The sequence below is a fragment of the Pseudomyrmex gracilis genome, unplaced genomic scaffold (genome assembly GCF_002006095.1).
Source record: "Pseudomyrmex gracilis isolate BER0280 unplaced genomic scaffold, ASM200609v1 scaffold_69, whole genome shotgun sequence".
Taxonomy (NCBI): Eukaryota; Metazoa; Arthropoda; class Insecta; order Hymenoptera; family Formicidae; genus Pseudomyrmex; species Pseudomyrmex gracilis.
Window position 1 is genome coordinate 653,454 of NW_018020653.1, and position 66,246 is coordinate 719,699.

General features: G+C 36.7%; 7 protein-coding genes across 19 annotated transcripts in view; 2 read left to right on the forward strand and 5 right to left on the reverse strand.

Annotated features, from left to right (window-relative positions):
• The window catches only part of LOC109854525 (homeobox protein Nkx-6.1-like), a 30,184-nt gene extending 24,723 nt beyond the window's left edge, over nt 1-5,461 (reverse strand). Inside the window, exon 1 of the mRNA XM_020427698.1 lies at nt 4,687-5,461. Within this exon, the coding sequence (XP_020283287.1) occupies nt 4,687-5,461 (775 nt within the window). The remainder of the gene's footprint in view (nt 1-4,686) is intronic.
• A 19,906-nt stretch (nt 5,462-25,367) lies between these two features.
• On the reverse strand, nt 25,368-31,506 carry LOC109854546 (tyrosine-protein kinase JAK2). 3 transcript variants are annotated; one of them, XR_002250224.1, is made up of 14 exons: nt 31,187-31,506; nt 30,552-30,850; nt 30,069-30,434; nt 29,765-29,980; nt 29,402-29,670; nt 29,004-29,328; nt 28,767-28,923; nt 28,544-28,665; nt 28,310-28,463; nt 27,881-28,199; nt 27,357-27,772; nt 26,940-27,268; nt 26,323-26,726; nt 25,368-25,914 (listed from the first exon to the last, which is right to left on the reverse strand). XR_002250224.1 is itself a non-coding variant. In XM_020427734.1 (13 exons), the coding sequence occupies exons 1-13, from the start codon at nt 31,295-31,297 to the stop codon at nt 26,396-26,398; spliced, it is 3,414 nt and encodes a 1,137-aa protein (XP_020283323.1). In that variant the 5' UTR covers nt 31,298-31,506; the 3' UTR covers nt 25,368-26,395. The 3 variants fall into 3 exon arrangements, 1 of the variants encoding a protein (XP_020283323.1); XR_002250225.1 differs by having other exon boundaries at nt 25,368-26,000; XM_020427734.1 differs by having other exon boundaries at nt 25,368-26,726.
• Nucleotides 31,507-32,785: 1,279 nt separating this feature from the next.
• On the forward strand, nt 32,786-36,144 carry LOC109854527 (F-box-like/WD repeat-containing protein TBL1XR1). The gene is made up of 6 exons (XM_020427701.1): nt 32,786-33,029; nt 33,334-33,621; nt 34,097-34,446; nt 34,534-34,878; nt 34,969-35,337; nt 35,416-36,144. Exons 1-6 carry the CDS (start codon nt 32,960-32,962, stop codon nt 35,545-35,547), a joined length of 1,554 nt encoding a protein of 517 aa, XP_020283290.1. The 5' UTR covers nt 32,786-32,959; the 3' UTR covers nt 35,548-36,144.
• A 1,342-nt stretch (nt 36,145-37,486) lies between these two features.
• On the reverse strand, nt 37,487-44,327 carry LOC109854543 (diuretic hormone 44). 4 transcript variants are annotated; one of them, XM_020427728.1, is made up of 6 exons: nt 44,210-44,327; nt 43,837-44,057; nt 41,726-42,005; nt 39,981-40,158; nt 38,718-39,059; nt 37,487-38,503 (listed from the first exon to the last, which is right to left on the reverse strand). In XM_020427728.1, exons 4-6 carry the CDS (start codon nt 40,146-40,148, stop codon nt 38,474-38,476), a joined length of 540 nt encoding a protein of 179 aa, XP_020283317.1. In that variant the 5' UTR covers nt 40,149-40,158; nt 41,726-42,005; nt 43,837-44,057; nt 44,210-44,327; the 3' UTR covers nt 37,487-38,473. The 4 variants fall into 4 exon arrangements, with proteins under 4 accessions (XP_020283317.1, XP_020283320.1, XP_020283318.1 ...); XM_020427731.1 differs by lacking the exon at nt 43,837-44,057; XM_020427729.1 differs by lacking the exon at nt 41,726-42,005.
• A 2,808-nt stretch (nt 44,328-47,135) lies between these two features.
• On the reverse strand, nt 47,136-58,729 carry LOC109854515 (collagen alpha-2(IV) chain-like). Of its 6 annotated transcripts, XM_020427681.1 has the most exons (10): nt 57,441-57,527; nt 57,041-57,192; nt 55,951-56,117; nt 55,701-55,850; nt 52,298-52,421; nt 51,823-52,155; nt 51,615-51,683; nt 49,647-51,539; nt 48,747-49,567; nt 47,136-48,316 (listed from the first exon to the last, which is right to left on the reverse strand). In XM_020427681.1, exons 3-10 carry the CDS (start codon nt 55,951-55,953, stop codon nt 48,269-48,271), a joined length of 3,441 nt encoding a protein of 1,146 aa, XP_020283270.1. In that variant the 5' UTR covers nt 55,954-56,117; nt 57,041-57,192; nt 57,441-57,527; the 3' UTR covers nt 47,136-48,268. The 6 variants fall into 6 exon arrangements, with proteins under 6 accessions (XP_020283270.1, XP_020283265.1, XP_020283268.1 ...); XM_020427676.1 differs by lacking the exon at nt 57,441-57,527 and adding an exon at nt 58,649-58,729 and having other exon boundaries at nt 47,136-49,567; XM_020427679.1 differs by having other exon boundaries at nt 47,136-49,567; nt 49,647-51,527.
• Nucleotides 57,872-62,011, forward strand: LOC109854516 (solute carrier family 26 member 6). 2 transcript variants are annotated; one of them, XM_020427682.1, is made up of 11 exons: nt 57,872-58,236; nt 58,360-58,594; nt 58,661-58,933; nt 59,173-59,354; nt 59,437-59,601; nt 59,698-59,802; nt 59,900-60,033; nt 60,102-60,264; nt 60,342-60,542; nt 60,647-60,895; nt 60,991-62,011. In XM_020427682.1, the coding sequence occupies exons 2-11, from the start codon at nt 58,492-58,494 to the stop codon at nt 61,426-61,428; spliced, it is 2,013 nt and encodes a 670-aa protein (XP_020283271.1). In that variant the 5' UTR covers nt 57,872-58,236; nt 58,360-58,491; the 3' UTR covers nt 61,429-62,011. The 2 variants fall into 2 exon arrangements, with proteins under 2 accessions (XP_020283271.1, XP_020283272.1); XM_020427683.1 differs by lacking the exons at nt 57,872-58,236; nt 58,360-58,594 and having other exon boundaries at nt 58,845-58,933; nt 59,059-59,354.
• Nucleotides 61,722-64,794, reverse strand: LOC109854517 (phosphate carrier protein, mitochondrial). 2 transcript variants are annotated; one of them, XM_020427684.1, is made up of 6 exons: nt 64,698-64,794; nt 64,442-64,597; nt 63,140-63,300; nt 62,789-63,025; nt 62,380-62,676; nt 61,722-62,306 (listed from the first exon to the last, which is right to left on the reverse strand). In XM_020427684.1, the coding sequence occupies exons 1-6, from the start codon at nt 64,777-64,779 to the stop codon at nt 62,079-62,081; spliced, it is 1,161 nt and encodes a 386-aa protein (XP_020283273.1). In that variant the 5' UTR covers nt 64,780-64,794; the 3' UTR covers nt 61,722-62,078. The 2 variants fall into 2 exon arrangements, with proteins under 2 accessions (XP_020283273.1, XP_020283274.1); XM_020427685.1 differs by having other exon boundaries at nt 64,703-64,785.
• Nucleotides 64,795-66,246: the final 1,452 nt, after the last annotated feature.

Below are 66,246 nucleotides of genomic sequence, written 5' to 3' on the forward strand. Positions count from 1 at the left end.
TATAGGATGCTATACTTGCATCTCGTATATGAGAGATCCCAAATACCCCCCTAATTGAAATTAAATTTATATTGCGAAAAAAAACTCCTCGGCCAGGAGTCGAACCTGGAATCTCCGGCTTTCCGTGCCGTCGCCTTTCCTATTTAATTGTTTAAATCACGCTGGAGGAAGATGGCGTTGTTCGAATATATATGTATGAATATTGCGAGAAAAACTCCAAGTGCCTCGGTTGCCGAATATAGGAAAGGCGACGGCACGGAAAGCCGGAGATTCCAGGTTCGACTCCTGGCCGAGGAGTTTTTTTCGCAATATAAATTTAATTTCAATTAGGGGTGTATTTGGGATCTCTCATATACGAGATGCAAGTATAGCATCCTATATGCATTTTAGAATTGTTATTACAATTCGAATTTCACGTGTAAAAATTTACACGTGAACACGTATATATGTATATATTGTAAGATCTTTCAAAAAGATAGACCAATTTGTGATGGATATTCTGCAGGATATATAAATGAACAGAAACTGTAAGATCTCAATTTGTAAATTTCACTTTTAATTATCAAGAATACAGGTAACGATCTAGCACAGCTGTATGGTTTCGGTACTGCCGCGGACAAGTGCGGCCCGTCTCGCAATCGAGGCTAACAGGTAACCTTGGTATCATCCAAGGCTAAGGCTGATACCACGCTTGAATATTCGGTAGACACGTGAACATTAACTGTTCACCATCTCGAGTGATCGTGATCCTGTTATCGCCGCATGTCTTAACCTTTCTATAAATTTACTTGCGTGATTATCTTAATATTCTTACAATATATACACGTATAATTTCCGCACAACACCTAGCGAACGGCTCTCATGACCGAATATATATATTTATTAGTATGTAAAGTGTAATTTCAAAAAGTATATACACGTTCGTGTTTAACTAATGAAGATCTAGCTCAAATATGTATTGTACTTTCTTATAATAATTCGGTAGATTTGTAATAGAAACTTCTTAAAGAAAATACAAATCACATGTCGACATTCAGAAATTAATTATAATCACGATTGAAAACGCTGACTCTCACGAGTGTTTAATTCATTTCGGGTGCGCGCGCGGTTTCCGTTGCCTACCTACACTTGTCCATTCGGACAATAAAGTATCATTTCCATTTTACTACAGAAACGAGAATGGAAGAATACGTGCGATACGACCAGTCCGATAGCTGCTCCTTTTGTCCGTTACGCCGAAATAAGACGGAATTTATGGGATCATAAACGGCTAAACCCGCGCACACTCATCAACCAAAATATCCCCTCAATCATGTTGTTTGTGTCCCACGTGATGGGGCCTGACGAAACACAGTACATAGAGGAAAGGTGCGAGAGTTCTTTTCGATTTTTAAATAGACCTCCGCAGCACATGCTTTTACGACATATCGTTCGTGAATGTCATAAAGTGGCCAATTAAAAGAGAGCGTTTACGAAACATAATATTACATACATACATCATATCTCGTAAACTCTCGTACTTTTAATCTTAATTACAGTTGTTTCAACTCGACGTAATTAATCTTTGTGTGTTCGGAGGAAACTTTTCAAATGGATTAGTGTCCCTTGTTTAATTTAATTACTCATTGTCAAACATATACCAACAAGACTCTATTGACATCAAGAAACTTAAAGAAAGAAAGTTATTTCTCTATCTTTTTATTTCTATTTAAATATATTGTGCATCAACATTGTTTAATCCAATCAAAATATTTGCAAGATACGCATCTCAAAATAATCGTATGTGTAATTAAGACAACAATAAAGAAAACAAAACAAGCGATAAATTGCGGAGAATTATAAGATATATATGACGTCATAAGAGTACGAGATGCGGGAATATTTAACGCACATTTTGATAGGCTTTTTGTCACTTATACAGCGGTATTCTCAGCGTCTGGCGAGAATTTAATTAATGACCATCGGTGTAAAGAGTGCACACGCGAGAGATCGATCGATATCAGATGTCAATTAGCGGTGCGCGTAACAAATTGCATAATCGCGCTACGATGACAACAGAGTATGTGGCGGCACAATGTAAAAAAGAAGAATATTGTATCAAGAGGTTATAGCGTTCAGCATGATGCAAAGTCTATGCGCAACAATATAAATTATATTTTGTTTACACACATATTAAACGGTACGATAATTGTTTCACTACAAAAAAAAAAAAAAGATAATTAATGGATGCTTTTTGTCACACAGTCACCATATTTATAATCACAAACTAATTTATTTCCTAAAGAAGTTTATTTCACGTAATTAAAAAGAACGAATAAAAAAAAGCAGATGAAGAATCATTCAAAATCGGCTGCGTTTTATTGATGTATGAATAAAATGCCAACGATGTGTTTTGACGAATGTGCAAATGTACTTGTAGCTGTGGAATAATAATACCTATATATGTGTATAATATACACACGTACATTCAATAACGATTTAACTGACTTCATTGTCGTATTAGTCAGATTACATCGATTATACGTATATATTCATATATGTATGTACGCACTCACGCATGCATCACAAATATGATAGTAGCATAGCGCGTATTTACGATGCATCGCGATGGTGGCGCGCAAATTCTATTGTTTAGTTAGAATTATAGATGGCCACCGAATATATATATGTATATATATATGTGTGTGTGTGTGCATATAGACGCACTATTTCCTTACAATCGATTGCGTAAACAACACAATTTCACGATAACTTAAAAACACGAACACTCTTTTGACATATATATCTGAAGACGAATTAAAAAGTGAATCAAGAAAATTCCGAAACGTTGCAAAGCGTTCATCTACACGTTTTAAGAGAATACGAAAGAAGATTTAAAAAAAAAAAAGATTTAAAATTTTGCTAGACATGTCTACAGAAAAGTCGTAAGGATCGTAATTTATAATACGAACACCAGAGCAGATGTCACACAATATTTCTGAGGTTTCTATTACAGGCAATAAAAATGAAAAAGATACACGTGAGGAGACACATGGTGTTAGGGAGTTTTCCTTTTTTTCTGAAATGATGTGAATATCTGCTTTCACAGGATAAATATACCGCCCCGCGATATTCGATTCCAACAAACATTGCTCTATTTCGGATAAAACAGACAGTAATATAGTCATCTGATCTCCATAAATACTTGTATTTGTAAATATATTTAGTATAAATTGTGTAACGTGATTCTGAGAAGTCTATGAAAAATCTATACGCCTCAAAAGGTACATATATCTTGTTTTTTTTTTCAATAATTTAGTTTTGGTGTAACTTTGCGTCTTGGTTTTTCTTAATCATAAAAAAGTGCAAAAGTAATTGCGAGAGAGAGAGAGAGAGAGAGAGAGTGTGAATAAATAAATTAAATTTTTACAGTTATAAAATTTCAGAAAATTTATAACGTTATCTCTAGTCAGTATATCATGTATGTAGATACCATATTATCGCATGATAACATCGAACACTCACTATGATTTGATTATCACATTTCATATGCGAAACATATTAAATCGCGAATATATTAGCGCACCTTGCTTAGCGATTCGTTATTACGCATAATCGCGTTCTGTCGGGAGCGAATCATTTAGAAATTTAATGTCATGAATGTTAAGCAACGCCTCTCGTTTACGTTGGTCGTTAATGTACCCGAGAATACAGGTAATTCGGTAAGCATAAATTTTGAAGCCGCTTTGTTTTGCTTCTATGACGCTTCCAGTCAATTATACTTCAATCAGAATTAAATCGCGTTTTTTTTTTGTTTCACTTTCGATTTCTCGAGAATTCAACTGTTTGTAATTTATTTTATTTTTCAATATCAATTTTTTTCTTCAAAAACTAAGCCTCTTACACGACAATTTTATTCCACACTTTCAATTCATTTTTGCACAAAAGAATCACCTCTTTTTCTGTTATATCACTGCGTTGTCTTGCCACACTCTCTGTATATATGCGTGTGTAGTTATACATTTTTCCGAGTTTCTATACACATTTGTTTCTATGCAAATTTTGTTCTCGTCAAAATAAACCAAATAGATGGGATACGTATCTTTGTTGAACCAGAATAGATTAAAACCGCGGCGCGCGTTACAGTGATTCGCGCGAATCAAAGTGGAAAATCAGACTGCGACTATGTAAATCCGTGAATTATACGCCGACCGATCGTATCGAATACACAGATAGTTTCGTAATAGATTCGTAACTCCTAGTCGCGCTTTCGTCTGGCTCGCGGTTGTTCGATCGACCACCCTTGGTAATTCTACGATTAATGCGTTTAATCTGCCTCGCATTACACGCACGCAGCTATCGCAGCACGCGACGATTTGCGTACGGAGAACCAGTAATTTCTAACGATTTTCTATTGCACAAACAAGCGAATACGAAAAGCTATATTATCGTTTCCCTCACAAATATTATATTACATAACATCGAAAAATATGAATAAATTTTTAAAGAAACATTAATCTCGCGATGAGATACATATTTATTTCTAATTTACTTTTGGTGAATGAATGAAACTTTGGTCTCTTCTCGTTGAACTTTAATGTTTACGTGAATGCTGAACTAAACTTGATGTTCGCGATTCATAAATTTGTGAGTTATTAATTTAAAAAAAGGAATTAATTTAAAAAGAGACATGATACAAGTACGCACCCGAGGACGTCGTGAAGCCGGCGTGCATAGCATACCGCGGCGCGGCCATGTGTTGAGGATGTGAGGTTGCTGGCAGAGCCGCGTGCGACGGTGGGATCGTCGCTTGAGGATGGACCGTTGCCGTCGGTCTCGAGAGTATTGTGTCGATGCCGTGGGGATTGCTGCCGACGGAAGTAATAGAGGTTGCCGGACTGTGTTTGCCACTGCCGGTAGGAGACGATTGACCTTGCGTTATAGTTGAAAGCGATGGTACGGTAATGCGGGACAATTGAATGCCACCCTGTTGCTGCTGAAGCGACGGATGCTGTTGCTGCTGCTGCTGCTGCTGTTGTTGTTGCTGCTGCTGCTGCTGTTGTTGTTGTTGTTGCTGTTGCTGCTGCTGCTGTTGTTGGTGACTCCTTTCCGCCATGGAGTGCAGTGCTGCCAGTGGTTGGCTACCGAGCATGCCACCACCGGCAGCGCTCAGATTAAGAAATTGCAGAACGTGGGGCGCGGCTGCTGCGTGAAAATCATGCAGCCAAGGTGGCCGCGGGGGCGGTGGCGAGTGGCTCGAGGCGGGTGGCGGTGAACATGAACCCAGCGAGGATCCCGCGGATGAACTGCGATCACCCTGATCCAGATGATTGTTGTTACGTCGATGCGCGTCACTAAGCGACGACGACATATTCTCGGCGATTTCGAGTCCGCCACTCTCCGGCGTGGATCGCGATGGCGGATCCGGACACGGGTCTCCGCTGTCGGCGCAGGGCTTGCCGCTGGTCAGAGAACACACCATTTCGCACCACGCATAGTTCGGTAGGGAACGAAAAATCTTAGCCGGTGCTTAACTGGTCCTGGATGCGGCTTGGAGCCGCGAGTCTCCTGACGCGTGTATTTCCGGCAAAAGGAGCCGGTCTCACAACGATGATGTGTCACGAGGATATACAGATAGGTTTGCACTGTGAGTTTTTGCTCAAACAATGATGTTCAACTAACGAACGACACAAGACTCGTCTGACACTCACCTGACACAAACGCGCACTCTTCAAGTTCTCTCGTTTGGGTTGGTCAATATCACTTTTCGATTTCTACGATTCCCAGTGAACGCACCGTATGACAAGTGACACTCGTTCGATGATTAGAAAAATAGTCACCGCACACCGTAGGCAATCATCGATATTCTGCGCAATGACATGAGGTATGATGTGCGTCGCGATCTGTTTCAAGCAAAGCGCATTCAGACGATATCAGAACGCGCACAACTAGAAAGTTGTCCGCCGAGTGACTAGCCGTGTCGCCAAGTGGTGTGCAACCAGGGTGCATCGGGACGCGCGCTACTCTCCGCCGGGAGATCGAGTCTCTCCCGTGCTTTCGCGTCCTTGCCCTCGCGCGTTCCGGAACCCGCGCATCAGAGGGAGAGGCAGCTCGACCCTCGACGCAAGTGGATTGGCGTACCGTTCGTAGGTTGGCTAAGTACTCGGGGGCGGTACCACAACCGGATTGGTCCAACTGGTGGCGTTCCACCGGAAGGAGAAGTGTTCCGGGCGGGGCCTCTCAATCTCGCGTTAGCTTCTTGTTAAGCGTCTTTCATTGTGTGTTTAAATTCGTAATTTATGATCCCGACTGAATAAAACAAGAACTTGCTAGTTCGCTCGCCCGCTTGCTCGTACATACGTTCGTCGGTACGAACTGGCTGGCTGGCTGGCTGGCTGGCTGGCTGGCTGGCTGGTCAGATGGCTCGTTTGGCTGACTGAGTCTCTTGGATCTCAGACTGGTTTTCTAGTGTGCTCGGGCATCTCTGCACAACTACAGTGGCACTCTACTGTCTCGATAACACGCTTCCTTCCTTTCGCCGCGTTCCTTCCTCTCTACTTACCCATCTTTTACTGTTTCTGTCTCATCGCCCTATCCTTCCTGTCCCGCGCAACTCCTATCCACCGTCAATGCTACTGCTACTACTACTACTGCTACCACCACTACCACCACTACTACCACCACCACCACTAGCACCACCACCACCACCACCACCACTACCACCAACACTACCACAGCTATCACCACTCTTTAGTCTTTCAGTCAAGTAGACAGAGCAAATCGAGTTATTTGCTGCCAATGGTCCATTTGGCCTGTTCCGCTATACGTATGCCGATGCACATGTCAACGAGACGTCGGTTACCTCATCCCGATGAACCATCGTCGCGTCGCCCCGTGCCGCGGAGCGCGGCTGACGTAACTAATGTCGGGATGAACTTGCCGGCTCTCTCCCGGCTCTCTGGCAACCGACCAATGTAATGTCGGCTGCGCTTCGTCGCTCACTCCCGCTCGTCTATTGGATCCGCGTTTTAGACTCGCCTTCGACCGAACGGATAATTTACGGCGGCCGACTGCACTTCACGCTCCGAGTCATTAAGCGCCGCGTAGGCGGGATGTACTCAACCCCCTTTTCCTTCCTTACCTTTCTTCTCCCGAGAAAGCGCGCAGAGCGCATATAATTTCTTTCTTCGACGTACCGATCGTTTAATCGTTAAACAAATCTCTCGCAAATTTCTCTCCGCTCGTGTGAATTAAACATTTTTAAACTTAAAGCAAATTTTTTGAGAGAGAGAGGGAGAGAAATTTCACTTTTTATTGCTTTTATTTTTGAAATGTATATTTTTTCTTGGTTTTATTACATTTAGAAGTTTTACAAATACAAGATATAACATATGTGTGCGTGTATGTACAGAGTGTCGTAAAATAATACATCGAAAGGATTTTCGATCAAACATAGAGGAAAGGGGAGAACATTTATTTAAAAAACATGCGAGAATTCTCTCGTATAGAGATGTAATATTTTGACTGGCATTGTACATGCAGGCACAATATCTGCATCATTAAACGCAACAAGATCGATCGTTAAGAGTAATTATGCTAATGCAGCTCGATTATAATGAAGGCCCGAAATAAGCTTACGGGATATCATCATTACCACGTTCAAATACGTGCGTATTATTAATAATGAAACAATAATGGATATTATTAAAACAGCATGATGCAATAATAGTCGGCAAAGCAGCGCAAAATTGCCAATATATTCTTTACTCTGTATTTTAATCACCCCAACCGCATTACCTCTCTAATATTATATACATCTCTCTCTCTCTCTCTCTCTCTCTCTTTCTCTCTCTCTCTTTCTCTTTCTTTCTCTCTCTTTCACTTTCTATCGCTATTTATTTCGAAAAGAAACGTTTTAAATACGTTTCATAAAAGCGTGACTGGCACAACATAAAATACGACTTAATTAACGACAATATATTTTTTTGTAAAAAAATTTTTACGTGTTATTTTATATTCAAAATATATATTTTCTACGAAGCTTCAATTTAATTATCGCGTCGTTTTTTATACTTGACAAAGGGCGAAAATATAAAATGGATAAAAAAGACCAGCGGAAAAGCGATCTAAGTATTCTCTAGATCTGAAGACCGAACGAGATTTAAATCTATTTTATTTGACCCCGAAGGGGATCAGTCTTTCATGGAGAAAAGCAATGTCGTGAAGGGACGGAAGAAGAATTCTTATCATCACGTTGCTTTTTCCGTCTCTTCAGAACATACTTTGAACATACTTCAAAACTTCTATAAAACACGAAAGAAATTCACTCTTTTAGCGCGACAAACATTTATCTTTACTTATAATCAGATGTTATTTTTTTCTAAATCTCTCTTTTTAAAATTGAAAAACAAATTTTATTAAGATATTGTTGCCTGGTACATCAGTAGTAAATATTTTTGACACTTCGTATAAAGAAATTCAAAACATGTTTAACGCGCGTAAATTTTGTCGTTTAAAACTACGCCTATTATTCAGTTTTCTCTCCCTTTAGGAAAAGTCATTATACAAATTCGGCTACTTGTATTCTTGTAGTCCCACCCCTTATTCCTCCCCATCAATGATTGCCTCTTCCCTAAATCCCCTTAGTAAACTTCTCTCTCTCTCTCTCTCTTTCTCTCTCTTTCTCTCTCTCTCTCTCTTTCTGTCTCTCTCTCTTCCTCTGTTTATCGGTTATCTCTTCGGTTTAGGGTGGAATTATTATACGGAGACTAAAGTGTCTCACATAAAGTCGCGCAAATTACATGCTTCGATACGTGTTAAGTTTTATCGTAGTGATTAACTGATACTAACAGTAAAAACCGTTAATCTTTCGTCCAGTAATCAGGTATTAACTAACACAGGGTCGCATCTGCAGAAGATTTTATGGCTAACATATAACAATGGATTAACCAACTATGTAGAAAAAAGTTCTTTTCTATCTATTGGAAAACCGTCTTTAAGTAGAGAGACCAAGTAACAGTCATTCTCGCAAAACATCAAAATAATCTAAGTACTAAAAATCTTGATCCATACGCCAAGAACTAACATACAGAACGCTTCTGTGTTCGTCGTCAATAGCTAATTCGTATTCGTGGCACGATCGCGCGTCGCATGATCACGCTGTATAGATTTAAATCCGTGACGCATCGAAAGTTGACAACGTCGTTTCGCTGTCGCGAAGGAAGAACTCACGAAGAGCACGAAAAACTTTCTACGGTGTCTCCCTCAATCTGATAATACATTTTCGTTGAACTTGAAAAAAACGAGTGTTTCAGAAAAAAGAGAGACGGCCGAAGAGACGTCGCCAAACGTGATTTTTTTTTTCGCGATCAATTTGCAATTTTTCTGTTTGAGAAATGTGTCATTTGATTTTTTTCACTTTATATTCTCACGTACACGTGAGAATTGGTGAGGAAAAATTTCATACGTTCTCTAGAGAAAACACAATTGAGGAATTAAAACGTTTTAAAGAGAGAAAGAAAAAGAGACGCGTAAAGCAATATTTATACGTATATCTATAATTTGAAAGGAGGCACTTCCTTCCATGAGTACAGGACAACAACGGTGGTAAATGGAGCGTCGAGGGAAGCGGTCTCTCACCCGATATCTCGAGGGGCGGTTTCGGTAGTGTGACCTAATTTTACGGAACATCGGTTCTTATTAATGACGCAACGAAGCGAAGAGCAGGTGAAGAGAGAGCTCACACATAAATGAGAGGTAACTGTGACAGTGAAGAAGTTATTTCGCGCGCGGACACCGGGCCCCGGAACACTATTGTGCGTTTGCGACTCGTCACACGCCGATGATTGCATTATATTAGGCGTACAGAGTCGATCGCTCGTCCGTGGATAATCCGTATCATGACAGTTATTCCCTTATTTCTTTCTATTGTAATAATACGAGCTTTTAGCACATCATTCTCGCGCAGCGCGAAAAATCGCCTTTGCAGTCGCGCGTCTACATATGGCCAATATATTGTTTTATTTTCATCCTGACGTTATATCAATCGTGTGTCGTGTATTATAATTTAACGTATCGTAAAACTCACTTCATCGAGTACGTTCTATTCATAATCAATTAAGACTTAAGGCTCGTTGAAATTGTCAACAAGAAATATATACGGCCATACGAGCCATTCGCAGGATGTTAGTGCGGAAACTGTGCGTGTACATATATATACATACATGTAACGAATTCTACTTGTAAATTTTTACAAGTGTTTTTTTTTTTTTTTTTTGAATTGAAATCTCAATTCTTAAATTCATACGGGATGCTNGATTTGCATCTCACATATGNAAAACCCCGGATACCCCCCTAACTAATTTTAAAATATTGCGAAAAAAACTCCTCGGCCAGGAGTCGAACCTGGAATCTCCGGCTTTCCGTGCCATCGTCTTCCCCGTTAGGCCATCGAGGCACTTATATTTAAAAAACGTTCTATTAATATTTAAAAAACCCGTTTGATTACATTTTATAACTTTCAAGCTGTCGTATATAATTTATTCTTGCGTAAACGGCACATAATAAGACAGCACTTAATAAATACATGTGGTACTAGAGAGCAAGAATAGATACATATTGTTGAACATGAGATGGTCGCGCTAATTGGAAAATGAAAAGACGGGTTCGCCTTCAGGAAATTCCATATTTGAGCCGGCTGGCACGAAATATGACGAATATAATTTGAACCGCAATGATCCACTCAAAGTGTATGCACTAGTTAGGAAATATATATATATATATATTAGGTCTACCGGAAAGTTCTGTCCGTTTTTGGAATAAAACAAAATACAAATTTTTCTTAATTTTTCAAAAATGGGATATACAAATTGCCTTTACGCTGGCAAGAAATCATTAATAATAATGGCAATTATATTATTTAATAAAGTTTATTGACGGTAAGAAAAATTTGTATTTTGTTTTATTCCAAAAACGGACAGAACTTTCCGGTAGACCTAATATATATATATATATATATATCAGTTTAAGATTTAAAAAATAAACTATATTTTGAGATGGAAGTGGAATAAAAAGCTCATATTTTATACGCGTACAAAGCACGTCCTAGCTAGAACAGTTACTGCATCTAACATAACGGCGTGACCAAGAAAGAAGCTATCCTCGACTTATAGTTTGGGTAGCGCTTTCAACTTGAAAGGATTAGGTGAAGGATACGATAGCTCGGGGAAGCCGAAATATTTCTTTCTCTCTTCTCTTTTCTTTTCTCTCTCTCTTTCTCTCTCTTGCGACAAGTAGTTTTATATTTCGTCATATTGTTGCGTCGACATTTATAAATGCTGGTCCAGCAGTGGCCGATTATGACGATTATGGTGACGAACAGAAAGCGCGAAGATAGAGAGGAAAAAGAAGGAGAACGGAGATGACGTTGGTGGACCTTAATGCGACGGGACGACTGTGTGAATCAGCGAAATCAATGTGTCTTCAGGAATACTAAAACATCTATTAGTGACGCTTCATCATTTTGCGATAATATTCGCGCCGAGGCTTATGCTGTGAATGCGGTATATATCCTTTGCAGAAATCTTTAACTACCGTACATCCTCCTCTTAAAAGTGTATTGTAGCGGGAGCGATTCACTCTGAATAATATTTCAATGAAATTTGAATTGAGACAGTTGGTATCGCGGTTTTGTTTCATCAAAGAACGAAGCGTCATCAACTGCAAAATTAATTTTCATCGATTATTTTACTTTGCATATTAACTGCAAAAACAATAACGTTATACGAGATAAGTTTATGATATGGGAATTGTTTACACAAACATAAAGCTCTAAAAAAAAATTACAATTTTCTTTGCGTAAATTTTACACACACATATCTTCCATATTCTCTTGCATAATCACGCATAATTAGTTTTACTCTGACAAAGTTAATGTAGTTACGATTTAAACTATTTACGTTTATATCAACTATTTGTATTTACTTCGACGGTTACAAACAACTAATGTACACAATTAACATATAAATTGTTACACAGCTAATTACTACTGAATTTTAAGTACAATGTGTGCCATTTGTTGATATTGATTTGTTCGTAGACGTGTACACAAACATAATATTATATGCGCGTGTGTATGTAAAATAGATTCTAGATAAATTAAAGTTTTTTTTAAAATAGTATTTATACACTTTTTTTTATCTAAACTTTGAGAATTATAAAATATCATAGATAATTTTATTATTCATTTAAAGAATAAAAGCAATTATTTGGTTTATTAACTTTTATCATATTTTAAGGGGAACAATACGGGGAAAAGATCAAATATACAAGATCGAGGGTACAAGCAAGCGAAAAGCGCGCGCCGGCCCTGAACGCCATATAGACAAGAGCGCTCATTCGTTAACTTTAACTTTTTCTCTTGCAAAGAGAACTTGTCGGACAAAATGTTGATAAGAGAAAAAGTTGTTTCTTTTATAGTATAAAAAATCACGCCTTGTATCCCGAATGCGAAAATTTTCATCGCGTTGTTCGGAAAGTTCTTAGCGTGGTTCAGCTTATTCTTTTAACTTTGATGCAAACCGTTTCCCGTATTCGCACCTCTAGCTCTAGGTTGACGCTGCGTCGATGTTAGATGTAAAAAGTGACATCCGCAGCAACGTGCGTGTCACCACCGGCCGGTCACAGATACCCCAGATCTATATAACGCGTTCGAACGTTTTCTCTGCGTGTACTCACGATGACTGATAGATCAGAAAAGGAAAGGACACTGACTTAAGCCTGTTTGTCGGCCCTTACCAACACTGGGAGCAGCAGCTGTATCCCCCCCTCGTTCGGGGGCACCGGATCCTTTCAGAGCCCCTCAACAAAAGCGGCTGTCGTATTTGGACAGTATTAGCGTTAAATTTGGTCAATGAAATGGTTTAACAGGACACTGCCGTGGAATATGGTATAGCGGGGAGAACCTACCTTTGATCCGAGAGAAATTCTTGTCACGAATACACTACTGGCATATGATTGGGATGTAGTAGTAGTTGAACGTCAAGCACAAATGGTTACTTCTTTATTTAAGATCCAAGAGATGTAAAACTAACATTATATTACAATTAATTATAACAAGTAACATATATGTCATTGAAAAATACATAGCGCAAATACGAAGTTAACGCGACTGCGCTGTAAAGATATTTGACTTGTTCTAAAAAATGTAGGTTCCGTTGTGACCAAAAATAAGCTTCGATACGTCGCTTCACAAGCACATATACATATTTATAAATCAGTTATTACTAGTAGTACAATTAGATAGATAAAGTAATTGTTGGCGGGGTTATCTGATAGAGATTTGACATATCATATCGCCATGTTTTACTGTTATTACCGAGCATTATCTACCGGCACCGGGGGGTAGAGAATAGGATGCGCCACTTAAAAACAAAATTCACGCCGTTAAATCGAGCTGTACGATCGCTATCTACCCACCCAGTAGCAAATCTCGCAGCCGCCGTAGAATCCCTTTCGACATGGCGGGGAGAACATGTGAATTTTCCTCCCTGATCTTCTCTCTCTCTCTCTCTCTCTCTCTCTCTCTCATGTTGCTGTATCTCGCGGAGTTCTTACAAAGATACCGCGGGACAGTCATTTCGACAGAATCATCCTCAATAAAATCGTTTTTTTTTTTTGCACAAATTTAATTCGTGTATGTTGCGTATATTATTATTAAGATAAATGAAAAAAAATGAAAATAATATAATTCTACACAATTAAAATTTTTATTTAATAAAACGTACGTGTGTATTGTACCATATGATATTCTCTTTTTACATTTTTTTTTATCGAGCCGGTGCGTATTTACATCTTGGGCCATTATGAGCAAACAATCGGTCATTGATAAGTCATTGACTAGCGTACCAAAACGTGGACTCATCGCGCGACGTTTATTATTTTATTTATCCGAGTTTATTAATTCCTTAATTCTTCAACGGGCATGCTCTCGACGGATGCAGCGACGAAGCGCGCTGCGCGGAATAGAGACAGGGCCCTAATGCATCAATGTCAACGCGAGCAACATTGTTCCCGGATGCAACGACTCGGGCGCCTAACGACGTATTTATGACGTCACGTTGCGGCTTAAATAATAACCAGTCGGTGATGGATGGCCGCGGTGCGATGCGGTGCGGTGGCCGCGTAGAAAACCGACATCATTATTCTGTATCGGGAGCCCCCGTCTATACGTAAAGATCTCGGATTCCTCCCGCGAGCGGGTGTCATTGCACGGCTAACAGATGCAACTAATCTCTCCGCATTAGCGGAAGCTCGATCATGTCGATTTCCCAGCCAGTCGCGCCGTCCTTCTCGTAGCCCACACCTCAGCTTGCACGATTTTATCCCGTACAAGATGTTCTAGATCCTCTTTCACATATATTAATTTCGTCAGTCGTAACGTTCTTTTTTCCTGACAAACAGCTGGATTGTTTTTTACATAAAATGTTTTTCAAATATTTTGAAAGTTGCAGTAAGAGATATTTTATTTTGTTATATATTTTTATACATAATTTTATTCTAATTTTTATTTTCTCTCTCTCTCTCTTCTCTTTTTACGGACATGCAGTCTGAAACAAAGTCGGCAGGTTCATCATGACAAATTTATGTTGGAAGATCAAGTCGAGTCTTACGACTGATTAAAAGAGAGCAAAGAGAACATTGCTTTACTAGCGAGAAGGAGCAAGAAAGGGGGAATCTCTACTACCTCGTTTCCTTTCTCCACTCCACATCCTGCCTTTCTTGAGACTCCGAACAAACGACTCCGGAACGCGCTTTTTCAGTCACGACACGCGGTATAGAAACGCATCTCAAGCCAACAGAATAGCCAAAAAGCATCAAATTAGGCGGCGGCGCAGGTCAACTGCATGGGCGTCTCAGTCCCTCTCGTAGGTTCGTGACTTTCGATCTGACTTTCGGCATCGCGCGGGGCCCAAAGCCGAGGGGTCCTACCTCCCTTCGGATATAGGGTTGCTCTCTATATAATGCTATAATACAAATAAGCAGTCAGTCAGTTTGAAGTCAGTCGCTGCTATGCGTTCTGGCCACGTATTGCCGCTTCGGTCTATTATAGTTCTTGATCTCCAGCCATTATGCGTCCTCTACCTTTCCTCCCTTCTCTCATCCCATTGCAAAGTCACTCGCTACGATGTACTGTGTAGCATAGTAGCACAGTCGTTCTTTTTGAATGCATTTAGAAAGTTCTATTAGCGTTTATCCTGACAATGTCGAGTCTAAAATTGTAAATAAAGTATAGTGAGAGATATTGTATATACATATGGTTACACAATCAAAAATAAAAATAAATATTGAAACCTAAAACATTTTTGCAAATTTATCTGCTTATTCTTCATTTTTTGTGTAAATTTTTGTTTTATTTTTATAAATTAAAATTCCGAGATAACGAGAGATAGAGAGAGGATTGAAACTTTTGCTACCATGTCTATAGAATGTCGTAGTGTGCAGTAATTATATATATGTATATATATATATATATACATATATATGTGTATATATATATATACACACACACACATATATATGTATGTATATATATATATATATGTATATATATAGCGTGTTGCAAAGTTTCAAATCGGAAATCGAAACTCGTAGCTCGCGCGACGAAATTAAATGAAAATTCATGCCTTAAAGTTTATAATGGAAGGCATCAATCGGCTTTTTTTTTTAGCAAGAAACTTTAGAACTGCGGCTGTTCAACACGGTAATGCTGGCTGAAACTTATTTAAAACTCTTCCTATTTCGATATATGCGCTATCGTAAAATACGCGCGCAACATGGCGTTAATGTAGATCTCGTTTTTTTTTTTTTTTTTTTTTTTTTCGTTTTAGCAGTCATAGCAATAGTAACTGGATAGTAAAAAATAGTAATTGGGTAGTATAGTGACGAGCAATGAATCGCGAAAAGATTGAGAGGAGCGCAAAAAAAGGAGAATGATCGTTCACAGGCTATATTCTTATCCTATTGAACAGTCATTTTCTTATCTCCGCATTCTCTCTAATCTTTCCGCGATTTATGCTCGTTAGTGTACATACATACAGCGTTTTAACTTCATCACAGAGAAACTTTTATCCAACGATCTTTTATTTACATATAATAAATCTATATGTATATCTACACCATATGGTTTTGTCTGATTGAAAATATCTTAACGTCAAATAACAATTCGAAAAAGTGGATTAATAAGAAAAAGAAAAATATATGACAGAAAATAAATGAAAATTTAATTATCCATGTAGCGCTTGGGGTTTCTTGGGGGCTGAGACACATAGTAGACTATTTCTCACTAACGTCCTGTCATCGTGCGATTCATCGTGCGTACCATTGCAGTACCGACTCAGAGAAACTGTAAAATGCACCCACTTAGGCAAGAAGCACACCCCTTCCTCTTGTCTTCCCGTCGTCGTGACAGACGGCAATGGAGGCACGGGGTAGGCAGAGATCTATCGGAGAATTAGTGACATCTACAAGTTGCACCCCCCGACAAGAGAGAGAAAGAGAGAGAGAGAGAGAGAGAAAGAAAAAGAGAGAGGGAGGAAGAGAGGGAAGGAAGAGAGGGAGGAGAATACTCGCGCGTTGGGACGGACTTAGACTAGCGCGGGTGCGGATTTTCCCCATCTTCGCCCCGGTTTCGCTTCTCTCGCTTCCCTTGCCAGAAACCCTACCTCCCACCTACACATCTCCCTCAATATCCCCCTTGTTTCGCTCTCGCCGATTTAATCTGGGATTCAGCACTCAATTTGGTGCGTTACACGGCGGTTTGTATGCCCCAGCTCGCCTTACCCGCCACATCCGCTACACACACCCTCTCTTCTCTCTTTCTCCACTTCTCTCTCTGTATTAACCTATCTACCTATCCTCTGCACACACACACACACACACACACACAACGAACCGCCCATCGCTGGAATCGCCTCGTCTCTTGTTCCCACCACTCTTGTTCTCATTCTCTCGTAAGCGGAGACTGCTACACACCGCCTACCTTCTTTTCCCTTGTTTCTCCTTCGCTCTTTCCTCTCTTTTGTCCTTCTCGCCTCTCTCTCTTTGCCTTTATTCCTCTTTCCCTCTCTTTATCCCTTAGTCACCGTCTCTCTATCTTTGAGAGACCAACTACATACCTTCTCCAAATGCCACCCCTCAAGCTCTTTTTCTCATTCCTCTCTCGCTGTCTCTGAGAGGGAACACTTTCCGACGTTCTTAATGTTTTCACTGTTCGTCTCCCCTTTTCTCTCCTATCGCCGTCGACGCAAACGGCGTCGTCACTACCACCGATGTCTCGTTCTCTCATTCCCTTCTTTAGCGGCGCTTCTTTAACCTACGTTTTTCATTTTTTTTTTCTCTCTGTTTGAAACCGAGTGTAAGAACGTAGGCGTTGTCTCCTCTCTCTCTCGTTCTCTTTCTTCTCTCTGTTCGGCCCCCTCGCGTTTGCGTATTTAAATTAGATTAGATAAGTTAATCAATGCGGTATTCAAAGTAAAACCCGGGATTTTGTGTGTCGCTCGGCGAGAAGAACGAACTGCGTAGTGGGAAGAGCGAGAGGGGAGGCATTATTGACAGTTAAATCGCGCGCGATCGCTTCATCTCGACTCAAAGGAAAACGGCAAGTTGGTCGACTAATGCGCACTTTTACTTTTTCTCACGTATCGAACCGAGAAAGATAGGAAAATCCTTCACTTATTGCGCGATCGCTTATCAAAGCTTATAGTGAACGATCGATTTGCAATGATTGTCGGTTGAATTTATTTTAGTTCTGTTTGGGGGACGCTTTTCCGAATCTCGCTTTAAACAATCTCGTGATAGTCTTCAGTCGTTGTCCGTAAAGACCGTAATTTCAGAGATGTTGTTGTTGAAGAGAACTGTTGCAGTTACTGCGAGAGATATTCGATCTCGATTTTTGCTGAGATACTGCTGGATATATAAAACACGTGGATGAAACACGTTAAGTTAGTTAAAGAATTGAGAAAAGTTAATAAAAGATTTTGAAAATTGTCTATTTATGTTTGTATTTCGCGCACGCGTATTTTATTATTTGCAATAAAATAAAATCCGCATTAAAATTCGAGACTTGATTCCAACTAAGTTGGAATACGATCGGAATCTCTGATAAAATAAAAAAAAGCGGAAGGACTCTTTTGGCCGGAGTACACTTGGCTAGTTGCCCTTACGCGACACTCCTTTTAATCACCAAGAAATGTCTAGTAAAAGCAGTCCAAGCTTGCCGGAAAACAATGTCCCCGAGCGGGGACATTCCATAATTTCAATCTTTCTCCGTTGAGTACCGTACGATTGTCTGGATGTTCGTTCCGTTTAGTACAAGTCATATGTGTTTCACAAAGAGAACGCGTTATAGATGAAAATCGCTCTACCGTGCATGCACATTTGAAAACAAATTCGAGACACTTTTCTGAATTTCTTTCGTGCAAAAAAGTGCTCGCTTGAAAAAAATTTATATTAATTTCTATTTATAAGCTCGCCGTTCTCTGAGCCATCTCGATTTGCCTTCTCCTAAGGAATTCCTGATTTTTCACATAACACATATACGAAAGATAATCTATCAAAGTCACACGGAGAGTACGTTTGCACAGTAACGTTAATCCGATTTGGTAACAACCGTTTTCGTGAAAATGTCAATTCAGCCAATCACATTAATCGATTGGCTGAAGATGTATGCGACCTCGACTGCATATCAATTCAATTGCACAATCCCCAACGTTACTTTCCGAAATCAATTTTGTTAAGTTTACTAAGTTTAAAAAATCCAATTGCGCGTACACGCCGGCGTCAGATTGCGCCTGCATTCTGTGAGAAATACCGATAGCAGATTGCGTGAAGTTTATCCATTGCGGTAGAAGACAAATCGACATAGGAGGAAAAGGACCCTCTTAGGTACATCGGTGGCTGACAAACTGACCAAAGCCGTCCTTCCACGACCCTCTCGGCCGCCACATTATCGGAAGCCTGTGGACAGCAAAACCATTTATACTGTTAAAAGTCCGAGTAAGAGACACACAGAAACGACAGAACGAGATTGTGAAACAAAGAGAAATCGAAAGAGAATACAATTGTTTTTCATTCAAACGTAATATGTTTCGTTTGTGCACAGGTTTTTAAAACACTAATATTATTCATCGTGTGTGTTGGTGGTATTTTCTTTTATTTTCTTGAAGATTTGATAATTCAAATTTGTTTCAAAAAAAAAAAGAGAAAGAAAGAGAGGAGAGTTGAATTATTTTTTTTTTCCTCATTGTTTTTGAGTTGTAGACAAAAGACAAAGAGTTTTGGAGAGACGGAGATCCATGTAATTTTTACAAAGTAAAAACCTTTGTAGATAAGCAATTTACTCCAAGATAATCAGCTAACGGAATATATCTCACAAGGCAGTTTGCTTTAACCCGGCGGCAATATGGCTAAACGAAATAGAGTGAAATTCCTGCCTCGGATCCCGAATGGAGTGAGCACGGGTCGGTGTAGTAGTTGGTGGGCTATAATAACATATAAAGTAATTAAGGACATCGGGCGACAGCGGGCGGAGGACGACAGTAGAGGACACCGGGATTCCGGGCAAGAGGGAAGGGAGAGAGAGCAGAAGCAGGAAAACGGACAGGTTAGGGAATGCGACATTTACATAGTAATTAAATCGCGGGAGCAAGTGGGACCGTTGGGGGAGATACCGGTGCTCGAGCAATTACAGACGCATTAGATTGCGGTAAGCACTTGTTTATGGCCCGTTCTGCCTCACTGCTCTCTTCGCTCTCCATACTCGATTCCGCTTGGCCATTCTATTGTCTAAACCTTCTCTCTTTCTCTCTCTCTCCCTCTCTCTCTCTCTCTCTCTTCATTTCTTCGCTTCTTTTTCGTTTCCTCGTGCTTTTTTTCGATGCCATTTGAACTACCGGTGCACTATTTTCCCACCTTAAAGTAGAAATGGTTTTTACTTTCACAATTGTTGTAGATGCACTTGTGTGTAAAATTTAAAGAGAACAGAGAGAAATTCAAGGATAGAATTATTTTTTAAATTGTTAGTGTGTATTAAAGTGATTGTTTCGACAACGTTTTTATAAGTTACAATAATTTGTTCATAATATCTGAGAAATTGTTTAAATTGCATACACACATTTCTGTATATATTTTATTAATCGCTACGTATTGTATTATTTTTTTTTTTTAATGTGTGACATGAAACAGCGTTTAATATGTAAAATAAGAATGCAATAGACGATTCTCTTGAATTATTTAATTACAATGAACAACAATCAAGTGGAGACGCCAGGCGGCCGCCAGCAGATCACATTTATCTTAATGACGTCATTGCATGATGCACGAGCGGTTGAAATGTTAAGTAACGATATTAATAAATAGTGGAGTCCGTGTGTGCAACGCGCAGCGCAAATGGGGATCGGCGGGGCGCAACCCCTCGCGAGAGAGTGGTAGAACCGCGCGCGTGCACCTCGAGAGCGAGAGAGGGTGTCGTGAGTTATGAGCGCTGTGTGATATCGATGCATCAATTTGACTAAACGAAGGATTAATTTAATAACAAGTCAGCGGATGAGTCGTTGGATGATGTATAGAAAGAAGGGATGAAGAGATGTTTCAAGAGTAGAGAAGATAAATAAATATATATATATATATATATTTAGTATACACATCTAGCACGTTGTTATATCCGAAATTAATAATTAATTAAGTTATTCCTGTGTGCATTGCGTGTTTTATATTTCCGCAGTGAATAAGAAAATCTTATTGTTACAAGTTTATAGTTATAATGTCATTGTAAAAATTCCATTTAGTAAAACATCTTTATCCTATTGCTGTTTATTTAAACACGCGAAATGTCTGTGATTGATAAATTTTAATCGTTTAATTTAAAAAACCATATTTCGTAATCAAATCTCACAATTTTCGTATTAGACTTTTTTTCGTCTGAGAATTGTTTCCGCATATAACGTGCTAATACGCAATGTGAGCTTTAGAGCTATTCTTCCTTAATGATATAAGGAATCGAGCGTCTGTGCAATCTACTCTGAAACGTTTCGCCAATACGCGGAACAGCGGGCGGCGCAGAAACAACGATGGAAACAGCGGTAGTAGCATGAGAGGAGGGTTGAAAATCACTTTCATCGCGACGTAATGTTACTAAGCGACAACTTCTCTCTCACCCTCTATCTATCATGCCAATTAAGCAGCCCTCTCTCAGCAGTCGTCTCTTACAGATCTCTCTCTCTCTCTCTCTCTCTCTCTCTCTTCTTCTCTTTGCCCCTTTCTCTTTCTCTCTTCCTCTCTCTCCCTCTCTTCCCTCCCTTTTTGAGAGGAGTTATCGCGTGGGATTTATGCGACCCTTCAGAGCGATATATTTTTCACGATTACGATTCGTGTCAATGGATTGTGTGTGTGTATATATGTGTGTGTGAGATATTCCGTGAGTATAAGACGCATCTTAAGGTGCAGCGAGAGAAACTTTTAATAAGGAACATTAGTCGTCGAGATCTATTCAAACTTGCAAAAGACGAGACAAACAGATAGACATTATCTTTTTATAATGATATGTAAAGATAAAATATATACACATACACATAAGTTGCACACGGATATGTAAATATAAAAATACATATAATAATGATATTAGTCTTATTCGCCTATTTGTATTTGTTCAATTCGGGGCGAGATTTACGTTAAGTATGTTTTTGAAATTGCCATAAGATATAGAACAAGACATGGCGCACGCACATTTTGCACACTTGTAATGACGTAAGAAAAAAGATACAGGAAGTAATGTAATGGCAGAAATAAAAGAAGCGCAAAAGGGGATAAGAATGAGTGGTAAAAGAGAGAGGAAAAAAGAGAGAGAGAGAGAATGAGAGAGAGAGAAAGACAGAGAAATGTGCGAGTGAATTGACGGCGCAAAAAGATACGAAAGAGATGTCGTAAAATAAGTTCGTGGCGTGGATGGCCACCTTGGGTTCTCCTAATGGACAATAACCGCGATATATATCACCTCATTCCAGAGAATTTCCCCAACAACGAGAAATGACTACTTTCATTTATATGTCGCGAATTTAAAAGTGATCGTGAATATGATATCGATGCATTCTTATTTTCTCTTTCCAAGAAGATAAAAATAAAAAAAATAAAAAAAATAAACATTTTTCGTATTACGATTTTTAATTCAAGAGTCGGTATGTGCCACATATTTCACAAACGAAAGATATCACGGCGTTTTCGCGCAGTGGCAGATAATGGCAACGCTAACAATGCGATCGTTTAAAATTCAGTTAAAGGGGCATCTCTTCATTACAGGCGCCAAACGTTGGCGCCAGTGCTGACCACATCAATAAAAGATAGACACGGCACTGCATTTCAGCGCCGACGCTGCATTATCAGCGAATATTAAATCGATTAGCGCGATTAATAACAGCTAACTGAAGCGATCTTGTGTGGGAATGCGCGGTCGTTCTTTCGTTAAATCGCTAATTAACATTATTTTTAATTAGGCAATTGTTTTTTTTTCCGACAATATCTCGGCATCATTTGTCATTGAAAGACCCACGTGCGTTGGGGGCGTAATTTTGCTATGCGCGAAATGTAAAAGTAAATTACACCAATATTAATTTGTGCGTATAGAAACATCTCTTAATTAACTTCTTTATTGCAAAAAATATTTCTGCAACCGAAAGTATTATTGTTACTTCTTGTTGATAGTTTAATTCTAGAAGAGCTTTAGCATCGCGCGTATTTCTTTTTTTGTTTTTAAGAAAGACATCGCTCAGTGATCAAAAATCAAACGTGATATAGGGTAGAAGAGAGGAAATCAATCCATCGGGCGCTGTAAAAGATTAATAAAAAACAGCAAATAAATAAAAACAATTAGCTTTTTATATCACGAGAGAAACAAAAAACGCACGTACACGCAAAATAAAAGGATAGAGAATGGGCGGGCGAGATAGGGAAGGGGTGGAATATAAAGTTACGTCACACGTTTATTTCATTCCCGTCGATCCAATAAAAGTTCCAATAATAATTTCGGATGTTTTCCGATGCAACATGTTTGATTTAGTGTCGGACATTTTGTGATCGCATATCTGCCTCGTAAATCTCGCCGCGGTGGCGCCACTGCATAAAAATATCAAACGTCGATGTGTCCCGCGTTCAACCCCAATCCCGGGCGGTAAAATATTGCCCGCGATTCCGCGCGACGGAAATAGCCTTTCATGCCCCGCCGCCTGATAATTCCAGAATTTCGCAGATTTATACCCCGGAAAGGTTATGAAAGATACGCACCCGCTCGCTCGCCCTCTCACTCGATCGCACCCGTTATTATTAATTGCTGCGCGTAACGATAAAGTGGGACGTTTAATTTTTAAAAATGGCCTCCACCGAATATCGCCGTGTCGGACGCTTGCCATCCACCGAATCTCTCTCCTCTCTTTCTCTCTCTCTCTCTCTCTCTCTTCTCTTCTCTTGCGTTGTCCGGAAAAATATACGTCAAGATTATGCCGGTAGATTCGAGTGCAATGTCGCGATCACAAACCGTCCATCGAATGGTGGCGTGATTGAAAATAAAATAAAAATAGTAAAAACACAAAACTAATAGCAAAAATAAAAATACGCGTCACTTTGTGATTTTGACGGTTGACATACGTAGGACGATTGATAAGATCGATTAAAAATTCGAAACGCCACATGGATATCGATAAAAGTACATTTAAAATAAGACAAGACGGCAATTCGACGAATAACGCCCGATTTAAGTAACTATATTATATTTTTCTTGTTATATTGTTTTTAAAAGTAAATTTTTGTGGCAATATATTTAGTGTTTTTTTATATCAATCGCAGATTCTCAATACATTCAAAATCTAAATCTTTCTCTGTTCCTCGTTTTTTTTTTCTCTCTCGTTGTTCCTCGCTCTCGACGGTGTTTCCTCCTCCTTTCTCTTTTCTCTTTCGTATTCTAAAAACGGTACATCGTGATAGATTTTCTTATGATATTTTTCACCATCGCTAAATTAAAAGTACAATTAAATTATAGATAGTGATTTATTAAACTCAGAATTAATTAGTGATGTTGTAAAGAAGGCTAGTATAATATTATGTTTCAGAGAATGATAAATTTCACAATTATTTTTTTAATATTTCTGCCATGAGTGTTTGATTAATAGCTGCGATTTCTTAACGACTTGATCATTATTATTGATTTTATCATTAGAAGATGCTGCAGTATGTGTTTCATTCGTTTTTTTTTTTTTTCCCGTTTCTATAATTGTCTTTTCTCTCTATGTAAATAAATATTCTGTTAATTAAACACGACAGATTTTGGTAACAAAAAACCTAGCCGATCTATCGAAACTAAAAAAAACTCCGTTCGAGAGATCAGTTTTGCTGACAATTTGTCGTCAAACAATGTCGGCAGGTTCTAATGGCAAGACACAGGCTTAACGTGGATGATCGGTGGAACGGATATGTCACTGGAGTTCACTGGATTTATGTGAATATATTGTAATCATATATGTAAACATTGAACTTGTGTAACATCGTTCACGTGTTGATGTCAAATCTTCATAAACGCGTTTAATGCACCTGATCGGTGAGAAATCGATCATAAGTCACGAGATAGAGTTATGGCGAGCGAGACAGCATTCAATAGAAAAACTGGATTAATAACATTAATGAAAGAACAACTTGCAAGAAAGCAAGAGAGAGAGGGAAAGGGAGAGAGAGAGAGAGAGAGAGAGAAAATTCTCCCGCACGTCCCCTCGAATTTTTTTCTCACCCTTCTTTACCATTCTTTATCCTTAGAGGAAATAAAATCAGAGTTGTAAGAGCCGGATGATTAATATCCAGCCGACAGTTTGTGAAACGGGCAGCCAATAAACGGGATAAAAATACTCGTGAAAAATAGTGCGCTCATTAAGGGTGCAGTGACATCTGCGACTGCCTGCCTCGAGTATTCGCGCGGAGAAACTCTCGGCAAGTTGGATCGAGGAGGACGGTGAAGTGGAATGAGTTAGGACAGGTGGAGAAGGAAGCACAGTCGAGAACACGTAGTACCGGAAAAACGAAGGGACAGATTTACGAGAGAGAGAAAGAGAGAGAGGGAAGGGGGAGGGGGTGGAAAAGAGAGAAAGAAAAAAGAGATATATATACATATATATAGCAGATTATTTTAATATTCTGATAGGAGATGCGATTTGTAATCTCGCGCAATTCAATCACCCGCGTGTATCCGATCTTTCTTGTCGAACTTTATTTTGAGAAAACAGCAATAAGCTTCCAGAGTGAAATCCAGCGACAAAGGTAAAAAAATAAACTAATGATGAGGAAATGAAAGTCTGACATAAAAAAATATTCAAAGTTATATATTCATACAATACATGATAAAATGGCGACATAAATGTCGACTAGATACATCATCTCTGTAAAAAGTAATATGTCAGAAATGTTCTTAAGTAATTCTACTGAAACATTTGATACATTCTTTTGGGATAAATTTCTGAATTATACATAGGTTTTCTTGATGAAAATATTTCAATCCTAATATTTATATATAAACAATAAGGCAATAACATATTAGTATGGATATGTACTTTGTCTACAGATAAATTATATAAAGAAATCAAAGCTAATAAACGATTTCTTAAACAAAAGATATAAATTGATTTTAGATCCACAAAACACATAAACACACACAATCTGCGATAAACTAAGAATTATAGGTGAATGCACACTCTAATGGCCTTTGCGCACAGACCGTGGCAATGCTTGCGGCATAAATCAAATTCAACACAGTTTACGTGTGGCGGAAGTTATCTATCCTGGTAAGCAATCTGTTAACAATTTGTGGACAATTTCGAGCACAATACCGAATCAGAAGATCAGAGCCATCTGTAAGACAGTTAGACATGTGATTTGTAAACAGATCTGCTGATACAATCATCCCCACATAAAATCAACAGCAAATTTTGAGCAATCTGCATAACCATTCTTAGATTAGTTACAATTAAAGTTTTAAACTTGAAAAAAATTTTTTTTTCAACTACCTGAGCTTTAACACGTTAAACGTCACGGTCACGTCATTTGTGATGGTTTTATTCAAATAAAAACAAATTTTATAAACAGTCTTTGTAAGAAATAGTTTATTATTATATATTTAATAGTAACAATTTGCACAAAACAAATTATTTTGAACCTCGCAGGAACTTGATTCAATCTTTATTGAGCGTTCAACGTGTTAATAAATGTGATAGTCGAATAAAGCAAGACAGCAAATTGAAAACTCGAAAAAGAAATTACCATTTTTTCTTCGTTGAGATGTCGAGGAAATTTTTTACATTATTTTTCTGAACGAGTTTTTCAAAAAAGTATTTTAGTATTTGGTGAGCAGATTCTGTATTTGTCGACACAATGTGGCAAAATCCGGTCTTTCGTGGCTTTGTATGTTCCAACATGGATACATCAATTTCGTGTATATTTCTTGTGGACATGTAGGCGGACAAGGAAGACGAGCGCCACTTTCTAACGCGCTTAACAGTTCAACGCTTCCTTTTTCTTCTATATAATGTAAGTTCCTATAGGTTACAATATCGGGCAACTTTGGATCTTCGCCGAGACTAAAGGTCTCATACATCGTCACGCCAAACGACCATACATCTGAACGTGATGAGAACTTACCATCTCTTAAACTTTCCGGCGCGTACCTAAGAAAGTCATCCGTTTTCTTTTCTTAAACTGTATTATTAAAGATCTTTACGATATCAATAAAAATTGTATATGTACACATATACAAAACATTTATATTAAAAAAATTAATTTTATACTTATACTATATCGTCACTACATATATAACGCCTCTTGCATTAAAAAAAAAAGAATTGAATTTATAATATATTTATATTTTGTATGACACTTACCATTTAATCGGCAAATCTCGATTGGTATTGAGGATGTAATAATCATTTTTATCCATAACTCGAGCGAGACCGAAGTCGCTAATCTTCACTCGATTTTCACTCGCCACTAGAATATTTCTTGCTGCTAAATCCCGGTGAACAATGTTCATACGGCCGAGATAATCCATACCAGTAGCAATATCCAGAGCGAAATTTAACAATTTAGTATGTGTGAGAGACTCCCGATGAATGACCAAATAACTTTGTAATGAGCCGTGTTCGACAAATTCCATTATCAAACCTCCATCCAGGCCTGCTATGATTTCTATAATGTTAGGATGCTTGAGAGTCTGAAAGATAAAAACACAATCTAAGTAATGGAATCTCTAAAAACATTTTTTTTTTAATTATGAATATATCTTTATAATAAAAATATACCTTCATAATCATTATTTCTCTTTCGAAGTCACGCATGTCTGCTTCCAAACTCGTCTTTAGTATCTTAATGGCCACTTGTCGCGTCTCATGCTCATTATCACGTTTAACGAGCGTGGCTCTGAAAACTTCGCCGTAGAAACCTTGTCCTACGCGTCCCTGCACAACTATATCGTATTCCGCGGACATCTCCGTGCTATAGAACATCTGCTGGATATAGCTGCTCTTGCTATTACCATCGATGCTGCCGTTGTCGTTAGCGTATCCGTTTTTGAATGGTATTCCTTCGTCGAAACTGCCATGAGTCGAATGAGAATTGCGATCGTTACCACCGTTGCAACCCACGGCATTGTTGAGCAAAGCTAAGTACTTCGTTAATTCTGTTTGACAATTTTCTTGAGGGTCGGTTATCCATCTCACTTTAAAATAAATTAAAATTACTAAATTTCTTATATATGTGTAAATATTATAAATAAAAAGAGTAGAAAACACGAAACGTATTAAATAAATCAATAATTTCAACCTACCGCGGTTGGTTTCATTCCAACTTAAACTAGTGTGATCAGTAAGTAAACTGCTCGCATTTGAATCGCTATTTGACTTGTTCTCTGTATCCGAGTTGTCTTCGTCTTCGGTGTCTTCGGAAAGTTTGGGATACGTAGTGGCGTAAGAATGATAAGTTCTACGTGAATTAAAAACTTGATATATAATCTGATTGACATCTCGCATGATGGCTTGAGGCTGCTTTCTCGATTTGCCTTTATCGCCCCAACATTCTCTCATCAAGTTATAGATTTCTTTTGGACATCCCTTAGGCGGAGGTAATCTTTCTCCATTTTCGTAAAACTGCAAGAAAATATTATTTAATAATTTAGTCATTATGTGCAACATTATCTACATGTTATTTAAAATTTGCGACTAAGATGACCAAATTTTTTTTTTTAATCTCAACATACCATCTTGACAATATTAACGTCAGGATATCTAAGTGGTGGAGTCCCTTTAGAAAATATCTCCCAAATGGTTGTGCCCAGAGCCCATATGTCTGCTTGAAAACTATTTTTCGCCGATTCGAGATTCTTGTGACATTCTGGTGGAATCCAATGTATGCTGTATACAGAAAAAAAATCATTATATACATTAAAAATACATAAAAAAAAAAAATAAAATTATCTTATTCGTTGACTCACTCGTCAGCGGTGTAAGTGTAAAGGCCAGGATCTCCTAATTTAACAGTAAACTTAGTTTCCGTATGTTCATGTACAAGAATCCTTTTGCATCTTATATTTCCATGAACTACATCATTTTCTTCCTACATAAGTAAATAATACATATAAAACATTTATAGACAAAATTATCTATATTACAAAAAAATTATTTGCAAATATATGAAATGTTTCGTAATAAACTCACCAAGTGCCAGACAGCTGTTGCCAAACAGGAAGTAGCGTCTAATAAATCGGCTATTTGTATAATTTGTGAATTACTGCTCAGATACTTGTCTAATGGACCGAGCGTTGATAATTCCAGCACCATTCCAATTGACGGAGCCATAGTTACTCCATATAATCTAATAAAATCAAAATAAAACGTTGAATTTATTTTTTACATTTTCTGAGGATATTTTTCTGATTTTTAGCCGTTATTCACCTGACTAGAGCGCTTGATCGTAATTGGCCCCACTTATCAGCCAATTCCAGAAATTCTTTGGTGTAGCTATTCTCTTCTGTCTTAAGTATCTTTAACAATACGTCGACTTTCTTGCCCTTGGCGACTCGCCACGTTGCTCGGTGCAGTTGCGTCACCTTATGTCTAGTCAAATTTTCTTCATTTCTAAATATTTCTTCGAACACCTGCAATTGATTTCGCGATACACATCGTGGTTCACCTTCCAAAACTGCAGTGACTATTTCTTCCTCTGCTATTACATCGCTCACGATATTTTCCGAAGCACTAATTAATAATGGTGATATATCTACAATGCAAATATATATTATTTTATCATTATGTATGTTCAAGTTATATGTATTTGCACAACACACACATACCATATTCTGAAGGTGGTAAGCACTCTTCGAGGTGTAGTGAATTAACAGGGTCTTGTAATAAAGCTGGAAGAGATTTATAGACATCTACATTGCCTGCTATTGAAAATTCATTACCGCCATGCCGTTCCACTCTTCGTGACGATACTTTTCCATCTTTACCACAAACATCAATATAATAAACATTGTACTCAGTATCGCTCTCACGTAATATATAGGTTCCCGGTTTGTTGGCACGTTTTTTCTTAATTTTTGCGTAAGAAAATTCTTTTCTGAAACATTTTTTGAACTTCGTTTTCTCTTGTAACATAAAATATACAGTAAAAAAATTTCTTTTTGTCAGTTTTATATAAAAAATTATCTTACCCAACCGGTCCATGGCACTTTAACATGTGTAACCTTTCCAGACTAGGTGTACTAACATCTGTACAGAGATTAAAAGTCCATTTAATTGACAAACGGTAATATCCATCCAATGCAGATACAAAAGACATCAATACAGAGTATGTATCTAGTTTCAGATGCGATGGTATGCCATTCTTCTTTGCAATTCGTAAACTATAGTCGTTTCTGTTATCGACGCTAAAGAACAAATTTGTTCATAAATAAAAAAATGTTACAACTAAAATAAATTTCTGTTTCAAAACTCTACAAATAGTATTGGTAATACCTTATAGAGATAAAACAAAGATCAACTATTGTACAAAGAGTCTTCCACGTGTCCGAGTCAGTCATGTCAGAATATTTTACTTCTTCCGAGTCAATCCTAAGTAAAACTGGAATCCATGGATTAGATAAACTTGTATTCATTAATGCTTTGTATTCTTCTGTTAAATAATTAGGAGCCATAGATTCAAATTGTTTCAAATACTGTTCTTTGACATAGAGTGGATCAGCTTCTTTCTCCAAAGTATTAAATGCATAGTGAATAGGTTTTTTAATAAAGAAAAAGTGCTTTTTTATGCACACCTTTGGAATATACTTTTTATAATCTGATTCTACACTTTCTCGTGGTAATTTTTTTTCTAGCATTACTCTGTAGTAAATAAAACATATTTAATAAATATATGTAAAAAATAAATATATATATAAAAAAAAATAGAATAAAAAGAGAAATCTGTGTTATATATAAATAACTTTTATAATACAATACCTGTACATATCAGTAACTCCTAGGCCAATTAGTTCATGTCTATATTTTTCATACATGATATCAGACACTTTATTATCCATTACATCTGTGCGAGCTTGTAAAAAATAATAATTATAAGCTTGTATATCTATCTCCTTCAGCCTCTGTGAACTGGATGGCTTAAATCTTAAACGAAATTCAAATTTTAAGTCCTCCTTGTCCTCAAGTTTGTGACCACATGGGAGCCATAGCTTGGACAAACAACTTCTTAGTGCAAATAAATGTCTCGCTACCGGACCTATCTTCAGACGCTTGCATATCTAAAAGAAAAAGATTTTCTATTTACTAAGAAATTTTATATCTTTTTAATGTATTCTATTGGTATATCATCACAAAATATATGTGTATAAATTATAAACAGCTAATAAATATTTTATAACATCTAATTATTTGATTATAATATTATATATCACTGCAATTTCTTAAAATAACACATCTCTTTGGACTACTCAATAACAAAGTACGAAGTGTGTAAATAAATTGCAGAAATGACAAAGTTGAAACTATTAGGCTATACGCACATATTATCAGAGAACTTTGTTAGCTACATATGTGTTTATTTATACAAAAGAAAAAAAACAAAACTGTTTACATACTTCAATACATAAATCTTCAACAACTTCGCCAACAGGAACCGAGATGTCGTAAAATTTCCTATCGTCAGTGGCCACATAAACAGTTGCTGTTAATTGTTCTGAACTCTTCATATTAATTCGTAAAGTGTTGATGTGCCGCTGTGAGAATTACATGTTATGCGATTATCGAACGATAACGCTTGATAACACTTTGATAATGCCTTGTAACGTCAGAGACAACTAATCCACACTACTTTATATTTTACTCCGGATTCTGTATATAATCAACGAAAAAGTATGGTTAGTAATGGGCGTCGCCATATTGAGAATTTGATACTGAGTTGACCATGTTGGTAGAAAGACAAGGTATCATTCCCCCGAGATGCGCAGTGTTTGACCAATCGGAGTTACTTCAAGTATTGAAACGAAACAGAAAGAAATGTGGACGAAAACATCTTTGAAAATTCTGTGAACGAAATAGTTTCGTACGCAAAACTTTTAATAACATTTGCACGTTTATTACTTTTGGAATTTTTATGTTATTTTAATTTTACAGTTTTAAAAGATCTAAGATCTTTGTATGCAAAAATTCATTAATTTCGCTGAAGATTTAAACGAGAAAGTTGGCCGCTACGGTCGCTACGGCCGAGCTAAATTTCAAATGTATCACCAGGATTACAAAAAGTAACAAGAGGTCTCTTACTAGAGAAGAAGTGAACCGACTCCGTCGGTAACTTGGACGTATTAGGAAAGCATAAGTTGAAGTAAGTGGCACTAAGTATCTGCCGGTAATATTTAATAATCTCGATGAATTCCGGGGGATAAATTCAACTTTTATACCAGGATCACAGAAAGTGACAAGAGCTTTATCAGGTGAGAGGTGAAGGGATTCAGTCGGTAACTTACTTGTATTAGAAAAGTATAAGTTGAAGAAAGTGGCATTAATTATCTGTCGATAATATTTATTGGTAAATTCCAGCGGAAAAATTCAACTTTTATACTAGGATCACAGAAAGTGACAAGAGCTCTCTACCAAAACTGACTCAGCCGATAATCTCGCCGTGTCAGAAGACTAAATCGAAGAAAGTGACGTAATTATAAGGCCTGGTTTATGCGGGCAATAACTGTTAACTTATGCGGGAACTGGTAAAGTTTAACTATAGGATTTTAATGCTTCTGTTCATACAAAATTGCCGGATGCGTATAAACACAGAGAGAAACCTGAGAGCGGCCATCCTATAGTAATTTTTTACGACGGTTTCAGCCGCTGGTTTTAGCCGTATTTCCACAAAAGTGGAACTCAAAGGCCGTTTTACATTAAACGCAAGTCGCAGGTCTCGTGGAACTGATCAATCACGTTGGTCGATTGGCTGATTTGACCCTGCAATTGGTCAATTCCACGAGATCTGNNACTTGCGTTTAATGTAGAANGGCCTTTGAGTTCCACTTTTGTGGAAATACGGCTAAAACCAGCGGCTGAAACCGTCGTAAAAAATTACATTAGGATGGCCGCTCTCAGGTTTCTCTCTGGTGTAACACTAGACGCCATGTTGGAATTTAGTTCCATTTTTCCAACACATTATTCCAAAGAGCTGGTACCACTGGGTGCCATAGAATTTATATGGCAGTTTGGTGGCCCTGCTACGTTGTATTATGTGGTGTTGTACGTCGTGGCAATACTCTAGCCGGGAAACGAAACTTTCCTAAAGGAAAGTATACGTTCGCGCGTACACGAAGAAAGAAACAATTTCTTGAAACGATTTTTGTCATAAATGTCATGTTAGCTCGTTGTGAATGTCAGGCACAATGAGCTTCTCGAGTGACGAAGTCAATTTTTTGGTTTACCGATATCTTCAGGAATCGGGTATGTGTAAAAAGATGTCTATTATATGTAAATGGGACGTGATCTTTCTTTTTGTCTTTGTGTATATATTTGTTTCTTTCTTTTTCTTTACACATATCTATTCACCTATCTCTCTCGAATGACACGCGTGTATTTAAAACCAACTTTTCGAAATTTGAATATTGCCGAAATATTGTATCTCAAAGAGATACTTTAGTTTCGAACTTTTCTGAATCTAGTGTTTTTGGCCGCGTTAGCGGTGATTTCATTTTTATACTTTGATTGTTTTTTTTTTTATTTTATACCTTGTATTTGTTTCTTGCAGGATTTCAACATTCTGCGTATACATTTGGCATAGAGTCTCATATATCACAAAGTAACATTAATGGAGCTTTGGTACCACCAGCAGCACTTTTATCAATACTACAGAAAGGATTACAATACACTGAAGCAGAAATTTCCATTGGTGAAGATGGTACAGAACAAAGAATGGTTGAGTCTCTATCACTTATTGATGCTGTTATGCCTGATGTTGTGGCATCGCGACAGAATCAAATTAATCAACAGAAACAACAATTAAAATCCGAAGGTCAAGATACAAATGGCGAAGAAGGTAATTTGCTCAAGTTAAAATTATACATAGTACATGTTGCACACAGGTAAATATATATATAAAATATATGAAGATAGAGATAAAAGCAAGTAGAAGATATTGTTGATAACAAGGGCCTGGTTTACCCTGATTTGAAAAAAAGTGAAAGTTTTTCAGATTTCCTTATAACCCAGGCAAATTAAAACAGGACAGCCATAAATTACAGACATATTATAAGTTATATAGATTGTTACTTTAGAGGTGTAGCAATAAAAATACATATTTTTGTGACACAGAAATATGATTATTACAACTACAAAAGTGACAAGAGATATAATTCATTATTTAAATATGTCTGTCATTCAGTGGCGCACATCATTTTTCTTTGTAATACAGGAACATTTAGAAACAAAAAAAAAAAGCTTTATACTTTTTAGAATGTTTCTGAAATATTTGCATTTTCTAATGATTTAATCAAAATATGTTATTCTCTTAGTTGCTACATCTAACGAAGGCGTAAATAATACCGAGAGAGGTGGAGAGAGAGGAACAGAGATGGAAGTTGATGATTCAACAAGCGGAGGAAATGCTGGTGCCAACACCAGTGCTGTGGAAATTCCAGCAAGTAAAGCCACCAAGTTGCGTGGACACGAGTCTGAAGTTTTTATATGTGCGTGGAATCCTACAACAGATCTTTTAGCATCTGGATCAGGGGATAGCACTGCTCGAATATGGGATATGTCTGATAATTCGCAAGCACCTAATCAGTTAGTACTGCGCCATTGTATTCAGAAAGGAGGTACTGAGGTTCCGAGCAATAAAGATGTTACATCGTTAGATTGGAAGGTACAGCTATACGAGGGCTTTGCATTACTTTTATTTATTTTTTTTTTTTCTACATGGCAATACGCGTGTACTTCGAACTTTTTATAGTGTGATGGCACGTTACTCGCAACTGGCAGTTACGATGGATACGCACGTATTTGGACAACTGATGGGAGACTTGCATCTACTTTGGGTCAGCATAAAGGACCAATTTTTGCATTAAAATGGAACAAACGTGGCAACTATATTCTGAGCGCTGGTGTTGATAAAACGACCATCATTTGGGACGCCGAGAGCGGACAATGTACACAACAGTTTAGTTTCCATTGCGCACCTGCTTTGGATGTAGACTGGCAAACAAACACATCGTTCGCTAGTTGTTCCACGGATCAATGTATACATGTATGCAAACTGAACGTGGACAAACCGATCAAGAGCTTCCAAGGACACACCGTGCGTATATGTGATTGAAAAAAATATTGTAAGTTAATTAGAGATACGAATCTTTTTATTCTTGTTTTTTTTTTTTCCTACATTTTGCAGAATGAAGTAAATGCAATCAAATGGGATCCCCAAGGAAATTTGTTGGCCAGTTGTTCGGACGATATGAGTCTGAAAATTTGGTCAATGAAGCAGGATTCTTGGGTACATGATCTTCAGGCACATAGTAAAGAAATTTACACTATTAAGTGGTCACCAACTGGTCCGGGAACGCACAATCCAAATATGAATCTAACGTTAGCTAGCGCTTCATTCGATTCCACTGTTAGATTGTGGGACGTTGAAAGAGGCGTTTGTATACACACACTTACAAAACATACCGAACCAGTATACAGCGTGGCATTTAGCCCTGATGGCAAGTTCCTAGCCAGTGGTAGTTTTGATAAATGTGTTCACATCTGGTCAACTCAGGTATGTATTTCCGCTTTTATCCTCAATGTAAGGTTAAATAGAATCAAATTAATCAATTTTTTCTTGTGTTTTCAATAGAGCGGACAGTTGGTGCATAGTTATAAGGGCACTGGGGGCATTTTTGAAGTTTGTTGGAATAGTCGAGGTGATAAAGTCGGCGCGTCGGCATCCGACGGCAGTGTATTTGTACTCGATCTTCGTAAACTATGATTAATTTTATATTATAGAATATATCTTTCATTCAATCGACGATTTTGCTATGAAATAATTTACTCAAAATTTACATTAGCAGCTCGGTTTTTATTTAGATTCTGTCATGTACTTTTGCAACATATAATACTGTCATAAGCAGAAAAGATTCATTTATCAATGATTTTACAAATAAACGATTGAATATTATACTATATCAGCAATTAACAAACAGTAACATTTGCAATTTTCGTTGCAGTAAAGTACAAAAAGAGTGACCTGTTTTTACTACAATGAAAGTTGAAGTTTAGTTATTAAGATATTTGATATATAGACTGATAGAGATTTCATAAGATTTCGTACAAGAATATCTTTGAGTATATATTTGGATATTAATTAGTCTAGCTTTTGCACTCGAGTTTTTTTTCAAAAACATGCAATTTATAATTTTGACAAAAGTTTTCTTGTTATCGAGTTCAAACTTCGTTTGATCGTTTGAGCTGTTAATACGTCGAATTTCAGGTTTGCTGAATGGTTTGATTTGCGTAAAAAATAATATATTTTGCCTCTTGGTACATATGAGCTTTAAAATTAAATGACTTATTTTTAAAAGAAAGTTTATAGAGATTGCATCGTTTGTTTTTTTTCAAAATTACGCTCGAGTAAACCTGTATTTAAAAAAATAATATATATATATATATATATATATATATATTTAATGTACTTTTTGTACAGAATAACAATTTGTTTGATACAGTTTTTTTATACTCACAAGTGGAAACTACCAGGATTTAATGTCTCCTCCGATGTATTTGGTGCAGTGTTTTGGATGTTACAATGTTTATATTTTCCCAACTATCTTGACAAATGAAATGTTTCTGCCTTCACTAGAGTCTTCATCAGTCATTGTGACATAAAAAAAGAACTATTACAATTGTTGATGTAGATTATTGTGTAACATATTTTGAAGAAAAAACTTTATTTTTATAAATATTCCTGTGTATATTTTTAGATTCAGACTTGTTGAAAGAAAATTACCATATAATTATTATTTTCTCTATATATATATTACATACGTATAATATATATTATATATATATAATACTATATATAATAGGTACATATACATGTAATACGTATGCATACGTATATATTCTACATATATGTATGTTATTATTTTAGATATACATATATTATGTAGATTATGGAAAAAACAGTTGAAAAAAAAAAACAATCCTTTGAACCTGCACGCAATATGTTTTTGGACATTGTAGTCATTCGCCTGGATAAATCCTGATTGTAGTTCTTCTTGTCGGGAAAAAAAAACGGAAAAAAGTGGATTTTTGTGACACATTGCTTTTTTTTGTACTAAAATCGATTAAATTTGAAAATAAAAGAGCTGTAAAGTCATCATAACGCTTGCATGCATTTTAGCGTAAAAAAAAGCCTTGTGATACAACAGACAGATGTAATTTATAAATTTATAATGTTAGCGTATATAGTATATAAACATATGTGTAAAAAAATAAAATGATTTTTAAAGAAAAATTATGATTGAAGTTGCAAGGAGAGAGAGAGGAAAAGTATTACGCTGTTTTCTATTTACCAGAAAGTTTTCTATCACCAACATGCAATTCAATGCTTTTGATCGGCGCGCATTAATAAAACTAAAGTAATGTATAAAACTAACTAAAATACAGAAAGAAATTATTATTTTTTGTTTAATTATGTTTTTTTTTTTATAAAGAAATAGTTATTCGTTCGTTTTTACAAACTTTACTTAACATATATATGTACATATATCAAAGAACAGTAAAAAAAAATGGAAATCCTAATGTATATGACAATATCTTCTATGTTGTACTTAATTTCTCATTTCTTTTTCTCTTATACTATTAGATAATTAATTAGTATAAAATATACGTAAAAAAAATGAACAAGAAAAAAAAATAATTCGAAACATTTCGACGTGAGTTTTAGGAAGAGTACTACATAACAAGCTCAGACAAAAGAAACGCTTTAACATTCGTAAAATATGTAGGATATACATTTCTGGATTTTGTTTTTTTTTTTTTTTTTTTTACAAGATTTGTTACTTATGTTCGGATATTTGCGGATAATTTTTAATTATGCAGAAAACAGACTCATTTAGAGCTAAAAAACTACAGGTGTACATGAACGTCTTACGTATTCAACCTTTCGACGCTAATGAATATACGCAAAAGCAATAATTTATACAATGTACTTATACAATGAATATACTTGTGTGTGTTTGTAGCTGGGATGTGTAATCAACTTATGTCCGCATTTTTCGCAAATGCGAGTACTGACAAAACATACATAACTACAAAATAAAAATTGAGTGGTAGATATTCTCTACAAGGGAATTTACTTAAAATCACAACGAGTAATACTGCTTCGTTACGTATCCTTCTCCGTCTTTCTGAAGAAGTTGGGTACAAGAATGAAACTGATTAAAAACTTTCAATAGAATTCAATACAATGTTCTTTTATAGTATTATACAATAAATCTATCAAACATCGTCGCGGCTTTTTGAACAATCGCGTCTCTTGTTTTTTCCTCTTTCCATTTTTCGAGACAAAAACAAAACGAGAATATCTAAAAACCGTTAAAATTAATAAAAGTAAAAAGTCGAACACTTTCATGTATATACTACGAAACATTCCGGTTATTACCAACTTCTTTAGCGAAAAGCGTGCTTGCGCTATTTGCCAATTTTACAATTTTTAACATTTGCTCGTTACTTGTTAAGATTTTGTTAAGATACTTGTTAAGATTTTGTTTCAAATGGGTTTGAGTCGAGAGAATAAATTTTCGATGAAACAACTTAAGAACGATTACACAATCGACCGAAAGTCAACACATAGCGCAGAGCTAAGATATCAGGGATTTATGAAATCTTTCTTCGCAGGCCAAGAGACGCGGTTACAACAGATGAAGTTCGTTAGCCCGCATCTGAAAAATTAACATTATTGTTATACTTATTTTGAAGACAAGTATGTTCATGCATTTGCAAAGCGAATTATTAAATTAAGTTTTAAATTAATTAATTTATTAATATATTTATATTAATATATTAATATATTTAATCGCGACTAATCGCGTGAACTCTTTTAACTCATCGATGTGAAAAATAGATAAAAGTAAATTAAAGCAAAGCGGTTCGTACTTTGGACAACCGATCTTCCTGCGATCCGCGATACAATGGTTCGTCCTCGCTCATCCATTCGATTCTGTTAAATGCCGCACTTCGATTGCGACTGGTCTTCGAGTCGGATCTTACAGTTCTATTGGCTCCTGACACATAATCGGAATCCGATCTCTTGCCAATATCTTCGAGAATACGACGATTCTGATCGATCTGTCGCTGATTCTGCAGAGCCTCCATACGAGCCAATTCCAGCATAACTCTCTGTCTCAGCACGTCCAAGTTGTTCACTATTGATAGAGATCCGATTCTCTTGGAGCGCATCACGTCTAATCCGAAATCATTCGAGCTCAGCATGTCGTTCTACGAATAAACAAACACACATTTGTCGCGTTAATTTTTCTGACATTTATGTAATTCTTATCAATTTTTTATGATCTTATTTAAATTCGGTTGTTGCTCTCGCAAAAAAAATCGAGAATGAAATACGAAAAGCAAAAAAAAGAAAGGAGAGAACGTTTTCTCATTTGCATTCCTGACTTGCGCACTCTTACGAAATGTTTTGCGGATTATTGTTACTCTTCCCGTTATATACTAATATCAAATCGTATACTATATTTTTTTTTTCCATTTAAACAGATGGAATATATATATTTATATATCTCGCGTACGTTATCCGCAACACTGTGAGATCCAGGTTTCTAGTTGATTATATAAACTTCATCCGATTCAAAATACAACCTGCTTGTAAACCAAGCGGTTTGATAAGGACACACGTCGTGTTGCTTTCCGCACAACATAATAGTCCTCGAGCATTGCTGTTTCGCAACGCAAACGCGATTTCCATGTGCTTTATGCACTTAGACCATATCGACAGTTTATTGACGATACTCTCCTATTTTAGCAGCGCCTTCATTTTACTTATACACACCCGAATGTTATATTAAGCTCTATCGAGTTCATTAAAAGTTGAACAACTTATATTTAAATGCGATAATCAATATACATATATATATATATATCACAAAAACCGTTTTACCTGACAATATACGATTATAATTACCGCAAAAACTTTATCAACAGATATAATACGCATCATAAAAAAGCTTTTTATATGCAAATACATCGCTGTAATAAATGGTAAAAATTACGGAAAGATAACGGCGCGTGACTTGTAGACATAAAATAGATGGATATTTCCCCAACGTGTTATTAATTAGATAATAGTAGATTTACAAAATAAATTGTCGTAAATTATTCACTGTCATCCACGGGAAATAATACCTCTACTTCTGGTCGTCTTTGATCCAGCAGGAGAAAAATTTTCGGACGATCGTCTGACATGCTGGTCTTTCTTTCGTACGACGACAGAGGAGCGGAACCCACCAGGATTATCGTCGACATTGTCAGAATGCCAAATAACATCGTGCCGAATGAATTAATAATGTTCATAATCAAATATCTGAAACAGACACACAGAGAGACACGTATATATAAGCAACAACGACACGAGAAGTGAAAAGAAAAAGCGAAAAGATTTGTTGCACAAAAAAAATTGTTATTTCTTTTCGCAATTTTTATGATAATACTTAGCAATTCTAACGAATCCGATGATATTGAGAAAATTACATAAAATTGCAAGTAATGTTCAATGAAAAGATAGAGGTGATTCCGTTTCCTGAGAAACGTATATAAGAGAAAATCGTCGTCGTGTCCTCGCCGTTATCATTGTCGTTATCGTCATCGTCGAGATTTATTAACACCGAGGGTTTAATTTGTCGTTCGTAATTTAAAAGAGCTCTACCGCGCGTTCCCGCTTTTCAATTACGCCGCGCGAGAGAGTCGGCCGGCGACTGGAATTTCACGCAGCTCGATTTTAGTTCTGTTCCCTTTTACTACAATCTTTTCTTCTTCTCGTGACATTGTGTCGGTGTCTTCATTTGAAGTGTTAATTAATACCCGAACAAATTAATGTCTTGGTCTAGGCGGAGAAACGAAACGTTCCGTTATCAAACGCATCGCAAACCAGTGACCTGTGACTTTTAATTAAGCAGATTAAACGATTAATAGACAACGCGGACATGAAAAAGAGACACGAAAAGAGTAAAATCAATTTAATGGAATACATGTTGCGCGTTTTTTCCTCTTTCTCTCTTCTCGTGTTTCTTTTCTACCTGTTTTTTTTTTCGTGCCAAAAATATTTTTTTGACCAAGAGATAATCTTGTTACGCGTCAAAGTGCGGAATATTCTTGAAAAATGAAATGATAAAGATTCGAGTTTTTTTATTTTGAGGAAAGATCAATCATCGAATCTCTCGGAGAATTATCGATAATAATTACACTTCCTCGTTATGTGAACACCGATTACTTGACGCAAATTTACCACGAATCCGTCCTATAACGCGTCTGGAAAATCAGTTAGTCGATCACGCAAACAATCTATGCGGTTATTAACAATGCAATATGCCGCTACGCAACAGTTTGATTGTATTCCCTTTCTTGGAACGTGCGCGAGCACGGATTTCGTCAAGTTATAAAACAATAAATTGTCTGTGTATTCGTTAAATTAACGTCTTGCGAAGAGATCAGAACCCTAACACCATACATGTGTCTTTTAATTTTTCAAGTACGAGTGATTTCAGTGTATAATAAAAAAATAATAGATCGTTATATTTTTGCCGAAAGAGAAACATTTTTGCAGTAGCATGAATCCGATAATAAATTTTCATAACGAGACATAGAAATTTAAAAATACATCAGAATTAAAATTATAAAAAATTTACATAAAAAAAAAAAAACATGAGCAAATTTCATACTTTAACTTTAATTCAAAGAACGCACGCGCAGTTTTTTCTTATCGATGGAAAGTCGTGCTGCACAAGAAGAAAAAAACGCGTAACAGAAATCATTGAAATTACAAGTAGAAATTACCGTTGCGCGTGTGTGCGTGAGCAATGAAAATTCTCAAACTAATATTCGCATTCATGAGACGCTGTCGTATACATGGAACGTGTTTCACACTGTCATACCTCGAGCGGAATCAAAGATCCTCTTGAGTATCGTTTCGCGAGACCACTTCTGGTTTGATGCAATATTATTCCCAGCAGGATGTCATATCAAAGTCTTCCTTTGTGACCGATGTTAGACAACTCAGGTGAACTCTCGGATATTTACGTAAATCGCACTTTCAACAAGCAAGGACACGAACAGTCCAGAAATGACGCATTAAATATCAGAAAATTTTATTGTTTAAGAGAAATGGCCTTCTCTCTCAACGTACATTAAAATAAAAAGTCCCCGATAAAATATCTGCAAAAGAGCAATAATAAGGTAAAAAAATCAATTATGAAATGGAACAAATCATATAGAAAAAAAATGTTTTGCAAAAAATAACGTATATAATACAAAATGGATAATTAAGATGTAAATGTAAATGTATAGAATAAGTGCTAAGTACTGATGTACTTTTTATTAGAATGTGTATGTGCGGAAGAAAATAAATATTGTTTCTCATGAGAATATTTCTGTTGTATATATATTGGGAAAAGTTTTGAAGTCTGTACAACGCAAATCTCACTTTGCAGAATTTTCTCAAGTTACGCGGATATATCGTCTAAACCATCAAAAGTTTGATTAAACAATAAGGTAGATAACAGCAGATCTCCCATAAGTTTCACTCTTCTAATAAATTTATTTCTTAACGCTTCATTTTACAGAGCGAACATAATAAGGAATAAAGAAGCAAATTTATAACAAGTTTATATTTTTCTTTCGCGCAATAAATAAATTTTATACGTTTTCGTTACCACGCGCGCACAACTGGTTTTTATTTGCGAACAATCGATATTTTACGATAATATTATTTCTTTCGCGTAAATTACAGAATAACACAACTCGGTGTTCTCCTGGTGGAATAAAAAAAAAAAAAATCCAAAAGTAAAAAATTACACGGTAAAATAAGGAGGTAAAATTATTTTCTATCTGGGAATAGAAATTTTGACAAAAACAAAATAATGCCGCATGCGTAAAAATATCGCGTGTATATATGTTTCACCTTTTAAATTCAATGATTAATTCATCGAATGGGAACCGCGCGTGCATCATATACACGTTTATGTATCACCGTATACAAAATGTCGACACCGTATTCAATAATGCAATTAAGTATCAAATTAATTGATAATATCATTTAACATTGGTCAGTAGATATTAGTTACTTAGCCGATGAGCGCTCTCTTTGCTGCCGTTATATTAGAGAGCATATATTTTTACGATATACGCACTGCATATGCATGAAAGTTGATAAAAGTACACATTACATCAATTTCTGTGATAGTAGTCTTATATTTATGTACTCGTTCATGCCCCGATCTCCTGTCGGCGGTGCATATCGTGCGGAGGAATATGCATGAGGAGACTACGGCGACAGTTTAATCAAAACGAATCTAACAATATGGCAGACATGCGGGGTATATAATAGTGAATAATAGCGGATATACCTAGTGCAGCTCTGTTTCTCTTCCCCGAATATAAGTTACGCGCGTTCTCTCTCTCTCTCTCTCTCTCTATCTCGCAAGTTTTACGTAAACAGCATTAACATGCAAGCTGAATAGCTATGCGAATATTTCTGGCTCATGATCAGCGTTAATAATTATATCTACATATTTATGAATCACGCCTGTGGCGCAATTAATTGCCGAATTGTTCCAGGCTCGATAATTGGATTTGTATGCGTAGGAAGAAAGAAATCGGTGCCGCGCGCGTTGTGTCCGCACGTTACGTACATGTTGTTTACAAACCGTGTGTGTGTGTGTAGATTATAAAATCATTTTTAAAAATGCAAGGACGTTAATAATGCACTGTACTGTTAAATGCAATCGGACAAAACGGACGAGTTTTTTTCATTCATCGATTTCTAATAAATTGATGAATATTAAAGAAAAAAAACATCTGCCTTTCGCGTTGCCCCGCGTTGTTGACTTGTCTGTTAAATATCAAGCGAGACATGTGAATAAATAAAATTCTTTTTATTTATCTTTTCATTCACATTTGAAGTGCGCACTGTTTTGTTTCTCGTATCTGCGATCGAAGTAAAAGGCTCGAGTGACACAACGGAGGAGCAATCGTTAAAAACACTTACTTTTAAAATTCGCGAAACTTTCACGTAGATGAAGAGTCGATCTCTTTGAAGAGCTCCCGGAGAGTTAGTTTTCTTCTGATAATTCTTTACCGAAGAAGCGCGAAGGGGAAGCACAAAGTTTCTTCCTGCGTTGACAATTCTCCGGAACGTGAGAAAAACAGTGGTACGGCGCGACGGTAACTCCGGCTTGATCCGGTCGATGTTACGTGCGATGTTACCGTCTAAATTAACGAAAAAGAATATAAAAAAACCTGAGAGGTGACAGCACACTCGGTTCTCGCAGTGATGACAGTCGAAATGACAAATGATGACGGTTAAGTTACCAAAAAAATAATAATAATAAAAAAAAAAAAAAAAAAAAACCACGACGTACCTTCAAACGAATGCGTGGCACACCGGAGATCCTCACCGTTCGGAGAACTAACGACGTCTGACGTCGATGCCTCGGTGTGACGGTGGTTTTATAGCCAATCCTAGGTGCCCGTCGACGGGGCTCTCTTCTACTGGACCTGCCTTCTTGCGCTTACGTATCTACGTCAGGGCTGCGAAACCCTTGGCCCTGTCGACTGATTTGTCCCCGTTCAAGTACCTTCTACTCTTCGACCGACATCACCCTCTCTCGCGTCGCCCTTTTGCCGCCGTAGGTCCGGGCGACCGGAGAGAGTTGATCTCGCAACCGGAGGGAGGGAGTGGAAAACGAACGTGCAATCTCGTTTATCGATGCGTGCGTTCGCGCTTTTAGACACCCTCCTCTCTGTGCAAGTTTTTCTCTCCAGCGTAATTATAAGGGATGGAATCTGCTCTCTAGTTTTTTTTTTTTTTTTTTTTTTTTTTTTTTTTTGAAAAAGAGCGGGATTTTTTCCTTTTACTTCATTACGTCCGTTGTCGCGTTTGCTTTTATTTTCGACCATAATTTTTTGTAATTTCGATATTATTGTATTTTTTGCACAAAGGTATGTAGCAAAGGTTTTGGCCGTGGGGAAAATGTTGCAAAATAAAAAATTTCCATTATTTATGCATCCCTCTTCTTCCGACCTGGATTATACATGCTATGATTATACTTTCTTCGACCATTTTCATAAATATGTAAATGCCGAACACATTCGAAATGGAAACAGGATTATCGAATCAGTCATTGAACCAAAAAAAAAAAAAAAATGTCTCTGTACACAAAGGTATTGTTTTCTATCGCGAAAGTTAATTATATAACACAAGTATATGAGAAGAACACACGAGAACGTCATAAAATTATTTACGTTAGTTTAATTGCATCGTATATAAAATAAACAACACAGACTTATAAATGTTACGTATTGCGCGAGATAAGAAATAGAACGAAAGAAAGAGAGAAAAAGCAAGGGGAGAAAACGAAGTGTGAAGCGTTCGGCCGACTTATATAGCCAATTACCTACCGTTAATGTATTATGCGTAAAAAAAAAAAAAAAAAAAAAATGAAGAAATGAGTGTTTGCGCGACTTATAGCCAATTATTCTTCGTTATAATCCAATAGCGCAACGATAAGATTCACTTAATGTTCACGGATGATGATATATCGTTAAAATCGTTAGTCGTTGCGCCAACGCGTGAAATTTCGCCCTGGTAGGTAAAGTAATTAAACAGCGCGTCATCGAAGCGCAACTTTATCGTTGTCGTGCTCGGCCATCTCCGCCATTAACTCCCAATGTCTAGACGACGCTCTTGGAACTGTCAGTGTGTGTCTGATGCTAAATGGTAAGCAACTGTTGAGTTTAAAAATGCTGAATGCTCCACGCTCGCTGAGAGCGCGTCATCGCGCTCGTGTGTGAGCGAAACTAAAACTTAATATCGATGATAATTCGATAAATAAACTTCGCGCCGCGTAATGATTTCTTGGCAAAAATAAAATGTGAATCGAGACGGTGACAATTGATGCGACAATACGAAACGCAACGTAACTACATAAATTATTCACAAATATTACCGCGTCTCGAGAGATGCAACAATTTACACACAATTCTATATGTATAGAAATAAATAAACTAAAAGCGTTTCTCACATTTCGTGAAGTGTGCGCACTCGAAGTTCGTGCGGTATTCGAAGCATCGATTAAATTCCCCCCCGTGGATTGTGCACGCATAATGCAAATGAAGTGCACGAGCGCGTCAGATTTGATCGATAGACGCGGCAATCTCATATCGTTGATGAAAACTACTTGGTCAGGGAGCGCGCGCAAACTGCGATCCCGACTACTTATCTATTCCGCGCGGATAAAGTTGCCGTATACTTTTTCTACGCGAGAGACGGTCGTCCGCTTCTCTCGAAACGCAATTTGCGCTGTTTCGAATTTGTCTTGAATTATTAAGCAGAAGAAAAAAAAAAAAAGAAAACGACGAGCGTGAGAGCGCTTGTCTTTATCGAGTTTAAAAATTCACGAGAAGAACAAATATCGTTCGTAAAAGATGGTTTTCTTTTTTTTGAAAACCGTGTTAGTGTCTAGTTTTATAACCAACTTTGCGCGGATATTTCAGTTCACTCGATTGTGGGCACTAACGGCAATTCAAACTTGAAAACCGTCTTCGTAAATTCTTCGTGAAAGCATCAAATGTCATTCGTCACAACGCACAGAGTATCGATACTTGTTATTCCTATTGTTTCTCGATTTGCATCTGTTGCGACAACACAGATTTCTATTATATACATGAAAAAAAAAAAAAAAAAAACAAACAAACAAACAAACAAACTTATTATCACGTGATGTAGTGAGAGGAAGAAGTGAGATGTAACACAGAAGTGTATGTGTATACACGTTCTAAATAAGATCGCGTACTTCAAATTCATGAGATTGACACGAAACGAGACGACGTCGTGTTAAATTGCGTTTGCGAGATTTTATTAGCAACTGTTCTCTCAACTGTGAAAACTAAACGTTTACATCGCGCGTATATGCCATATTAATATTTGCCAAAATAGAGATAGAAGCGGCATTTGGCGACGAGTTGGATACGTAATATATTCGGCGCAAATTGTGATTGTCCGGTCGGCGCCCCTGGAAAGTGTGTATAAAATACGGGATTTGCACGCAACATTCACGCGTATTCACACCCGCATGACAACCCGCGTGTATTCTCTTTCTCGACATAATTACAAGTTACGAGCGCGATAATGTTAAGAAGTGGGAGGATCGTATTTGCGTTTAATTCACAATGAAGTTCGTCTCCCTGCGCGCGCGAAAGAAAATTAAAAATAATATCTTTTTTTTTTTTCTTTCTTTGCGAAAAATCTGGAACAACAAATGCATATGTTTCTTAGTACAGTTGGTTTTTCTTTATTTTTACACAATTACACTTAGTTCGCTCTTGCGCAGAATAACTTTTACGATTGCTCGTTTTCGTCTAAATAAAAAGTACTTCGGGTTTCTTACGGAATCGTATACGTAACACATCTCGAAACTTTAACAGCAGTTTCATGACCCTTTTGACTATTGCGTAATATCGTTTTTTTTTTTCCCCAACATTCTCGATCTCCAAGAAAATTATAAGGTTTAGTTGTTTGTGGCTGTAGTTACACATACAATCGTAATGTCTTACTTATACATATGTATAACGAGACCTCAACATTCTCACTCTCTCTCTCTCTCTCTCTTTCTCTCTCTCTCTCTCTCACCACACAGATAATTGGATAAAACCTAAAGTTCTATATGTTACACGTAACTTGTGATTTGAGATAAGCAAAAATAGTTATATACGTTGATGTTTAATATAAGGATGTGAAAAATTTGATTCAACGCTGTTATCATTATACTGTGATACAAATACTGACGTTAATTGCTTATAGGAAAAGCTCGCGAATCAGAATTATTAAACGTCTACTTCTTTAGATGTCGCAGTTATTCATCAGAGAAGAGGGGAAAAAATCTCGATCTCTCTTCTTTTTAAAAGAACATCAGATTGAAAGGCCAATCTTAAGAAATACGTGCAATTATGCACAAATAGTTGACTGGAGAAACAAACAATTCTGATTCGCTTGTAATTTTCTTTTTTTTTTTTTTTTTTAAATTAAAGCATGAATAATCATAATCAGCGAGCTGATATAAAAATTTTACAGCCTTTATTAATATTGTATAAAAATGAGGAAAAAACTCATTATTTTTTAAAGAGAATACACATGTAATTTAAAGCGAAGTTAAATATTAATGTTTTTCATCGCTTACATGATCAAAAAATAAATGAGAAAATTTTAATACGTATAATCTCTCAATTATTCCGCGCTGACTCTGATTATTCTCACAAATGTCTTTAATTGGCTATCTATCAGTTAATTCCGTAGCTGATAGACAGACAACACCAAGGCAATTCTATATTTATCGATAACTATCCTCACGGGAGGGAAGAAGATAATACTTTTCTTCTCAGAATGATCGAAACTTATAAGACCGATAAATCTCAAGCATTCCTTACACTGTCTTTAGTCCCACTCCTCCTTCTGTTAGCGCTGGTCTTGACTGGAACATTCAAAAAGCCAAGATTGGCCTGATTTAACAGCTCTTTCAAGTAATTGATATTGCCAAGTTGGCTTATATCGAGCGGTTTTATTCCAAGTGCGCTGTCTTGCGCGCCGCATGCATCGCATGCATATGGAACGGGAGCGGCGGATGGGAATATGGCTTTCATCTTTCTGTCCGTCTCATCTCCGGGACAGTAAGGTACAAAGATGACGGGAATGAATCCAATCTGACCAATGACGGAAGTGGAAGTGGGTCTGGTTGCTACATTTGTATTGTTATTCGGTCCAACTAAGTAACAGGGGCATGCTTGAGGGTCTGGCCCTATAGGTAACGGGAAGGGCTTGACGTTAATGAAATCAGGCGGATGAATCCCAATAGCGTCGAGGCCGGGATTCGCCTGAAATGACTGTTCAAGGCCTGAATTTACCTGTTTTTCCATACCAGTAGAAGATCCGTCCGACTGAAATGATGAAACTGATTTGCTATCCGTACCGGAATTATTGTATTGCCCACGTGTATTAAACGAGCTCTCTTGTCGACCTAATTTATTGTATCGGTCTTTGGAAAATTGTGACTTATGAGTAGGATAAAAAACTGACTTCTGATATTGGCTCCGATCATAAACAGACAATTGTTCCGAGTCTTGTTCGGGAGGCGTTTCTGTTCGGTGCGACTCGATGCGAGATACGTGATTATAAGTCTGTGGAAGTTGTTTAACGAAGTTCGGATTTTTATGACTTTTAACATTATTTTTCAATAACGGTGATGTCGAGCCTCTTTGCAACAGCGAGTTAATTTCATCTGCATCATATGTATCCTCTTTTTCATAAATTGACGATGTAGATTCGATTTTGTATTGAGGTTTAGTTTGTTTTGTATATAGCGGTACGCTTGCGTTTGTTGAGTGTGAAAAATTCAATTTGATGTTTTCGTAGTTTTTGTATAACGGCTCAGTCTTATTCTTGAAATAATATTGTGTGACAGACTTGTAATTATCAGTGTCAAGTGGAAAGGTCTTGGAATGTTGCTTTATCGATTCTATTTGCGGATGTTTTCTTGTTGGTTCTATTCCAGACAAGTAATCTGGATCACCAGGCCACGGCCCATTAGGACCTGGTGAACCAGTTGGCCATGGTCCATTAGGACCATCGAGTCCGACATCTCCATCACGATTCACGCCATCGATTTCTCCTACACCTTCAATGATTTCACTTGAACCTTTAAATTCCACTGGTCTTTTTGAATTTCCTAAATAATCATGACAAAAAAACAATAATTTAAATTACATATATAAATACAATATTGTGAAAAAACACTAATAACATACCTATCCTGCCATGTTTTGAAGAAATGACTGATTTATCCAACAAAGTTTTAGAATATGCAAGAGTTTCGAGTTTTCTTGGTGTACCAGGAGCATCAGAGTGTTCTCGATAAGATATCGATCCAGATATGTTTCCATTATTATTAAAAGATGATTTTAAGGTGCCCTGCTGTTCAGAATAAGCAGGTAAAACCGATTGTCCTGATATTTTTCGAGAATCTGGTATTCCCGATGTATCAGATAGGCTGGATTGTTCTAAATGAAATGATCCAAGTGTGCCTGAAGTATCAGGAATTCCTGAAACACTTGGTTGTTTAAAATACACCGAACTTCCTGATAGTTTTGGAGTTCCTGATGTTCTGGACTGTTCTTGATAAGATGATAGTCCAGATCTATTTGAAGTATCAGAAATTTCTGAAACACTTGACTGTTTAAAATACACTAGACCTCCTGGTTTTTTTGAAGCGCTTAGTGTACCGGACTGTTCTTGAAGAAATGATAGTCCAGTTCGACCAAAAGTATCAGAAATTTCTGAAACGCCTGATTGTTCAACTGGACTTTCTGGTCTTCTTGAAGTGCCTAGTGTACCTGACTGATTTTGATGAGATGATAGTCCAGGTGTACTTAAGATATCAAGAATTCCTGGATCACCTGGCTGTTTAAAATACACTGAACTTCCTACCGTATTAAGTGTTCCAAACTGACCTGAATGTAATAACAACTCGTCAGATGTACTTGGAATACCAGGAATATCTGGTGCTCTTGTAATGAATGTTTGTGCTGAGTAATTCAAAACGTCTGACGTTTTAGGAATACTGGATGTTTTTGAATGACTTGTTTTACCAGGCTGCCTTTGACGGGGCAATAATCCGGATGTGCTTGAATCACTAGATATTCTCGAAATGTCTGGTTGTCTAAAAGGAGTTAAACTTGCTTCCGGAATATCAGATGATTTCGGTGTACCAGACGTGTTAAAGTATTCTAGATATGACGGTAATCTAGATGTAGCTGAATTAATTGAGATATTCAATGCTTTTGCAGTACCGGGCTGTCTAGAATAAGTAGGTAGTCTCCTTGATGGTACTTGACCAGCCAGTGTACGAGATGCGCCGGACTGTCCTGAATGTGACGATAATCCAGATGTATCTGTTATATTTAAACTATTTGGTCGTTTAGGATATACCAGACTTCCTGATATTCTTGCGGTTCCTGAGATATCGGATATTTTCGATGTATCAGATAATCCAGATGTAACTAAAATACCAGGAATATCAAATGTTTCTGGAGTGCCGAGTTTTTTCGACTTTTCTAAACTGCCTGACTGTTTGTGATATGCTTGACTTCTTGATATTCCTACTATTTCTGGAGTATCGGATATTCCTGTCGTGCCAGAATATTGTAAATGTGACAATAATTTGGACTTAGCTGATGTAACAGGAATACTAAATGTTTCTGGAATGCCAGGTTGTCCAGATTGAGCAGGCATAACTGGTCTTCTTGATGTTCCTAGAAAGCCTAGTGTTCCTGATATGCCATGCTGTCCTGGATATGGCGATAATTCAGATACATCTGGAGTATCAGATATTTTTGAACTGCTCGATTCTCCATGATACGCCAGACTTCCTGATGTTTCTGGAGCGCCGAATGTTTCTGATATATCGGATGGGCCGAGTTTTCCTTGTAATAATCTTGAAGTGTCAAGTGTTCCTAGACTGTCAAACTGTTTAGCATAAACTGATGTTCCTGGAGAATTAGGCGTTTCTGATACAGAAAACGTTCTTGGTTGTTCTGGACGTGATAACAATCTTGATATGCCGGGAAGATTACGAGGATAACCCGTTGGCGTACGTGATGTTTCTAGTATATCATGCAGACCTGGTTTCCCTGTTTTTGCAGCTTTAATGACATTTGTTGTACTTGTAGAATTGTTTAATTACATAAAATAATATTGTATGTATTTTAAAATCATACCATCTAAAGCAGGTTTGTTGGGCGGTCGATTTGACGATGCATCGATAAATGATCCTTTTTCAATAGGCGCTGTTTAAAAAAAAGTCAATATATTTACATTAGCATATTTTGTTAATACCGTCGATACGATTATATTACAAATATTACATTACGTATTTGTTCGCGTATATTTATATATAAAAATCTGTAAACTCTCTCATTCACGTACTTCCTGCACTTGATATTTTGGAAGCCGAAACGGTATCGTGTGTGTATTCTGCGCACATCGCGGGGAAATGTAATTTCTCCCACGGTGTAACAACACCATGATGATCGTGCTTGTCACCCTCTACGTGATGTTTGTGCTCGTTAAGAAACAGTTCCACGTCTTTCCCCGCATTAACCACCCTGTAACCCCAGCCGTCGCTAAGATAAAATGTTGTTCGCAATCGGTGAAAAGAATCGACGTAGCCGTAACAGCCGTACGTGATACCATCCGGACCACGTATTTCATGATGAAATTGTCCATTCGAATCAACGTCATAACCGTATTTATATACATCTACAAAAGATTGTTTTCTAAGTAAACAAAATGTTTTTTCTAAATAAACTATACATAAATATATATATAAAATATTTTATGTTAATATTAAAATTTTAATGTGTTTAAATAACTTTCTTTTTTGTTACTTATTGTGACTTGCCTGACGTGATGTTTTGACGCAAGTACTGTCTCTTCTGATCGTCGCTGATAGTCAAAATCACGTCTTCGTTCCGTTTAATGGTTTTCGATTCCTGAGTGATTTGCGATACCGATTCAGCAATCACCTATGAGAGCGAATTCGAAATTTCATTTCAAAACGATCATCATATTGTTTCGCAAAGATAATCTATTGATCTTCATTAAATATTATCCCATTCGATTTCGCAATCGATTTGACGCTCGATAAGAATTCTCGCCGGGAGAATGTCGTCTATTACTGTTAAAAGTAGCACGTGTCTAGTCAAAGTTGGGTTTGACCAGGATCGAGACAATCTCGACCGTTCTGTTGTTCCACCCACGAGAGAGGCGAAAGTTGCGCGATTCCAAGAAGATCATGCGCCAAGCGACCAAGAAGAGACTCTCCTTCATCATTTTCTTTTTCTAGCTCCGGATTGACAAACTATATAATAAAAGGTTAACATATGCTAACTCCCGACCCCTAAACCCTTCTCCGCGCGTACTTGCCGCGTCAAATGTTGCCGCAAGGATTAATTCATCCGCGGTATTTATGTCGTGATATTTTAGTGAACAATAGCAAGATCATTTCGTTCAAGGTTTTTTTTTTTTTTTTTTAAGGCGACTCTAACTTGTCACTGGGATATTTATTAGTTGTAAAAACACAGTAATTGGCGTATTCTGATTTAATTTTCAGTAAATAAATTGTCTGTATTTATCTCTTTCTTGTTTAAATTTGATAAACATTTGCACAAATTTCTGTTTCAAGTTGTTACACACACAAGAAGAAATAAAAAAAAGAAGAAATAAAAATTGATACGCGATAGATAAGATCAAACGTGTCTCTTGTCTGAGAATTATTCTCTAGAATTCTAATATATATTATCCGCGCGAATCGAAAGTAAATAGTATGACGAAGTGATCGAGAGCGATTTAACAAACAAGGTGTACACAACGACTTTGATAAGCCTTAAAGGTAAACGGGACGACATTTGACGCAGCCGGATCTCTTTTAATTGCTCGTAGCGAATCTGCCAGTCAAATGGCCAAAGCTGTATCAGCTTATGAATTGCGTGCAGAATCGATGTATCATCTTCTCAGTGAAAGTCACCTGTAAACGGTTGCGTAAAGAACCAGCATTTTAGCCGGGAGGCAAAAACCTACCGGCGCACAATTGTGTTAGTCCTGAGATATTGACCGCATTAATTCTACGTTATTACACTTTCGACGGTTCGAGAGAACTTTTTTTTTTTTAACGCGCGCAAACTAGAATAAACAAGCGACGATGCAGTAACGTGCGCGCTGCACATTTCGCGTATTTGATTGGAAAAAGTTTTCGACACAACAAGAGGAAGAAGAAGAAGAGCTTGTAACGTATGCGGAAATTTTACTGAACTATATGTCGAATATATTAAGTTTGTTGACGTCGTGCGCGGAATCTGTCTTTTAAATTTGCCTAATGTGAGAAAGTGAAAGAATTTTACGTTTCCTAAACCACGTGAATAATTTAAAATGACTATCTTGTGTAATAATCCGCGTAACTTTTTCCGCGTAAAATTGATTAATGAGGTTTTACTCGTCCATAAGTGTGACTTCTTTTCATATGTGTGTGTCTTCAAGTTGTCACTGTCAACACACTGATTGCGTTCACTGTTAAGTAAAGACAGTTAGACCATAAGTGAATGTAAAAGACTCAATGACATTTGCAAGACAGATTGGAGTATGTGCGCGTTGTTTTCATTTAAAGCGCTTCTAGATTACGTATCGGCTCACCGAGAATGAGATTTTACCTAATGCGCGAGTGATGTACATATTTCGGCGACGAATGTCATCAATCGCGTCATTTATGCTAATCGATACCTAATTCTTCTAGGGAGAAAAAAGACAGAAAAACTTCTATTGAATAAATGCTTCTTTCGAGACAACTTGTTCGCTTTTTTGTCAAGAAGTACTTCATTCAATTTCTTCGGTTGGAACTAAATTTCAAGTTGTTTCCTTATATTTTATCGAATGTTTTTAAATAATAGATGTTTGAACTAAAATAAAAATGTTGTAAATTAAAATATTGTTTTGTACAAGCAAAATATTTACTCTAAAAAAAAACAAAAAAAAAGATCTTTGCTCTTTATTTGTACCTGCGCATTTAATTCATGGAATTCCGTTCGAGTTTGGACTACTTAAAACACGTATAGAGAAGCTTTTCCTTCTATAGACGCGTGTTCGCAGAAGCACGTCTATATATAATACGTAAGTTGTTATCTGGACGAGAAGACCTCTCGCGCTCACACTCACCTAATTAGTAAGATATAAAATCTCCTTAATCAGATTGGAAGCGATATCTTGCGAAGTGTTACTGCCATTCAATTTCAAACTGTACGTCTAAGGAAATTTTCAGCATTCCACATGTGTGCCAATCAGAATTTTAGAAGTGATGACGCAATATTTGTTGCAACTGGTTCCAAATAAGTTCAATAGCGCGGATCAATGAGTCACCGATGACCCTAAAGCGGAGTTACTGTAAAGTCGAGTCGCGGTCACCTGTGACCCCAATAACAATCGGCGTGTTAAAGCCATTGAGAGAGGTATGAATGATATGTAAGAGAGCAACGGCGCATTCTGTGTGTGCGCGCGAGATCAAAGAGCCTCGTGAAAGATAATGTGAGTCACGATGCGATCATTATGCGAGTTGTAAATCAGCTCTTCTCACTTTTTGTTACGATTAGTAAAAACATAAGTGTATACTAATTATCGCAAAGTAATAACCCCATAATATAGCAACGGAAGTAGTAACACATAAAAAAAACTTTGAGTAGCAGTCAAAATAAAAAAAAATAAAAAATAAAAAAACAGGTGAGATGAAGGTCTACATCGAGCAGGGGAAGGTCTGCTCGATGTAGACCTTCATCTCACCTGTTTATTGTTTTCGCGAGCGTGATTATTCTTTTCTTATTTTGTTAAAAAACAGTTTACATTAACACGTGTTCGGAAATGTTTACTTCTCGAATCATCAAAAGAAAACCAATTCACACCAGGTGCTTAGAACATGTTTCATTTAGTGCACGCACAATTTTCTTACGAGTTATCGAATCTCTTCAGAGATAACGAGATCGCAAACATTGTCATAGATCTTTTTATTGAAAATGCAATTGCAACAAATAAATCTCGTTCTTAAAAATATTAAGTAAAACTCGAAGTTTTAAAATATATATTAAACTGCAAGAAAAAAAAAAAAAGAGAAACAATCAACAGTCTTAAATTTAAAGTTTTAGTTTTCCATATTTGTGAAAAGACTGTAAGTTTCAATCGACTTTAAATTTCGCGCGAAACTTATTTATCTTTTTCTATAAATCCTGAAAGAAATATACAAAGCACTATTAAGGTACACATACCAGAATAAAAAGAACCCCAGTAGCACCCCGTAGCATTTTGATGATAGAGTCCTTTTTCAGTAGGGCATTATCCGAGATCAAACCACAGCCTGAAGATGAGAATGATTCTCGAGGATAATCACACACGCAGTGCCGTTCGAAACTAAAAGACTAAATACATCATATAGCAGAAAAAGGCTTTTATATAAGGTGGGAGTCACCAGATATTCCCCCCCGGTGACGAGTTTCATCCTCACTGTATCTTCTTTACCATATATTCTTTCGTTTCGGTTTCTCGAGAGAATCACTCTTGTGCTCCTTTCCTTTCTTTCTCTCTCTCTCTCTGCCTCCCCCGCTCCCTTTTCTTCATCTCCCTTTCTTTTTCACGTAGACAGTTATTTTATTGTTCTCTGTCACGGGTACGGCGACACGAAACTACTACAACATGTTCTACAAATTATATACAATTTAACTACGTGTTACATTTTGATCTCAATTCAAAAGCGTTATATTTATGTAATTGTTCGAGATGTGCTCGCGCAGATATATTAATTCATCTTAAGCAACCATTTGCGGAAATTGTATCGGAATTTAATCGCCGACTTGCAGAAAAGAATCTGGAAGTCGGCGTAATAAATCGATGTGTTAACAAACGGAATGTGCCTCCCAAACGCTTCATCGGAGACGAATTTTATTATCGGAGAAAGTGTCAGCCCACTCGTACTTGCGCATGTATTTATATACATATATTGTGTAATATATATAGGCATTGAAAATTTATTCGTTTTGATGACATTTTGCATGTTAAAAGATATGTCAAATATATTTATTTTCGTCTTCAATTAAAGAGAGAGATTAAACAATTGTACAAGATATGGAAATGTGGAAGTATGCAAATATTGCAAATGAGTAAAAAAATCTGAATACAATCAAATATCTCGTAAATGCAAATTTAAAAAAAAGTTTCCGATAAAAATTATGAGGATAAAAATATGTATTCTACATTAACATCCATATGACTTTGAATGGCGTTAATCAGGTCACCTTGATTTTTCAAAATAGAACTTCCTGCTTTTTATCTCCACATTAGCTCTGACCCTTTTTATTAAAAAAATCATTTGATCTTGACCCGACCTTGGCACACGTGCAACACTACTCAAAATGAATATTGTCAAATAGATATTTCATGTGTCTTTTTAAACTTTATAACTTTTGTTTAAAACGGTTTTTTTAAAAAATTGCATTGTTTATTTAGACTCTTGGCGCATTCTATATATTCACTATAATATATATAGTAAACAAAATTGTATAATAAACAAGCAACTAATGAAAACAAGTTATATAAAACATGATTTGTGTACTTATTGTTATGCGGTCCCTTGTTGTCTATCGATGTATATTGATGAGTATCTTTAGTTATTCCATCAATCTTCTTTACAAATTCCTTATCGGTCTTTCGTCGTATATATATATGTATATTACACGCAGAACACAGTATGTTCATAATTGGTTCCTACAAAATGAGACCATTTTATTATATATTTACACGTTATTTATATATTATATTTATACGCGGGTGTAAATAGATCGATTTTTAATATTTATAGAATGCGACTAGAAATAGTATGCCACTATCAGCCGTACACTCACATAATTTTAGTTTGCAAATTAATGACTCGCGCGCATAAGTTGCGGAATAAAAACAAATATATAGAAACATTTTTAATATATATTGATTAGTGAAAACTGAAGATTACATACCATATCCTTCGATTACTTGTTGATACCTTATATCGGCGGGCTTGGACCTGACGTCTGGAGAAAAACAAAACTGCACGCAACTGACGCAAGCGCTCTACACCACGCGGGGAAGATCATAGTGCCTAAGCGGCTGTTTCGCGACTATTTACGTCTCGAAATCACGTAAGATGTGACAGATGAAAACTTGATTCTTTACCGTGTAATCAGCGTGTAAAGATTCTCTGACAAGTGTGATACGAAGCAGAGCAATGAGTGAATTTTTTGTAGACTGATACTCTTTGAATCTCGAAAAAATTTATACTGCGTTAAAAATTTTTGTGCGAAACGCAAGAAAATTTGCAAATAAAAATATCATTATTGATTCGAGCTTTTATTTTCTATTGTACATTATTGATACGGATCATCACCAAAGGGATTGTCTTTGTGCTTGCGCGCAACTCATAAATTCTTCCACCACGTGGTTGTTCCCTCACTACGCGGTGTATCACATGACTGTCTCCCACATGTGTCACAGTGTTCAATGTGTCGTGCACTGTTGTGTCACGTCAAACCTACGGTCGAAGACGCGCTAAAAATTATATATAAAATCACTTCTGTATCACGTGTTATTCAGTACTGTAAAAACTAATCCTGTCAGCGATAAACAATATATCGCAATTGAACAATATATATTACAATTGAAAAAATATACTCATTTTAATACCTGTACACGTGTGCGTTCTGTGTGCATTTAATTATTGAATGTATTTTCAAGACAACTTTTGGATGCTGCACATGTGACAGTGACTAATACTAAGTGAGTTACTTGTTATATAAGAATTCTAAAATATATTAGAAAATTACCAATCTCAAGTGTACAAAGATATTATATCAGTCATGTGAATTTAATATTGATTATTGGATTTGATTACTTGTGAAGTGTACAGATAAAGATAAACTGAACACAAACCCAGAGATAAACACCATTCCTGGGTTATGCCTAGAGATATATGTACACCCGTTAGGACTAAAGTCTATTCAGTAAATATAATCCACAATATAAACTGTAATCATGGAGAAGCAGGATTTGTTAGTGCAAATACATGTAGAAAGACCTGTTTACAAACATGAAGTATTAAATCAAAATTATGATTATGAGAAACCAAAATCATCTGGTAAGTTGCATATACATCACAAATTGAATGTTCTATGTTATTAAATATATATACTTCTCTTTGTAGTAATTCAGAGTATAGTGAACAATGTCAAGTCAAAAAACTGGCAATCTTGCATGATGTCAACTGTGCCAGTGATAAAATGGCTTAGCAAATATAATTGCAGAAAAGACCTAATACCTGATGTTATTTCTGGTTTGACTGTGGCAATAATGCATATACCTCAAGGTATGGCATATGCATTTTTGGGAAACTTGCCACCAGTAGTTGGCATATACATGGCCTTCTTTCCTGTCCTTGTGTATTTTTTATTTGGTACATCTAAGCATGTATCTATAGGTAAGGTACAGATGAATACAGATGAATGAGAACAAAGCATACAAAGTATACGGTGTTCAAAAAAATTCATAAAATACTGAAGATAAAAATATGAAATAGCAAAAATATAATTCTGTTACTTTCAGCTAATGCATTTTTGTCTGGTTAACTTCAATTACCAGACAGTTAGAAATATAATACACTTTAATATAAACTTGTTCGACAATGCTCAATAATCAAACATTCTTGGAACTCATCAGGAACTTTTGCTGTGGTATGCTTAATGACCGGAAAGGTAGTAACGTCTCACTCAAATCCACTTGTGGAACATGCATCTGCGAATATTTCAGATAGTGCTTCTCTAAATCTTGAAGATACTACGCATACATATACACCTATGCAAGTGGCTACAGCTGTGACACTAATGATTGGAATATATCAGGTAAATATTATCGGTATTATAAATCATATGGCATATCAGTTAAAAAAAAAAAAATAAGAGCAAAGAAAGATTTTCGTTACAGATAATAATGTACATATTCAGATTAGGTATCGTGACAACATTGCTAAGTGAAACTTTGGTAAATAGTTTTACAACAGCTGCTGCTGTTTATGTTCTAATATCTCAAATAAAAGATCTACTTGGTCTAAAATTACCAAAGCAAAAAGGATATTTTAAATTAATTTTTGTAAGTAAATTTTAATTAAGAATATTGTTATGATGTGCTTACATTTTATCAAATTATGAGTGAAATTATCTTCTTTCGTCTTTTTCGATATTTTAGACTGTCGTAGATGTATTTAAAGAAATAGAAAATACCAATATATCTGCCGCAATAGTGTCAACTATATCAATAATTATTCTTATAATTAACAATGAGTTTCTAAAGGTAAATAGAGCATGAATTTGTTATTTATAATCACAAAAAATACTTGAAGAGGAAAAAAAATTAGTAATGTGACACGTAATTTATAATTCGTACTTAGCCAAGATTGAACAAAAAATGCAGCATACCAGTACCTATTGAACTCATTGCAGTTGTTGGTGGGACATTAGTTTCCCGATATTGTGATTTGCCACAGACTTATAATATCGAAATTGTTGGACATATTCCAACAGGGTATGTAAATATAGTATTGCATACATGTATTAAGAGATATTACATTACTGTATTTAATGTTTTAACAGATTACCTAAAGTTGAAATACCTAGTGTTGAATTACTGCCCTTAGTAGCGATTGATAGCATTGCGATAACCATGGTTTCGTATACCATTACCGTATCAATGGCATTAATATTTGCGCAAAAACTCAACTATGAAATAGACTCAAATCAGGAGCTTCTTGCAATGGTTAGGCAATAATATATCTTGACAAATTACTTAATATACTTTATGATACATAATCTCAATTATTTTCATTATTTCAGGGCTTGAGCAATATAATGGGTTCTTTTTTCTCGTGCATGCCGATATCGGCTTCTCTAAGTAGATCTCTTATTCAACAAACTGTTGGTGGACGTACTCAGGTAGCAAGTATCGTATCTTGCTTGTTGTTGCTCATGATACTTCTTTGGATTGCACCGTTTTTTGAGCTCCTGCCGAGATGTGTTTTAGCGTCTATAATAGTGGTGCGTAAAGAATTATTAGTAAAATCAATGAGAAAAAATATAAATACGCCAGATTTTTAATAAAAATAATCAACTAATGATAAATAATAAAAACACTGCGACAGGTAGCTTTAAAGGGAATGTTTCTACAAGCTAGTCAGTTAAAAAAATTCTATAAGCTCAGCAAAGCTGACGCTACAATTTGGATCGTAACATTTTTTGTTGTAACGTTAATAAATATCGACATCGGATTGCTCGCGGGACTGTTTGTTTCATTGGTCATCATTCTGTTGCAAGCTATTCGACCTCACCTGTGTCTGCTAGGTCACATACCGCGTACAGATCTATACTTGAACTTGAACAGATATAAAGCGGTAAGTCATCTTGTCAACAAATAAAATAAATAAACGCTATAAGATAGTAATAATCGGTGGAAAACAACATGACTTTACTTTTTTTGTTTTTCTAGGCGATAGAAATACCTGGAATAAAAATATTTCATTATTGCGGAACTTTGAATTTTGCCAATAATAATCATTTTAAATCAACTGTATACACACTGGTAGGAGTATGTCCGCAAAAGATCGTCAAATTGAGAAAACAATTAGCGGAAGAAGGTCATTTTCTAAATGATAAGAATTCCGAAAGTAAATCTGAATTGCATTGCGTAATCATGGACATGAGCGCGCTGAGTTACATCGACCCTAGTAGTGTTCAAGTGTTGCACTCGATCGTGGAAGAATTCGCGCAGATAAATGTTGAGGTTTATTTCACCAATTGTCCCAGTTCTGTTTACGAAACTATAAAGAAATGCGATTTGTACATATACGGCACAATGTCGTTGCAAATGTTTGCGACTGTGCAGGATGCCGTCACTTACTTTCAAAGCAACAGTATTTCTGGTTAATGACAATAATTTTATTGTACGATATACACGAGTCATAGACTTACCAGGAGCCTAGTTATTGCATTTCTATGAGATATTTATATTTTTAAAAAACATTTTCTACTTAGACGCTGTACTTATGGCGCGATACTTACCTTGAAAATGTTGTTACAAAGTTTAAACAGTTATATATTATTTTTATAACTGTCCGTACACGTACTGGGTACTAACATATTGCTAGATTTGTTATAAAAAATTATAATTTGTTTTTTATATTAAAATATAATCTCGAAAAGAAGTGATTGGTATGTGTATAATCGAGCAATCGGTTTTTTTATTTAGAGCGATTACCCTATGTATGTGACAGCTTACAATCATCTTGAGTAGTCTGTTACCGTCACAAAAAAAAAAATAGGTTTCACTACGCCTCTTCAAATTGTATCGACAATTATTGCGTCCTATATTTTTTTTTCCTATTTGTAATGTACAACTGTTTATTTTTAATCTTGCGGCAGTGTCGCCCTTTGGATGCGGATGTACATAAGATTTACGAAATAAATACCCGACAATAAGTAACAGAACACGTTACTTGTCGATAAATGTACGGTCAAGATCAAATTATTGTTTTATACACGTACTTTCTCTAATTAACGATGGTCTAATCGAGACGCTTATGCTAGACCGTACTTCTTCTTGAGAGATTCTGGCATCTCGGGTGGTGGTGGACGGGGCATGCGCAGCCAAACCTTCACGGCATCGTAAATGAACCATTGCGCTGCGGTCAAGGTACCGATCATAACGATCCTCGGTCCCAGACCCTTCCATACGCCGGCAAAGCCAAGCTTCTTCAAAACTTCACCCGCAGACGCTCCTTTCTCTTGGTTCAATTTCGACACCACCTGATGGACAGAAATTCATATGTTATAGAGATCATGAAGAAATCTTACAAAGCAAACGGCTGGTAAAACTTACCGAGTCAGCAGGGTGAGATACGACAGCGCAGAAAACACCGGCAATGTAGCCGGCCGCGAAGGTGACTATTAATTGTTCGCCTTTCGAGCATTCTGCTCTAGGCTTTGGTACCACGTATTTGTAGAGAAGTTCGACGGTACGCTCGAAGCACGCGAATTTCATCATAGTGTACGGGATTTGACGCAGCCATAATGGCACCAATCCCTTATAGAAGCCTGAAAGACCTTCGTCCGCATACATCTTCGGCATCGCTTGTCTCAAAGTGTTTGCATATCCTGGCGTAGTTTGAATCTTCACCTATAAATAATGATTGCACGTTGCGTAAAACAAAAGCGGCGCGAGATAGGAATTTACTTATACACTATATATAAACTTAACAATATAAACTTTTCATTAATATGAGCTGTACCTTTGAAGCTTCAAATGGTGCTAGACCAATGTCTGCAAAAAATTCAGCGGAAGCCGATGATATCAAATATAACGTGGTTCTGTATTCATAAGAGAGTTCATCACCAGCTAATGCGGAGTACTGAACTTTAAAGACTTCATACAGTCCGAATTTGAACATTCCTTGAATGGAATAACCAAAGAAAGTAGGCGCCCATCCTTTTACTATTCCTCGAGTGCCATCCTCGGCAAGAGTTACCTATAGTAAATAAAGTTTATCATAAATTATATATATATATATACATGATACATAGTGTATGTTATATATATATATATATATATATAATATAAAAGTTAATATAAAAATAATTACTCTGAATCCATTGAATACTGATTTGTATTTTTGCGGATCCACTTGAATTCTGCATTTAACTAAATCTAATGGAGTGACCATAGTATGAGTGATACCACAGGATAAAATACCTCCAAGGCCACATAACAAGAAATAATGATTCGATCCAAATTCACAGCTATCTGTAAATACATAAATCACCACATTACATGCATACTTAAATATATATTGAAGAGATATTTTTAACGCTTTAAATAATACAAATATATTATAATTACATATATATTTACAAACATAAATGTATAAATTTCAAAACCTACAAAGACAAAATTATTCATTCAGCTGATCAATCTATGCTCATCCAGTTCTTCCTTTGGATGACATACAAAATACAAGTAAACTTTGTCTCATTGTTTCGTCACAGTTAAGATAAAAAAACATATTCTGCATGCTCGACATACTTCCGATGCGTTTCTCGGTCACAGTCAACGATAGTCATGGGGTAGGCTGATTTTAGTCCGATCGTTCAAGGCCAGAGGTAAGGAAGGGGTACATTTTACAACACACACACCAATATACTAAGATGGCGGAATCTCTCTTATGCAACTCGCGGTGTTTGCGAGTTTATGCTTAAATTCATAAAACTAAGACATTCAAGCTCTTTGTGTTACATGCTCTCCATTATTCAATATAATTATATAATTTATAATTACTTTTTAAAAGTAATTTAAGTCAAGTACACCACACAAGTGTCATGTGACGCGCGCGCGCTTATGTGTGTGTGTGTGTGTGTATCGCGCGGTGCTTCGCGCAATCGAACGTCTCTTCGAATCTCTATAATGTAGAATTCCATGGCTACTGTATCGCGTAATAAAAGACGATCCGTCGAAATTATATGCAATTAGATATTCAATTTAAAATTTTCACGAATCAGTTGCGATTGCGTATCGACGAATGTCCGACTGACTTTTCAAACGAAAGAAATCTGATTAAACCGTGACGTTTGATCGAACACATTTTAGTTATGTAATTTTGTCGCAATGTCACATTAAGACGGCGTGGTCATGTAACGATATCCAATATCTTTCTTTATCCGTTACAAGATTACGCCTGTGAGAAAAACGAGTGCGTGAGAGAAACCGATGTAACAATTCGTAGATTATTAAAAATCGCAGTGTGAACGAAATTTTTCTTGAGAAGTGTTATAACCTCTGGCTCGATATATCGAAGACAAAAAAAATCGCTCTCGATCGTTTGTTCGATTCGCAATTGAATCGTGAGTAATTACATAAAAAAAAAAGAGAGAGAGAGAGAAGTACTGACCACCCTCCTCGACAGCGGCAGCGGCGATATTGCGACCTGGAACGAGCGGCCGAGCGCCGTTTTCCAGCGCCTGACACTTGGCCGTCGTGAACGGCGTGGAAAATGGATTCATTTTCACCGCCTCCTGTACCCAAGACAACATTTCTATTCGGAGACCTGAACAGAATCATCGATTAAATGACAGTTTGCTTTAGAATTCGAATTTTTCTAATTATAGTGTGCGCGCGTATTATCGCGTCAAAGTTCTACTACTCACGGTACCTGCTGTGACAGACGACTATCACCCGTAAAAAACCACCGAGAGAGTGGCAGATCGTTTCTTCGAATGGCTCGTCCATAGCGCGTGATATTTAGATGGGAAGTTACATTTCCGCGCGCCAACAGCGCCCTCAATGGATAAAAGACCGAAATTTTTGTGAGAGAATGTCGGTCTGTGATTGATTGAATTGCTTAAAAGTTCACTTACTTGAGTTATCGTATGTTTCCGGTTTAAGATACGTAAAGCCCGTTCTACATTGATCTCAAGCGCAAACGCAAGAAACAGATCTGGTAGAATTGACTAAGGCCTGGTTTATGCGAGCAAATAAGGCCTTGCTTTGGCCAGAGAGAAGGCTGAGAGCGGCCATGCCATTGTTTTTTACGACGGTTTCTAGCCGCTACTTTCAGCGCCGGGTTCCACTTTGCGTGGAACTCGCGAACTACAAAACGAGTTCCACTTTCAGACGCATACGATAAAAATGTATCTCGGTAAGAGTCTGTGCTAACAATGTCCAAACATCGACATGGTTCTATTCCGTGCTATGTGCACGAGTCCAGGTGTCAAGTCGACACTTGATCCTAGCCGCACTCCGCAGTCTTATCTCTGCTTAAATACAAAATCATAAAACTCAGAAAAAAAAGTAAACACGAAAAGATATAGATAATATAATAAACACGAAAAGAAAATAGATAACATAATAAATATTTAAAAAATAAATAATACACTAAACACGAAAAAAATAGATAATATAATAAACACTAAAAATAATAAACAAAGTTAAGGTCTATTATCTTTCGCAAAATAATGACGATATACTAAAGCTTTGCAATTTCCGGCGCAATTCAAGCGCCAATTTTGACGAACACAGAATAACCAAAACTGTAGCTTTAATGGAATTTGAAACAACGAGAACAAGTGACTTTCACAAACTAACTAATACGTTAGGTACAATCATTTCTTATCGATATAACATACTGTTCAAAACTTTAATTTTACAATAAACAAACATAATAACTTTCCTATTTCTTTTTTACTTTTCAATGAAACCTTTGAGACTAACTGTTATAAAATCTTATTGTAAAAAACCATTTATATTACTTCACCTTGCATTTCCAGTGTGTGTATCTTCATTACATATATATCACTATCTTTTAAAACCACGAAATTTATTAAACTTGTATGCTCGACATTTCAAAATTTGTAACATCGACCGTTACAAAGAAAGCGAACAGACAAAACTTATCATCATGACTATGTGACTGATATGTCACGTAAAATATCCGATCTATACACCTAAGTAAACTGCTCTTAAATTAGATACTTCTTTCACGCACACAATAAAACGAATGCGAAAATACACATGAGCGTACGTATATGTACTACTTCTGCACGCATGCGAATAATGCACAATCAACTAAACCCTACTACATCCACCACACTCGTGCATAAAATGCATGCACGTATTGCACATATGCTTCTGCTACAACACATATACTTATACAGCCTTTACACATAAATAAAACAACCGTTTTTTTTTTTTTTTTTT

Excerpts from the sequence above, each read along its gene's own strand:
- LOC109854546 (XM_020427734.1), bottom strand. The coding sequence starts at position 31,297 with ATGAAGAGTTCAGAACAATTAACAGCAACTGTTTATGTGGCCACTGAC. Across the intron at positions 30,851-31,186 it reads TTGAAGATTTATGTATTGAA|ATATGCAAGCGTCTGAAGAT; the intron begins GTATGTAAACAG and ends TTTTTCTTTTAG. Across the intron at positions 28,200-28,309 it reads ACGTTAATATTGTCAAGATG|TTTTACGAAAATGGAGAAAG; the intron begins GTATGTTGAGAT and ends ATTTTCTTGCAG.
- LOC109854527 (XM_020427701.1), top strand. The coding sequence starts at position 32,960 with ATGTCAGGCACAATGAGCTTCTCGAGTGACGAAGTCAATTTTTTGGTT. Across the intron at positions 33,622-34,096 it reads AGATACAAATGGCGAAGAAG|TTGCTACATCTAACGAAGGC; the intron begins GTAATTTGCTCA and ends TTATTCTCTTAG. Across the intron at positions 34,447-34,533 it reads TTACATCGTTAGATTGGAAG|TGTGATGGCACGTTACTCGC; the intron begins GTACAGCTATAC and ends AACTTTTTATAG.
- LOC109854543 (XM_020427732.1), bottom strand. The coding sequence starts at position 40,148 with ATGAACATTATTAATTCATTCGGCACGATGTTATTTGGCATTCTGACA. Across the intron at positions 39,060-39,980 it reads AAAGACGACCAGAAGTAGAG|AACGACATGCTGAGCTCGAA; the intron begins GTATTATTTCCC and ends GTTTATTCGTAG. Across the intron at positions 38,504-38,717 it reads AGGAAGATCGGTTGTCCAAA|ATGCGGGCTAACGAACTTCA; the intron begins GTACGAACCGCT and ends TTAATTTTTCAG.
- LOC109854515 (XM_020427676.1), bottom strand. Across the intron at positions 52,422-55,700 it reads CTGGGGTTCTTTTTATTCTG|GTGATTGCTGAATCGGTATC; the intron begins GTATGTGTACCT and ends TCGCTCTCATAG. Across the intron at positions 51,540-51,614 it reads CAACAAACCTGCTTTAGATG|CTGCAAAAACAGGGAAACCA; the intron begins GTATGATTTTAA and ends ATGTCATTAAAG.
- LOC109854516 (XM_020427682.1), top strand. The coding sequence starts at position 58,492 with ATGGAGAAGCAGGATTTGTTAGTGCAAATACATGTAGAAAGACCTGTT. Across the intron at positions 59,803-59,899 it reads TTAACAATGAGTTTCTAAAG|CCAAGATTGAACAAAAAATG; the intron begins GTAAATAGAGCA and ends ATTCGTACTTAG. Across the intron at positions 60,543-60,646 it reads TTTTAGCGTCTATAATAGTG|GTAGCTTTAAAGGGAATGTT; the intron begins GTGCGTAAAGAA and ends ACACTGCGACAG.
- LOC109854517 (XM_020427684.1), bottom strand. The coding sequence starts at position 64,779 with ATGGACGAGCCATTCGAAGAAACGATCTGCCACTCTCTCGGTGGTTTT. Across the intron at positions 62,677-62,788 it reads CACCATTTGAAGCTTCAAAG|GTGAAGATTCAAACTACGCC; the intron begins GTACAGCTCATA and ends CATTATTTATAG. Across the intron at positions 62,307-62,379 it reads TATCTCACCCTGCTGACTCG|GTGGTGTCGAAATTGAACCA; the intron begins GTAAGTTTTACC and ends TCTGTCCATCAG.